Genomic DNA, 72,089 nt, shown 5'->3' with positions numbered 1-72,089 from the left:
GGTCTCCTTGAGCCATCGACGATTTCTCAAAAAGACATACCGTCATCAATCGCTAAATATCTTTGCTACCGCTAACATTAAAGACAGCGTGTGATCCACTTGTCACAAGAGCCACATTTTCACCAGGCGCTAACTTTGCAAAGCAAATAAAACGGCCTTACGGTGTCGGCCTAGAATAGTAATTATGTTCACAAAACATTTCCTATTGAGAGCCAAACTGGTGAACATTCTGTGTATGGCATTGCATCACTGACAAATTACAAATGGTCTTTTCATACTTCTATTGACGGTATATATGTGCTTCGCATCCGTTTGTTTTTGTTTTCTTTTGTGAAAGATGCACTAAAAACACATTTTAAAACAGCAGCGATAATTATTAGCTAATAAAATTGCACGCGTCATAATGGAGACGAGCCAACAAATATAAAATTTTCTACAAGATTCTTTTAGTAACACTAATAAGAGCAGACATTCATTGCCAATGTTCCCTTACTTACCTAGTAAGCAAACGTGCAGCGGTATTTAGACGCTTCTAATGGAGTCGTACGATGAATGAACGAGACACAGCCACCTTCCCATGGTCTTGTCCGTTGGGCTTTCTTAGAGTTCATGTGCGGTTGCAGCCAACCTGACGACGATATTTCTGCCTTTTCCGAAGCTGCTTTCATCTCGCTTGCTGTCGTCTGTTTTGGATTCCAGTTGTCAGAATATAACATGCACTTTGACGTCATTATATCTTTCTCAACGTCAGACGCATAAGAAACCTTTTGCCGCTGAAGCACTTGCCGTTGTCGGCAAAAGCCCTATCCGGGTATGACTCAAAACTTCGACGCTCGACCTCTGTCTGCTAGATTCGAAGCCAAGCAGTTGCCCTTTGTAATAAGATACATTTGCTTCTTTATTTAAATACAAATTTATAGATTATATACATTTATGGCTTGAACTAGCGTTTAGGATAGGATAGGAATAACTTTAAGAAAGTGCCGGCAACCGACGGTTTAACGCGTCGTGACGCTGGCCAAGCGTCGACCCGGGGTTATACCCTACTCTGCACTACCCCAGTTGGGCCCGTTTGTAGTCGGTCATCATGTTTGTGCTTTTCGAGTGCACCCCAGGCCTGCTGAACAGCCCACAGTTGTGTGTCCTTGTCTGCAGACTGCAGTGCACCTTGAAATTCGAGCGGGTAAGTCCTGGAGGTAGCTACCCTTGGGTACCTGGGACAGTCCCACATGATGTGCCATTGGTCCGCCGGACCCCCTGCATAAACACCGCACAGCCCACTCGGATAGAGCTCTGGGTGAACCACGTGCAGCATTGCGGGGGTGAGGAGTGACGCGGTCTTTATTTGCCTTAGGATTACGGCCTCCTCCCGACTGAGATTCGGGTGGTGAAGCAGTATTGTCCGTCGAGCTAAGCGATAACACTTGGTTACTTCGGCATAACTGGTCTATCTGTCCTTGCTTTCAAACCACCGCACGCAACGGTCACTCCCGGGGGCGCGGAAGGTATGGACTCGCACCGCCGAATCGGCCGTCTCGTTGTGGTTCAATGAGGATGCACACTTACCGGCGTGCGCCGGGAACCACATGAAATGGACGGTGCTGCCGCGGTCTTTAAGTGGGAACTTGCCGATGATGGCGGCCGCCGGCGCGCATATTCGCCCCTTGGCAAAATTGCGCACGGCGTTCCTCGAGTCGCTGAGCACGGTGCGACACTCGGCCTCGGTGATCGCCAGAGCGATTGCGACCTCCTCAGCGTCTGCGGCGTTCGCGCACCGCACGCTCGCTGCCATTGTCTTGGTGCCGGTAGCCACCGCAACGACCACTGCCACGAAGTCTTGCCGTTTGTATTCCGCTGCGTCCACATAACGTGCGTGCGGGTCTTGAGCGTATTGTTCGGTGAGCGCCTTAGCCCGCGCCTGCCGCCGTTCTTGGTTGTACACTGGGTGCATGTTCTTCGGGGTGGGGTCGACGTAAATATGGGCCCGCGCCTCCTCTGTGATCTCGCACGTTTGCCGGCTGGGAGCTTGGGGGTTGTAACCCAGGGACGTCAGTATACTGCGGCCTCTCTTGGTTGTAGAGAGGCGCTCCATTTGCGCGGTGAGCTGCGCCTCGGCTACTTCTTCTAGGGTGTTATGAACGCCGAGCTGCAGGAGTCGAGCCATACTCGTGGATAATAAATTTATATATTTATTTATTCATCTTTATTTATTTATTTATTTATTTATTTATTTATTTATTTATTTATTTATTTATTTATTTATTTATTTATTTATCAACATCTGACAAGTCCCTGTTAGTGGTTTTACATGAGGGGTGATTTGGTTAAGTGAAAGTAGGTGTCTGCGTTAATGGCTTTGAACTGTGCTTTTCCGGAGTGGTGCACAGCTTCTTCCAGCACCTGATTCCAGTCTCTATCTATCTGGAAAAAAATGACTTATGATGCGAAGAAGTACACGCGGGTGGAAGATATAAGGATTTCTCATGATGTATGCCCGAAGAGTGGTGACGTACGGGCAAGATTGCAAGTTGACTGGCAGATGAGGGATATAATTTATGAAACAAGCATAGCCTTGTAATTTTGCATCTTAGTTCTCAATCGTGGGCATGTCCTCGAAGCTTTAGTTGTGCTTCACTGCTTTAGTACGAGTAATCATTATATATAAATCTGGCTGCACGGTCTTGAAATCTTTCTGCTGAGGTAGAAAGGTTACATAGATGATGGTCCCAAACTACGCATGTATATTTAGTAGTGGTCGTATGGTTGTTAGGTATGCTAGTATTTTTAGAGAAGGAGAAGCGAATCTCGAAGAGCGAGGTAAGTCAACCAGAATGTGCTTTGCTTCGGTACTTATTTTCGTTATATGATTTGACCAAGAAAGGTCGTGCATTAGAGTGATGCCTAACTATATTAACCAATTAACAAGGGCAATTATTTTGCTGTTATTAACGTGTTTAAAGGAGGATAGAACTGGCGCGGTTGAAAAGAGACTAGGGAAGCTTTGTTAAGATTAAGAGTCATTAAACAGATATTGCACAATTTTTATATTACATCTAAATCGTGCCGAAGAGCATTAATGTAGGGGCTGTTATAAATAAGTTGGTAAAAATGCAATTGTCGGTGAACAGATATGCTAGAGGAAACTCTGGCCAGGAGATCATTTATATATACAGGGTGTCCCACATAACTTGAGCCAAGCATTTAAAAATGAAAGGTGCGTCAGAAGCGAATGGAACCGAACGCATTCTCTTCGGAACAGCCTATAGTAGCTGAGACAATTTTTTTTTTCACCATAACTCACAAATTTATTAAGTTTAATTACCCAACTTTTTATTGATTGGCCGAGGACCCCAAGTATGATGCGCAGATTTGTAGAGCACCTTCAGAAGCCACCGATCGAGTAGTTTCCATTACGATACGTCTAACGTAGTCCTTTTTTCCGGGTTTCAAAGAGAGCCTGCAACATATGAAAAAAGTCTCGTAATGGAGCATTTGCCCTGTTCTATTGTGCTGCTTTCAAGCGTGCGTTCAGTGAACAAGGTAGGCCGCATCGTGGCTGGCGACGAGGAAGGCTCAGGGCGTTCTTTGTCTCATTGACAGCGTTCGGCCAGCGGCGTGCATTGTCGCCGTCATCCGACGGGAGCCGAGCTTGTTCACCGAACGCACGCTTGAGAGCAGCCCGATACCGCAGTTAGCTAAGTTGTTAGCTGAGGGCGCCATCTTGTGTCATAATCAGCGGAAAAGAAAGCCCGTGTTGTTATGGAGGAATAAGCGCCACTTCTTTAAAAAAATACCAGTATGCGGGAAGCTTTCCTTCGACGCCTGCGTAACGTTGTTCACGCATTCAGACGTTGTTCACATTGCTTTCCGAACTGGCGAACGTTCAGTTGAACAATTAGTGGTTATAGTGTTTAGATACTGAGTACTAGGTTGCCAGTTCTATTCTCGGCCATGGCGACCGCATTTCGATGCGGCGAAATGCAAGAACGCTTGTTCATTGTCATTTAGGTTCCCGCTAAACAAACCGATGAGGTGAACATTTTTACGGAGACCTGCACTTTTGAGTCTGTGATAAACCGGAGCGTTATACGAAAAAAGGCTTTTTATGCACACGAGCCTGTAGTCATATGGCCAAAAGTAGTCGAAGTATGTGATATTCTGGAATTAGGAAGTTCGCCATTATTGTTGTCCTGTTGCCTCATAGAGTGATAAAGCTTTCTTCTGCGACCCGAATGTAGCATCGAATGGAGCTTTACGGTTCTAATTTTTTAAAGTATCTGTGCATCATGGAAAAAGAACCGACTGCGTGCATGATAATGAGCCTCACCGAAGCTATAAGTATACCATCACTAGGTTATGGTTGTATTTTTTGTCTCATTTTGTGGCTATTCTGCACCAGGCATTGATGATGTTCTATGTGGCGTAATGCCTTATTATTTTTCCAAGATGCATTCCGCGATGCCTACGTAATTAGTTTGCGTTCTGCGTAACTCGTAGCCAGTTACCTCGCAGTCAAATAACTCGTAGTCAATTATGTGGTCACACACATCATGTCGGCTTCATGCTTTATATTACTGCTCCTATTTAGGGGAAATCACAAAAGCATAAATAACAGCGCACTATTGTATGCACCCCTCTGGGCTCCAACGCCAATTTCCTTGCCGGTTCCACAATTCCCAGTCATTAGAATAACAGAAAGCTGCTAATAGGACGAAAATCATGCTCTCTTACTTTGAAATGGCGTCGATGCAAAGCGAAGGCTATATGCTGATTCTACAATACTACCACAAATTATAATGCTGCATAAGTGGACGCGAGAACTACTTACAAAGAAGAATATGATTGGCAACACAAATTCGTATTGAACAAAGAAGTTTTCGCATTTCCTTACTGAATATATCTGTAAAGAGTCAGGATGAGTACATAATTTTAAGTGATACGGCGTACAAGCAACCTTGTGCGCAATCCACAAAGTTGATGAGAGGTTTCGCAGTGCCAGTAGCTTTTGGTATCTAATCAAGTTCGACGCTTCAACTTATACGTTCACTCACGACGAATGCTTTCTGAGCAGTACTCGTCGAGTTCGGTTGTCTTCAACAAACAAGTTCGTGATTCGGCGACCTGGTTCATGTCTGAGGTCTGTGGCCAAGGTCCCAGAATCTTAATTTCCTAGAATGGTCTGTCATCAAAGCGGCTAAGACTCATACTCAGAACGTATACTTGAGAGTCGTACGTGGCACATTAACATAGAATGCGTTTTGTAGTGTCATCCTGTCCGCAAGGATTGCATACAACTTTGTTCTAATTCTAATGAGGAATGACTAAATCTTTTTGAACGCGATGCCTACCACAGGTGCCGCACAATTTTTTTTAACGACGGGAGAATCTGGCTGGCAGGCGAAGTGAAATCTCCTGAATTCTGATGTCGATCCTGAAGTGTTCTGCTACGTGAGAGTAAGTTGCCGCACTGTATCAGTTCTCGACAAAGTAATGGTACGCACTGATCTTGATAGTAATCCGAGCGTGCTGTTTCACCTGCCCTGTCGTTGCCGGCCATTTTAAAGCGGCTCGGCAGGCACTGAAATTAACCATCATGGCCATTCTCAAAAACTTGTTTGTGCATTTGTGTATTTCTGATACCTTGTGATCATGATTTAAATAAAGCAACGTTAGCTGTAGCCTTTGTAGGGCGGCCTTGAAATAACAAAATTTTGCGCATTGATAAGGCGGTGGTTGAATCACAGAACCGAGGACACATTGGAGAGCCGCATTTTCAGCCTGCTGTAAAGGTCGTAACTTGCAATAAACATATCTAAACAGAGACGGAACCCGATCGGACAATTGCCGCTCCGGTAGAACTGTTGAAAAAGGCGGAACCTTTCGAGTGGTATGCACGCGATCTAAATAGAGCTCCTTTACACGGAACAGACGCAGCTGCTGTGAGACTGTTGCTGACATTTTCATGTCCTTGGCAATTCAATGAACTGAGAGGCGCATGCGAAGCGGCCGAAGGCACCAAGTTGCACTTGTTGCTTGCTTCGTGGGCTTGAAGCAAGCTGGTAATGAGTCTCAGTGACTAACCAGAAAACTGGACAATGTAGTCTGTGGCCTCCGCGCTGTTAGACAAGCTAATTGGTGCAAAGCTAGCCGCTAAATATTTTGAATGTGTGCTCGGAGGTTCTCAGCAGTTATGTGTACGGTGAGTAGCTGCTTGCATGCAACAAGAATTGTTACAGCTGTCACAGCACATCCGCGGGAGGCCAAAACACGTTCGAAGTGTTTACTCTTTCATGCAGTATAGTGTGCGGATCTTCGTCTCACACGCGTTTAATCCGTAAAAAAACGCGCTATATTGCTTAACCACTTAAACAGAGATAGTCCCAATGATTTACCTGCGACGAACATAAACAGATGATCAAGGGAAGTAGAGTAGCTACTACCTAGTGTAAACCATTTGCTACCAAGTATGACTACAGTTGATTATGAAAGACTTACTAGCAGTACTAACTAAACAAAGCTGAGCCAATAATCTCTCTTTGTGCTCTTCAAGTATGATCACTTTTGTTTTCACAACCAACAACCAAGCTCATCTGTGAGCTTTGCTCATCGCCTGACGTCCAGTTTGAATGAGTTTTACTTAGTCATCTTACTGTTGCCATTATTCCGTAGTTAAACGTAACACCTTCCACAACGTCTTATCCCTAGTGATTTTGCTTATTTGTTTGTGCGTTAGTTGTATAATTTCATACTTGAAGATGTGCTTGCATGTGATTTCATCAGTATTTTCATCTTCTCTCTTGACTTTTTTGACCATGAATAGTCTGAACAGCGTGTGTTGCTCTTCTTATCACTTGAAACATACCATATCTCGAGGTAGTATCTTGACGAGATTGTGATTTTCTGTATCGGCGTATGTATGCCCTACGGCATCAATGATTATACTTCAAGTCAGCGTTTGTGCAGCTGCCGTGGTGCGTATGCTCTTATATGAACAAAATATTGAGGCGAGGACCTTGTGGTACGTCAGCATGGTAAGTATCCGTACAATTTTAGTTGAGCCCTGAACTAGGCTCAAATCCTATTTATCAATTGCCAATTGTTTTAATCACATTTGCCAGCGTCCTTGGGGTAAATACATTGGATCTTTTCTATTGATACGGTAGTACTGCGTGCTGAAAGTCTGCTCCGATGACGTGGCTTTATGCATCATGCTTCAATTCCAATGCAACAGCAGCCCCCCCCCCAATAGTGTGTCAGTATCTTCTTGTCACAGAAAGCCGTCGTTGCCTGGAATGTTCGCTGATATGGATTCATCAATTTCATTTCGTTTCATTTTTCAGGAACTCTTGATGTGGATCAAGCATGTCGAAACTAATCCTAATGAATTTCCAGTAACAGTTCACAAGTTGGAGAAATGAGCGAAGTTCCATAATACTTCCAAGTGCTGAGGGATGCAGAATTGTCTCCACTTTCTTGAACTTACGCTGGATGCCTTTGCTGTCTACCACATGTCCGAAGTACTCAAAGAGTCTTCCAAGAACAGACACTTTTCCTTTCCAAGGCACAGGCGGCGTTCTTCAAGCGCTTTCATTCCCATGTGCAGGTTTCGCTCGCATTCTTGCTCATCTCTTCTGGTGGGAGCACTGTCATTCTTAAACGTCACCGTCCTTGGTGTGTTGGCTAGTAGTTCCTCGAACATGCTGATGCTGATGTGACTGATGAAGCTTCCTTAACTAGTGTAGTTTCTTATGGGTCAAAATCATTGTGAGGTACTTCGAATCTTTGTCCGAAGGTATGTGGATGTAGGTATGCTTAAAATCCAGTGTTTGAGAAATTTGTAATCTGCCTTAAGTAATGGGCATATCTCTGCCTTTAATACAGGGGGTGAATGTCACCTTATTATCACTACACAACCTAACTTACACGTTCTCTTTCATTGTTGGCATTATGGGTGCCGCTCACTCGTTGGTTGCAGATGGGATTAGTTCTTCCTCCTCAAGTAGATTGAGTTCGTCTTCAGTCTTTTTTTACGAGGCGTAGAGTACTAATCTAGTGCGTCTTTCGAACATTCCCTCAAAAGTTTTCATTTACCTTGGTATGACGTACGTGATCCCAGTCCACATTAAAATTTTCGAGCCACTTTATTCATACTGTTAGAATTCCAGCATCTTTTATCGCGCAAAAGTCATGGCCCTTTGTCGGCCCATTGTAGGGAATATAGCACTTCGGCTTTTGTTATGTTATATCAGCTTTCCCTTTTGGCTTCATTCTTACTCAAGTTCATGAAAATTCGACGTAATCATCCTCGTGCACCGATACATGATTCGTGGATTTTGATAACTGGTTCTTTTTGGAGCATTTCGGCTAGCCTTACCTTAACTTTTTCTCGTCAATTACACTTTTACACATTACGCTTTTACTTCCGGCACTTATAAAAAGGCCTTCTTTTTTAGCATAGCAATCATTATCGGCACGATCGCCTTCGCCATTTCGATGACAAGACTTTCTTCTACCTTGCAGGAGAGTTTTCTCTTTTAGTCCTCATTCCCAGCTTTTGCTTTTACCGCTTTGTCCGAGGTGATTTCCTTCCTGCGAATTGTCTCGCTGTGACTCCTTGATGTCTTTCCAGGCCAGTTCATGCGCTGTCGTGAAGTGTGCCGCCAACTTAACGTTCAGACGAGATTTTCCCAGAAGTTATTCGAAAGTGCTGGCATCTCTTTTGCCGTCAACAAATTTGTCTCGATGGCTAATATCCGAAAGGGTCGCCAAAGTTACATATTAATGATAGCAGTTTCAGCTCAGCTACATAATCCGCTATAGATTTATTTTCTAGCTGATTCCTGTAAATAAATTTGTATCTCTCCAGGGTACCATCAAACCTTGGCTATCCAAGCTGATGCAACAATTTCAAATGTTGCTCATAAGTCTTATTCGATGGTTTGTCTGGAGCTGCAAGGTTGCATATCAGCCCGTAAATATCGCGTTCGACAGCATAATGAACATCATTGGTTTTATTTTCTCATTTTATGTCGTTAGCAGCCAAGACCAACTCCAGTCGTTCAAGGTATGAGGCCCATGGCTCTGCTTTTAGCTCAATTTCACCAATTGTCCCGATTCGTGTCCCACTGCCTAGTAGGCTCAACTTCGGGTGTGGTACTTGCGGTTGTGGAGCCACGGCTTCGATCGCTGGGATGTAGCAGTCCGCATCATCGCAGTCAAATTTCACACCATGTAGAACCGAACTAATCTCATCCTCGCCCCACGTACACCGAAATAACTATAGAAACCTTGATTGAGCAAGAAATTACCAGGGTTCCTTCGATCTGGGTAAATCGCATTCCACACTTCTCTGGAGTACCGTCGAGGGAGGGCTGTCATTGCCGGGGGCTTGCCTTCAACGCTGCTTCCCGGGGTTTCCCCCTTCTGCTCTCCATTCCTCGGGCTACCTGCCGGGTCAAAGTGCGCAACGGCGCGCGGAGCACGTTTGGTGCTTATGTCCTTTTTTGTGCTCTCCCGTTCCTCCGATTAGGATACCGCAACTAAACTGGGACGATGCTTATAAAGAGGGGGCATTGACACAAGTGCATTGCTTATGTATTTGCGGTGACCGGGTTTCGCCCGCTAACCATTGTTACGAAGTTGTAACTTTGCGCAAGACGCGCCTACATGCATTCAAAATTTCCATGATGTGGCCCATGATTCTATAGCGAAACAATCTTGTTTAATCAAATTGCGTGCTTGAAACGAACAGTGGCGTACATTACGGAACAAGCGGGAACACCAGCCTTTACGCTGGGATGTGCTGCCCGTCATGTATAAATGACCGGCGATATTAAGCCGCCGATAAACATTTCAATGACATCGCTGTGTTCTTGCGTGTTCATTTATTTGCTGCGGCCATGTACGCGCATTAAAGACTTAAAAGTTTAATAAGCATGGTCGACTATTCTATTCGCCGCCATCACCATAACAGGAAAATATCAGTATGCGAACGTATTGAGCGAAGGCATGTGGACTTCGTAGACTCTCTGCAAAGCGACATCTTAATGCGCGACTATTATTAGCGTTTTGTGCGTCACTGAGAAACAAAGCCAGTGTGGCCGAAAGTCTCAACTGGTGTAGCTACCAACGCTTCTTTACTAATTTGAAAACGAACTGCAAAACACATAAACACGTATCATTAACTTCGAAAAATTCTGACTACACATAGCAGGCGCAGGACAGTATTCTTTTCTCAACTCATAATTTATTCTCCTATCTAGTTGAAACCGAAGCCTGTAAAACGTCATATAGCCTATCAAATGTCCAGTTTCCATTAGTGAAGGGCGTGCACTTTTATACGCAGTAACGTGCTAACTTGGGCTGGTTGTTGCATGTATGAAGAAAACGAGTCACAGCGCTGGAGAACGGGACTTGACTGAGACGTCTGTCTCAGTAACATCCCGTTGTGCAGCTCTTTTACTCGTTTTCTTCAGGTTTATACGCAACTTGTTGTGCGACGTGAACTATGTAGAGGTGTAGTGGTCAGATTGACATTTTTTGCGCATGCTATTGCGTCAGATACATCTAATAAAAGCTTGCACTCTTGCGGGCTGTCGCTTTCTATAGAAAATTGTTGCTATGCGACATGACGCACGTGCGAATAGTCTCCAAGCGTTAGTGGGCGTCCGCACGCGAGAAGTATGCAGGCTTATGTGGCCTATAATGTCCTGAGTGTTGGACCTTTGTGCTGGGAGACTGATGTTGATTCAGACCATGCGGCAGGTAATTTTAAATGCGAAGCATTTCTTTTCGTATTCGGAGTCAATTTAAGAGTCAATTCAAGTGCGAGTATGGGCCAGTTTTGTCTGCAACAAATTATTGCTGAAAGCGGAGATATTGCAGATGAAAAAGCCGCCAGGTATAGTCCTAACAAACACCGGCTGTATTCTAAAATAAGGCTGCTCCATTGGGCAATATAGGAAATAGCAGCGCCAAAAATACCGGAAATAGTGCGAATTATTGTCGCCGTCATGCTGTCACAGGTCGTCATTCATAAACCAACAGGTTCGCCCAAGAGGAAAGCGTGCCAGAACGTGAAAATCTCGTAAAGGACTTCGGCATTGCGTGGCGCAAAGCACTTGCATGTCGTTGTAAAATAGACACAGTTATAAGAAGTCAGCACTTAGTCCTGCAGTGACGTCTGTCTCTCGTTCCTTTGTCGCGGCGTTATTCCTCAAGAAGCCGTACAAGCATAGCCAAGTTCAGACCATTTGCGCGCAAAGCTTGGAGTGATAATATCGGTTATCGCGCTTGCGTTGAAGTATCACAGTTTTTCAACCAATGTTTAGGGGTTTTTTTTTGGATTTCATGATCGCGTTCGCCTCAACGCGTTCGGCTTTTCTTCAGGAGCGAGGGATATATGGAAGCTTTGTATGTGGTATGAAAGGATAATCACGAAAGCAGCTTCGTTTGCAACATCCATTCCAGCAAAACCATGCGCATAAGCGCAGAAGGTTTCTTGTAACTATACTGTCATAAGTAAAACGTTCTCATATAACTAGTTCGTAAGCTATTGCAGTCGGTTTATCTTTCTTCACTTGGCCGATTTGTGCAGAGCCAAATGGTTTATGCGCTTCTCTTCTTGTGAACATCAATTGCTCATAAGTAGTAGTCATCGTCATCATGATCGTAGTAGTAGTAACAGTATTCAGGTGTTGGGGGGGGGGGGGTAGGTGTAGTTTTGCCAGGTGTTGTAGTCAGGTGTTGCAAGGCTTTATAGGGGCCTAAAATAATATTGTAATGTACGTAAAATGTGCACGTATTAAAATAATCTCAACGACGAGCGATGTGGGCGATTAACATAAAATATACTATAAAATGAACCAACACGAAAAAAAATGTGTCAATTGCACTAGCACTACCACCTCACTAAGACCCTTGAGCACAAGGGTCTGGAAGCACGTGCTCTACAAAATAATACTCACGCAGCCCTTCCCTCTAAAGAAATCGAGAGCTAGGAGTCTCTCGGGTTAATAATATCCAGAACAACATAATGCAAGAAGTAAAGCACCGACTTCGTTTCAAACAGTACTTCTGGGCCATGGAACAGTGTCAGATAAGGGAATGTGTTTGTATGCCAAAGGAAAGTGCCTTCTTCGCTCTGCTTCTGCTTTCTCACACACCCAGGAAGACGTGGAGAATGGTCTGCCTTTCGCCACACTTGCCACAGTTAAACCGCGCCACTTAGAAGGCCGGAATGTGTACCATATGTGTGCCTTATTCTGAGGCAGCAGAAGAGAACTTCACATCGCCGTGACTATGCTAAGGATAGTCAGTTCCCTAATGTGGCTTAAGTACATTTTACTCATCCCACAAGTGTTGCCACGTGCTCCTGAGTTCTTTGCGTATGAATGGATTCATGCCTGTGGCATGAACGGGGATGGACGGATTTCTAGTTTTTGCTGGTGTGGACGTTGCCAGTATATCTGCAACCTCATTACCCTCCATACAATTGTGCTCAGGCACCCAACAAATTACAACCTGTTGGTTAGTTGCATACGTTTGGCAGATCAGTGATGGCCAGTTCATGATGGCCAGTTCTCTAAAAGTGGCCTAAGTACATGGAGCTTATTTAATGTTTACTCATCCTACAAGTGTTGCCATTAGCTCCTGAGTTCTTTGCGTAGGAAGTTGTATCCCCGTTCCTGCCACAGCACGAATGGAGATACAACTGGTGCCCAGGCACCCAACATATTCAAACCTGTTGGTTACTTGGATATGTTTTGGAGAGCAGTGAATAGAGGTCGTTTATTACCGGATTTTTCTGTTTTCGCAACGATTGTAAAGCTTTGACGACACTCAAGGTATCTGTGAACTTAAAGTCCTTTGGGAGCTTTACTTTGTTAATGTGCTTAGTGTTTAATAGCATTGGCCTTTGCCATGAAGATACTGCTTTGAGGATGTATAGCGTCAGATTCCGAAAACGATGGTCCGACAGCCACTAAAGAGGCGCCGGCTTATGACTTTACGCATCTGTGTAAAACTCTGTGCAAGTTTACTTCTACTGGAGCTCTCGAAAATGCACAGGTATGTGCGCATAGGGAGTGTGTTTTGTAACACCTACAAATAATGAGTCGTATTGAACGATTTGCCGTTGCCACTGCGGTAATACCTTTACTAGCGTCACTAGGCAACGTTCGACGACTAGGACACGCATTTGATCACTAAGTTTTCTGACCCGCATTGAAAAAGTCTCTCTCACTGATGGCCGATTACGGAATAGTGCAGCACATGTCCCATCGTTAACACATTGTGTAGCAATGATGTCGAGTGTGAGACTGTACTTTGAGTGAATATGTGAAGCTTCTGTATGTTCTTCTTAGATGAAGAAACTATTCAATGGATTCAAAATACAGCCACTCAATAGGGCTTGTTCTGAACGCACCTGTGGCGAGGCGGTTGCACCGATGGTGGACGGGATCCAGAGCCTTAAGCACGCTGTGCGCGGCAAAGTGATATACCATGGAACTGTAATGCAAACATGAGTGAACAAGGCTCCTGTAGAGATTCAATAAGCACTTCCTGTCACTTCCCCATGTCATATGAGATAGAATTTTCAATAAGTTAATTGTCCTTGTGCATTCTGCCTTGAGATATTTCATATGTGGAATGAAGGTAAATTTTCCGTCAAGAATGTTGCCTAAAAACATGTGTTTCTTGTTTGCAGGTATTTGTTGCCCAGACGCTTCTATACTGCGATCTGGAACTTGTCCTGTCTTTTTTATGAAAAGGACACAGGCATTTTTGGGGGGTTAAGTTTAAATCCGTCTTCTTGCACCCATTTAGACACTTTGTTTATGTCTTGCCGTACCTGTCATTTGCCGTTGGGGAATGGCTAAGTATGCCCCACTCTTTGTTTAGTTTTTTTCCGCGCATCCTTGCACTCATCTTTCCACCACAGACTTCGTGTTGTGGAAGATATAACACATGATTGTAGAATTGACTTATTTGCTGCCTCGACAGTAAAAGCGGTAAAATATGCTACCGCTTCGTGAATACTAAAATTGGTGATAACATGTCGTGATAGGCAAGTAGATTCCTGAAATGTTCCCAGCAAGTGAAAGCTAGCTTTCACTGAGGCGCATATAGAGAGCATTTATGTTGTAAAAATAAATTTAAAATTACAGCTTATATTATAGCCACTTCTACTAGAGTTTTAATAACGCTCCACTCTAAGTAAGGGCTAAGAGCTGCCGAATCAATCGATAGGTATATAGAAAGCACGTACCGGCGTTTACTAAGAAGTTCTCCATTAATACACCTCTGCCGTCGCGTCGTGAGTCTTTCCACATCCTCTTGTGAGCGTCAAAATCACCCACGAGTATTTCAGGCTCGGGAAGCTGATCAATGAGCTCATAAATCTCCATTTTCTCGAGGTAATGATTAGGGGGAATATAAATGGAGCAAACGCTTACCGATTTGCTGAAATGAATTGGCTGAACTGACACTGCCCCAAGACGCGTATGAAGGGCCACATGCTGACAAGCTACAGACTTGTCGGCAACTATTGCTACACCACCGGACGATCAAGCAGCCTTTCCGGAAAATAGCATATTGCCGAAGAAAGTTTGTTTGCGTAGATTTAAGATGTGTCTCCTGAACACACAGCACCCTTGGATTATGTTTGTATAGAATTTCTCTAGTATCATCATGGTTATAAAGAAATCCTCTAACATTCCATTGTAGTATGTGTGCCCATTATGTTAAATGTGTTTTGTGCTGTGTGTTTAAGCGAGGAAGGTTAGCTCCAAAGCCCTTTCCAGGCGCTGCGACGCGAGGTTTTTCTTTTTGGAGTGATCGCGATAATCTCGCCGCTCCTTAGACCCTGGCCGCTCCACCTGCCTGGTGGTTGTGTTCATCGCCTCTTGCGAGGCGTTGGGCACGTGCTCTTCCGAGCACTGCATTTGACGTTGAGGCCTAGACAAATCGGATGAGACCTTTGAGGGCGCTTGCTTGGAGGTCAATCGCCCCCCTTCTGCTGAGGTGGAAGAGCAGCGCTAGCTGCAACCACCGGGCGGGAGAGGGGGGTGAGGGCAGTTGGTGCCACTACCAGCTTACTCCGTGTGGGCCGGACAGCCGCTGGAAGGCTTTGTGTGGCTGCCTTTTGACGCGTCACATCGGCAAAGGTGTTCTTTGGCAGGTAGGGTGCCTCCTTTAAACTTAGGTTATCCTTAAGGACATGCACACTTTACTTGTTACAATTTCTTTCCTTTTCCAGGATGGACACGACCGCGAGTATTCAGCGTGCTCCCTATTACAGTTTACACAGTGGAGAGGGTTTTCACAAGATTCAGAGGTGTGCTTATGAGCATTCCATTTCGCACAGGTTTGGCGGTCTCGGCAGCTCTGTGAACTGTGGCCGAAACGCTGGCATTTGAAGCATTGGAGGGGATTTGGCGCGTATGGACCTAACACGAATCTTAGTGCATCCGGCCTCCATGGACTCGAGCCCCCAGAACACTAGAGCCGAAAGTAAGTGTCAGGTGCCCAATCTGGATTTCCTTGTTGTCACACTTCATCTTAACTCGTTCAAGGTTGATGACGTTCTGGTCACTGAAGCCTTGCAGTAGTTCAGCTACAGTCAGCTCCAACAGATTATCATCTAAAACTATATCACGGGTAGTACACATAGTACGGTGCGGGGTTACTGTTACTTAGTCATCCCGAAATGATACTAGATTGGGTAGTTTGATATACTTTTTCTGGTTGCGGAGCTCCAAGAAGAGATCACCGCTTGCCATACTGGATGCTTTATAACCTTCACCAAAAACTTCGGTAGGAGACGTAGAAACGAGGAATGGTAAGATTGTTTGAGTGGTTTGTATGGTTTTTCAGAGTGTATGACATGGAAACGGGGGAAACATTGTTTTTGACGACCAAAAAACTCAAAAACTTCATCGGTGTGCCCTGTCTTCAGGGAACGATCAGGTAGTGAGAGGAAGGAACCAACCATAGTTGAGTGTATTTTTCTGAAGTACCGCCAGCCAGCCACCGTGGAACCCTACAAGGAGACATTGCAGGACCTGTGAGAGAAGTCCTGCAAACGCCAGCTGCACGTTACAACAATGACCGAACGTGACATAACCTAGGTTGGCTATTCAAACAAGGTTAACCCGTGCTGCCTGGAAAGTGGGAACTAAGGAGAAGTCAGGAGAAAAGACTGAAAGATAGGAAAGATTGAAAGTGAGAGAAAAACGAAGGCCAGAGGGAGAGAGAGACAAGAAAAGGCAACAACTGATTTCCCCTCAGGGGCAGTCCGGGGGTGTCGTCTACGGGAAGCAAAGGCTAAAGGTAAGTGTTGTAGGGGCATTGAAGGTCCCAAAGCTCAGCATTGGCCTAACCAGCAGGACCCCCTTTTCCACAGGCATGGCTAAGCAACGCAGAATTAAACACGGGAGGGACAAACCTTCGTGTGCTCGGGTACGTGGGGACGAAACACATCAAACGCCTCCTGGCGGAGACGCCCCTGTGCGGTTCTCGTATGGACGTCGTCAGGAATCGAGCTTTTTCAGAAAATTGTGAGAACACGCAAATAAAGTTTTTCAGCTTCCTTTTCTAGTCAGAATAAGAGCTTGACTGCACACCTATATCATTCTGTATATTTTCAAATATTTCATCGCCCATAGCGAGCTCAAATGCTCTACGAAAGTCATTTATTCCCAATAGATGCCTTAGAGCAAAGGTTCTTATGTCGGCAATTTCGCCCAGCTCTGATGTTCCGTCCTACGCGGCAGCTAAATAAATTGTGGTGGTTCATCGCTGGTGCACTAGATCGAAATCAGTAATTTTGGCATGTTTAGCCTACAGGTCTAAACCAAGAAGACATCCGCATCCGTTGAGACATCAGGGAAGAAAGTGCGGATGTTTCACTTTACTGTATCAGAAAATTGAGCGGCTATAGTCGGCAATAGTTTTAGAAGAATCATGCAACATTTGACAGTGCCCCTCTTCTTCCTAGAAGAAAGGGGGTTAACCGAGGGGGCCAATTTTTATTTATTTATTTATTTACCCTCAAGGCCAATGACAGAGATGAGTGGGAAAAAATACAGTCGTAAAGAGAACAATAAGGTACAGTGACTTATTAGTCATATAATAAAATGCCACAAACACTGACACCAAGGACAACATAGGGGAAATTACATGTGTTTAATAAATGAAATAAATTTTTAGTTTCTTTATTTTGTGCAGTAAAGACAAGTAATATCCGCTATGTTGTCCTTGGTGTCAGTGTTTGTTGGCTTCTTATGACACTTCTTCCTAGCCGGTTTCAGACGTCCTCAACGCCCTTTTCTGGTCGTCTTTTGCTATGGTCAAGTTTTGCTCAGATTGCTCGAGCTACACATCATCGTTGCGGCAACATCTAGACTTACCATTGGCCTACATTTTATGCTGTAGCTTTGCTGCACAAGCATTACGGTGCCCAACCATGACTCGGCTATCGCTTCGCTCGACGCGTTTGACTCCACAAACCTTAAAGCATCATGAGTATTTGCCTATGCCTGTATTTAGTGATCAGTTTGTCTGCTTCGGGCAAAATCTTTTAAAACCTGTGTTTTTGCAGGTTTCAGTGAAACAAAAGAGGTCGCTTTCAATTGCCGCTCCGAATCTAAATAAGCAAAGTCACATGACGACAATCAATAAATAGCTTTCTGTTGTGGAAGCGAAAGCACTTTTTATTAGCTATTATGAACGACACTGCATTAAATAAGCAAGCTAATGAAAGACAGCCCGACTAGGTTTAGTTGTAACGAAAAAAAATCGTTTGCTGAAGAGCAAAACTACAGAGCAACACTTATTATCCACTGCGCACAAGCGCCTTTAGTAAAGCTGGTGAGAACAAGGATTTTTTAAATTGCATTTCTATATATTATGGCAAATTCACTGGTTTCATTTTACTTAGAATTTAATATCGCCATTACTCAGATATTTTTCAAGACCTGTGCCTCTTTCGATTGAATGTCGGCGCTCTACGCAATTCCTATAAATCACCATGGCAACAAATGCGTCACTGCAACTTTCCGCAGGAAATAGACGTACCAGGTTGAATGTGCAGCTGTGGTCGTCGCGAGGAAACGCTGTGCAGCATCACAGCTTGCGCGGCATATCTGTAACTGGCACTATGTAGGCTTGAATCATTACTCACACAAAAAAAAATATCCATAGTGCAGCTTACACAGGTCAAGTGTACAAAACTCCCGAGACACAGGAATGGAGTGCGATGCTGTTCGAAATTACAGAACATGCTGTGCAGAAAAATAAAAGAGCCAGAAAAAAAAACCGTGTCCCGCCGCTGTTTTAAACCGGAGGAATAGCACGACTGCACCGAAAAACATGGCTGCGGGCTTGTTCGGCTTTTTGTACCTTTTCCCCGCACTAACTGCGTCGAACGTAATAGAACCACGGCGGCTGGGAATGGAAATTATGACCCGGTAATCAGCAGTATGAAACTATAGGCACGGAAGCACCATGAGTTCCTTTTTTTAGTGAAGAACGACGAAAAGCCAGAAATAAATTTTTGCGGAAAACGCATACCGAATGCATTTAAGTCCAACTATGAAGGAGGAATGACCTTATGTAAGCTGTTATGATTTCGGTATCGATGTAGGCTGTTAGGATTTCGGTATCGATGTATCCCTGTAATACCACAGCTGCTTGAACCATCCCGGTCACTCGTAATAGACCCTACTGTAAAGCTTTCTATAAAGATAAAAATTCACCGTCCGATGAATGCTCCTCCACAGTGCTTGGGAATCAACGGACCCGCTACACACCATATGTTGTGTGCGTGGTGTGAGATGAAAGAAAACCCCCTACTCAGCTCATTGGCAAGGCGATCGAGTGCAGTCGACACCTGGCGGTGTTGTGGTCAGACTGCTGGCGCGAGTAGTCGGGAACTCGGCGCTGACGCCCGTTGTTGCACCTGGGTCGCAAGCCCCAAGGGTAGCGTTGGCCTGGCGGCCTGGGGTACAACTGGAAGCATCCGAAGGTAACAACAAAACAACTTGTTTATTTTAACATCGCAAAGAGTTGGCGGTCAGGTTGACCGAAGAAGAGAGACGGGAGTGCACTTTACTCAACAGAAGAAATCGGAGCCCTCCTTTGGCGTCCGGGGGCAGCTGCTTTTATACTCTCGCAGTTGAGGGCAAGAAGGAACCCCTCTATAGATGAGCACGTGACTGTGCCGCTCGGGCACAATGGGATAAGGTGACGCATACTGTCGTGTCGCCGCCGGTCGGGCACAATGGGGAGGAGAAGGTGACGCATACTGTCGTGTCGCCGCCGGTCGGGCACAATGGGGAGGAGAAGGTGACGCATACTGTCGTGTCGCCGCCGGTCGGGCACAATGGGGAGGAGAAGGTGGCTCACACTGTCGTGTCGCCTGTCAGACCCCCTCGCTTCACAGGGGTTGGGAGCTCCTCTCCCCGGCTGCCGCGCTTCGACAAGCGTGGGCACCAATATGCACATACACTCACACACGCACATGAAGACACGTGGCATCGGAACATGCCTGGACGCGCTTGGCGGGGAGGCGAAGCGGCGACGCCGAACGGGCCAAAATGTCTGCCGCTTTGTTGCAGCCGCGCCGGCTAAACCGCGCGTCGTAGGCGAAACGTAACAGACCGCCCCGCCGGGGGAAGGAGATCCCGATGGACAGGGGACTGCATCCGCTGTCCGGAGGGATGTCGCTCGATGATGCTCATAACCGAAGTCGGGCGTCCCTCGACGTTTCTTGAGCGCAGCGCACAGAGAAGGCCTCGTTCTCTCGTTCAGGTTCGCACAGGACACTGCAAAGTGACTTCGGGAGAGTTCACATTTTTGTTCTCGTTCCCAGCAAGCGTTAGAACTACGCTGAAACTCAACCGCTCAGTCAGCAAGCACGGCACAACCCTCACAAAGCCCTGCCAGGCTCTTTCCCCTTCTATACCACTACCTAGTTCCTTACAGTAGTCTAGCAGCACTTAGAACGCGTCCACAAATTGGAAAATTGCACTAGAAAGCATGTCATCACTTTGAAACACTAAACAAAAGCAATATGTTAAAAATCCTGCCTCAGGAAGAAAAACATCAGTAACAAACAATTTTGAGGCTGATTCCTACGTTAGGGGCTTCGACTTAAGCCATCGGCGTTACCGTTGAGACTCCCCTTTTCGTAACGCACCTCAAAGGAATATTGTTGCAAAGCGAGGCTCCAGCGCAGGAGGCGGCCATTTTTGGGAGAGATGGTCTGCAGCCATTGGAGAGGGCAGTGATCCGTCTCAATGATAAACCTCGAGCCGGCTAGATAGCATGACAATTTCTGAACGGCCCACACGAGACACGCACACTCTTTCTCGGTGGCGCTGTACGCCTGCTCACGACTGGTCAGCTTACGACTAGCATACAGGACGGGGTGTTCTACTTCTCCATTTTCCCGTTGGCACAGTACAACGCCCATGCCTCGCTCACTAGCATCGCACTGAACTACGAACCCTTTTTTATAGTCTGGCGATCGTAGCACAGGCTGGCTTGTTAGGGCACTCTTTAGGGCGCTAAAAGCTCTTTCCTTTGTCTCGTCCCAGACGACTGTTTGAGGCTCTGTTTTTCTTAGAGCATCCGTCAGGGGAGCCGCGATATCAGAGTACCTGGGGATGTACCTCTGATAGTAGCCGGCGACACCTAAGAACGACCGAATATCGGTCTTCGTGCGCGGTTGCGGGAAGTCTCGCACAGCGGCCACCTTTATTTCAGAGGGGCGGCGACGACCCTGACCAATCATGTGACCGAGGTAGACAACCTCGGCCTGTGCTAACTGGCACTTAGGAGCCTTGACTGTCAAGCCCGCTTCGCGCAGGCGGGTTAGCACTGCCCGCAAGTGTGCCATATGCTCAGACCAGGATGCGGAGAATATCGCTACGTCGTCTAGATACGGTAAAGCGAATTCTTGCTGTCCCCGCAACACTTTATCCATGAGGCTTGAAAAACAGTATGGCGCGTTCTCCAAACCAAAACTCAACACTTTAGGACGGAATGTTCCCATTGGTGAAATGAACGCCGCATACCTACTAGCCTCTTCTGTAAGTGGGACCTGCCAATAACCCCTGACAAGATCTAGGGTGGAAATAAACTGAGCGCTACTAACTTTCTCAAGGCGCTCCTCGATGTTAGGGATCGGATAAATTTGATCCTTAGTGATGGAATTAAGCCTGCGGTAGTCGACGCAAGGACGAGGTTCCTTGCCCGGTACCTCAACTAAAATCAAAGGGGAGGTATAATCACTCTCACCTGCCTCAATAACACCGAGCTGTAGCATTTTCTTTACCTCAGCCTCCATAATATCGTTCTAGCGGGGTGACACCCGATACGCCTTGGATCGTACTGGCTCTGGGGAGGTAAGTTCTATATCATGAGTAAGTACAGAAGTCCTACCAGGCCTCTCAGAGGACAGACCTTGAAACTCTTGTAAGAGCTGGTGTAGTTCGGCTTTCTGCTCAGGCGACAGCGGTGCTTTACTGATAAGGTCACTAATGACTTGACCGGTGTCTTCCCTGTTCGTCACTGAGCCTAGTCCCGGAAGTTCGACCGGAAGCTCTTCAGGAACGTTTACCATCATGCTCACTACTGCTTCCCTTTGTCTATAAGGTTTGAGCAGATTACAGTGGTAAACTTGCTGTGCTTTCCGCTTTCCTGGCAGACTCACCACGTAGTTAACGTCCGACAGTTTCTGAACAATTCGTGCTGGGCCCTCCCACTGCACGTCTAGTTTGTTGTTTAGCGATGTGCGCAATATCATGACCTCATCGCCTACCTCAAAACGACGGGCCCTGGCGGTCCGATCATAATAAACCTTGGCCCTCTGCTGGGCCTTTGCCATTGCTTCACCAGACAACTCCTGTGCCCTTGTTAAGCGTTCGAGGAGCTTAAGCACGTACTCCACCACGACTGGGTCGTCGCCCCTGCCTTCCCACGATTCTCGAAGCAGGCGAAGCGGAGACCGAAGCGAGCGACCGTACACCAGCTCAGCTGGCGAAAACCCCGTAGCTGCATGCGGCGCGGTCCTTAATGCAAACATCACCCCAGGCAGACACAGCTCCCAGTCAGTTTGATGTTCAAAACACAAGGCTCTCAACACGCGCTTCATGACGGAGTGGAGCTTCTCAACGGAATTCGACTGTGGGTGGTACACTGAGCTGTGTAGCAGCTTTACCCCACACCTTTCGAGAAAAGTTGTCGTCAAAGCGCTAGTAAACACTGTGCCCTGATCTGATTGGATTTCCGCAGGAAAACCAACTCGCGCAAATATGGACAGTAGTGCATTGACTATCTCAACTGAGCTGAGTTCTTTAAGCGGCACAGCTTCAGGGAACTTTGTCGCTGGGCAGATCACAGTCAAAATGTGTCTGTACCCCGTGGCTGTTACCGGCAGAGGTCCCACTGTATCAATAACGAGCCGTCTGAAAGGCTCCGTAATGATAGGTACCAACTTCAACGGCGCACTCGATTTGTCCCCTGGTTTGCCCACCCGCTGACAGGTGTCACATGTCCTCACGAAATGGTCTGCGTCCCGAAAACACCCTGGCCAATAGTACTCTTGCAAGAGACGGTCCTTAGTTTTCTTAACTCCTAGGTGTCCGGACCACGAACCCCCATGCGACAAGCGCAACAGATCCTGACGATAGCATTGAGGAACGATCAGCTGATCGAACTCCACTCCTCTGCGGTCTAGATACTTCCGGTACAGGACTCCACCTCTTTCCACAAAACGCGCATTTTTCCTGGCGATACCTTCCTTGACATTGCAGCGCACGTTTTCTAGGCTGCCATCCTTCTTTTGCTCGGCTATCAAAGCCGACCGGCTGACTTTTAGCAACCTATCAAGTCCGTCTGACGTAGGCGCGATGAGCAAATCTGCAGATAGCTTTTCTAACTTTCCCGCATCGGGATTTTCCTCTCCGGTATCTGGTGCCTTTAACGTTACAGACTCAAGTTTATTCAGTTCGGGCGTGCTCTGAATATCGGCTTGCTGCGCCTCTGACCCTTTCTCATTGTTTGATAACGTCGGCCCCGCAACTACCGCCTTTGCAGCGAGCTCCCGAACCTTCGATCTGGTTAAGGCCTGAACGCTAGCCTCACCAAACAAAAGCCCCTTCTCGCGCAGGAGGTGATCGGACCTGTTTGAAAATAGGTACGGGTACTGGGGGGGCAGCATAGATGACACTGCCGCCTCCGTCTCAAGCGCTCCGAAAGGTCCTTCAATAAGCACTTTTGCTACCGGCAGACACACGCTATGAGCTTCCACGGCTTGCTTGATCCATGCGCACTCGCCCGTGAACATATGGGGTTCTACGTAAGACGGGTGAACTACATCCATCGTAGCTGCGGAATCGCGAAGCACTCGGCACTCTTTCCCGTTCACGAGGAGGTCTCGCATGTAAGGCTCGAGAAGCTTCATGTTCTCGTCAGTGCTGCATAATGAAAAAAACACAACTTTTGGTGTTGTTTCCGGACACTGCGCCGAAAAGTGACCCGGCTTCTGGCACGTATAACAAACGCGCGCTTGCCTCATCTCGAACCGCTTTCTGCGTTCGGCTTCGGCGGCCGCCGTCTCCTTAGGTTCGATCGCACTGCTTTCACTCGCATCCGCACTACGTGTGTTCCCCTTTGCTCTCATGGGTGTGAACTTCGGCCTCTCAAACTTCGAGCAAAATTCACCCTTTTGACCGTCCTTAGCTCCGCGAGCCCGACGCGTCACAAACTCCTCGGCTAGCTCAGCGGCTTTAGCCACCGTACAAACGTCTGGCCTATCCAAGACCCAGTACCGCAGGTTCTCCGGTAACCGACTATAAAACTGTTCTAGCCCGAAACACTGCAGAACTTTCTCGTGGTCACCAAACGCTTTCTCTTCTTTGAGCCACTCCTGCATGTTTGACATAAGCCTGTACGCAAACTCTGTGTATGACTCACTTCTGCCTTTCTCATTTTCCCGGAACTTCCGACGGAACGCCTCCGCTGACAGCCTGTACTTCTTTAGCAGACTCGATTTCACTTTCTCGAAATCCTCTGCCTCCTCTCTATCCAAGCGAGCGACTACGTCGGCCGCCTCGCCGGGTAACAAAGTGAGCAAGCGCTGTGGCCACGTTTCCCGAGAGAACCCCTGCTTCTCGCACGTTCGCTCAAAGTTAACCAGGAACAAACCAATGTCCTCTCCAAGCTTAAACGGCCGCATCAGGTCAGTCATTTTGAACAATACTCGTTCTCCTGCACCGTGTGCCTGACTTCCATTACGAGCGCGTTCCATCTCTACCTCGAGACGCTTCATTTCCAAAGCGTGTTCGCGCTCTTCTTTTTCTTTCTGCTCTTTAAGTTCGCGCTCCTGTCTCTCTTTTTGCTCTCTAAGTTCGCGCTCCTGTCTCTCTTTTTGCTCTTTAAGTTCGCGCTCATGTCTTTTTGACCTCTCCTCAATAGTCTCAAGGCATTCCGACAGCTCGTCATCCTCAGCCTCTAACTCAAGAATAGCCTTTAGCAGTTCTGGTTTTCTGAGTTTGTCTGAGACATCCAGACCCAACTCTCTTGCAAGCTCCAGCAATTTCGGTTTGCGCAACGACTTCAAATCCATGGCTGCTCTGAATGCTGCTTTCTCTACTGCCTACTATTGTCTTGCCGCAAACTAACCCGGCAGCAACGACAACCACAATTACCAGCTCTGTTTCTGACACTAACAAAAGCCTGGCAAAGAAAGTCCCGCACTCACCAAACCTCGCAGGCAGGAATTCAGCGCAGTCGTTCCGCTGCAGGCAACCAGTCATCACACAGGGCTCGTTGCACTGCTCCCGGATGGTCGTTGAGCTGCTCAGCATGCAGTCAACTGCATCTCTTCGCTGCTGGCCTCCGTTGTCGCGATCTCACCGCTGGCAGACAGTTGTCGTGGTCAGACTGCTGGCGCGAGTTGTTGGGAACTCGGCGCTGACGCCCGTTGTTGCACCTGGGTCGCAAGCCCCAAGGGTAGCGTTGGCCTGGCGGCCTGGGGTACAACTGGAAGCATCCGAAGGTCCCGGCAAAGCATGAGTCGACTGGTAACAACAAAACAACTTGTTTATTTTAACATCGCAAAGAGTTGGCGGTCAGGTTGACCGAAGAAGAGAGACGGGAGTGCACTTTACTCAACAGAAGAAATCGGAGCCCTCCTTTGGCGTCCGGGGGCAGCTGCTTTTATACTCTCGCAGTTGAGGGCAAGAAGGAACCCCTCTATAGATGAGCACGTGACTGTGCCGCTCGGGCACAATGGGATAAGGTGACGCATACTGTCGTGTCGCCGCCGGTCGGGCACAATGGGGAGGAGAAGGTGACGCATACTGTCGTGTCGCCGCCAGTCGGGCACAATGGGGAGGAGAAGGTGACGCATACTGTCCTGTCGCCGCCGGTCGGGCACAATGGGGAGGAGAAGGTGGCTCACACTGTCGTGTCGCCTGTCAGACCCCCTCGCTTCACAGGGGTTGGGAGCTCCTCTCCCCGGCTGCCGCGCTTCGACAAGCGTGGGCACCAATATGCACATACACTCACACACGCACATGAAGACACGTGGCATCGGAACATGCCTGGACGCGCTTGGCGGGGAGGCGAAGCGGCGACGCCGAACGGGCCAAAATGTCTGCCGCTTTGTTGCAGCCGCGCCGGCTAAACCGCGCGTCGTAGGCGAAACGTAACAGCGGGCACTGGGCTGAACAACGTATAGTCTGGATGGGGCGTCACGTCGTTGGCTAGCCACTAAGCGTTTCCATGCGCGCGTCAAGCGTGCATATTATCTAAAGACTGTTTGTTTCATGTTTGTATAACACCATTATAAATTACCGTATGCGTTTCTTTGACGATATAGAGATGTACTTGGCCTTGCACTTTATTCTTTGTCAGAGCGAGATACCAAAGAGAGGAATGGCAGGGAAGTCAACTAGACAAACGTCCGGTTTTCTACTCTACACTGGGGGTGAGGGAAAGGGGGAATAGAAAGAAGAATAGAGGAAGGAAAGGATGACTGTGTGTGCAGTGAAACACCGTGGCACCGAAGTGGAGTTCCGTAGCTGGTGATCTGCGTTGATGACATCTGGGACGACGAGAGAGCCAGGGGTCGTTGCGCGAATAGGGGGCTGCGGGTGAGTTTTTCTTTGAGCTGTGATAGGATCAGTGACCTGCGCAGCGTGAGATATCGATCGTAACGTCCTCTTTATGCGACAATCACTTCAATTTTGGGACCAGTGTGTGTTTCGAGCACATGAAGAAAACCATTTGGCGTCGCTCTATACAAATTATATGTCCTCTGCGTGATGGCACCGCAGCGCATTACGCAATTTTTTCTCCATATGTTAGCCATTCCGTAAAGTTTGTGATACCACTAAATATGAGGCGGGGTAAAAATCAGTCTTAAGTAAAAAACAAAAATAAACACTGGCTGAAACACACATACACAGGAATGGCGCATAATTGCATAACAGTCGCTTAATGTTGACGCGACCCGACCTAAATATGTCCAAAATATCATTTTATAGGGCAGCTCTAATACCACTACGAATAAATAATTTTGGCTTATTGCTGCTCGTTTTCGTGCCTGGAGAAGCACTTTTGTGTAGCACGCATTGGGCAACAGCAACCTGTATCGGAAATTTTTTCATATTGGTGTACAATTTTTTCGTTTGCTCTTTTCATCTAAATGTAATATTCGGTATTTGTATTAATTAATTAAGACTACGTATGTAGTTATGCGGAAAGCCAAAAACAATCTGAGTACTTCCACACGACGGCATACAACATTAACTTCGTTTTGTTCAGCTACGTGGCATTTGCGTAATCTTTATCTTGATACATGATAGACGGCACACCCTGTATGCACAACTTTTCAGAGCAGCTGTTGTACAATTACGTCATTTTGTACTTGGATAAATAAAAAAATAGAATTTACATACGTATGTCGCACAGTATGCGTATTTGCACGCCAGAATGCAGCAGGGTAATTAAATATAATAATTATTCAAACATAATTATCAAAGCTATATCTTATCTAAAAGTTTAATTAGGACCAGCGCTATACACAGCGTACTACGCCACAGGCGACGGTAGTACAAACTAAATTTTCTGTCAAAACTACTATCTCCTGACAACGATTACTTAGTGTACTGAAGGCACTGGGCAGTGGACATAGTGCTGGTGAAAGAGAAGACGACGAGAATTGCTTGCACCCTTGCTCAGAGAAGTGCACCCATGCTCAGAGAAATGCCGCGTGACATGTAAGTAGGCATTACCCGTGAGCGAGCATAGACCCTCGCTATCGGGTAATGCCTACTCACATGTCGCGTGGCAATTGCTCTGAGCATGGGTGCACTCCAATCTATAAAGAACACCACAATACTTTCCACGCATAGAAATCAGTCCACGAGGGAGATTATTGAGGCCTACTATACCAGGAAAAAAGGTTCGGGTTCTGTAAGCATGCCATCGTTAAATTTGCATGACAGTGAATTTGAATTTTTAAGCCGCCTCATAGTGAAGCATTAGATTACAGGATTTTGCGTTTTTGCCTGCGCACTGATAATGACGCCATCGATGGGAAAGCACGTGGCTATGGCTTGTGTACATAAGTTTGTGTATGCCTTCGAATAAAGTTAGCTGTGAGTTCAGCGTTGTGCTGTGTGTTCCTGCCTTCTGTCTTCGTGATATTTCGCTGCCCCTTGAAGACGTTCAACCAGCACCAACTCGCCCAAATCTCGATCCTTCTACGAGTTTTGTTGCTGCATTGGTTGTACTGTATAAGCGTACTGCGCAGGTTATTTCTATGCGTTACTGCGCAGATAACGTAGGCATTATTTGTGACGCAACATCACTAACCTTGTTTCTCAATATTCTTGATTAAAACCACATAACTGCGCGGATGCGACAGATAGACCGATGTTTCTTGTATTAAAGCATTGCAAAACGCAAAAGAATAAAAAAAACAAGGACATGTTTATATCTTTCGCCAGGCTCACATCGTTCCTTCTTCTTTTTCGCCATTCCAAAAGGAGCTAGCCCCAGCGGTCATGTTATGACAATAAAAGACATCAACAAGAGTGAAGCCTCGCTTACTTGTTCTAGACAGTGACTAATGCATGGGAGGCGTGATGAGTGACACTAATTGGGAATGACTTTGGCAGCGGACAAAGAGCAGCAGCAGTACAGTACGATAATTCTTTCACAGCCGCATTGAAAGTGTGCAAATTCATTTATTATATTTGTACGAGAACGAGATGTTTTATTTGTGCGTTGTTGTATTTCGCACACCACAATATTATGAACGTCGCTGTTTCCTTGTGTAGTTTTACGGCATCCTTACACTGTTCATTACGAGGCGATGATCACTCGCTGCAGCTGCCCGCGAACCATCTTCCATGGACGAGTACCATTCCCCCAACGACAAGAATATGCCTACTGTGGTAATACGTTCACATATGTTAAATGTCTTCATTTCTTTTTATCGGTTGCGTACTTTTGATGATTTCCCTATTTTTCTTATCCGAGAGATGCCCTTATGTCTCAGCGCGTGTCGGCCGGCGAAAATATGTGCTTAGGATACCTGAGGGAATAATGAAAGTCGCCAGCGGTGCTCAAGGAGCTCGCATACACGAAACCTCCATCAATGCACCGGATTCACATTCCCGAGCAGATATTGGTAGCCTTGAAGTGAAATCCCATTTTGTTGCCATCGTGTAGAGACCCTGGCGCTCCGTTACTGGTCGTAAAGATGTGGCGTTGGTGTTGGTTACTCCACATAAAAGCGCGAGCACTATAGTCTGCAAATAAACTGGACTCGAAGTACTACACAAGCTGGGAACTATATATATATATATAAATAGTTCCCAGCAATATATATATATATATATATATATATATATATATATATCTGTGTGTGTGTGTGTGTGTGTGTGTGTGTGTGTGTGTGTGTGTGTGTGTGTGTGTGTGTGTGTGTGTCAGTGTGTTTTATTGTTCTTTGCTATCTTACTCCCTCTATGTAATGTGGTCTCGTTTCAAGGGTGTGTCACATTGTCATGCCTGAACCAACCTCAGCTTCAGCGTCCGCGAGCTTTTGGCATTGCCCATGCACGACCATTTCTCGTCTTTATTAACTACCGGCCAGGACCGAACGACTTCATTTATGGCAGCCGGCAAGGCGAAAAAGACGCACCAAAAACAAGAATGTGTTCAAGGACCGAAAGTACCCTTTTTATATGTCTTCGCATTGCCTAAGAGCCGTGCAGTATACAGCACCCCACTTTCATACTTGTCACATTTCTAGCTGTGTCAGGGGGCCAATTTCAGGGAGCCTATGGCTCCTTTATGACTCTGTCTTCTAACAAGAGTTTCCCTTACAGTTCTTTCTATCAACAAACATATTAGTGGCGAGACCTTACGGAGCCTCCATCTGTCGGAAGCGCCTCGCTTGCGTAGTAAGAGGGATAACGCATTGCACTCCTCATAGGTTTGGCAATCAGTGTTCAGTAAAAATATCACGTGGGAGCCCTCCTGGAGATTTCTGTAACTATTCTCGAAACCACAGAAGATTTTACTATCTATATAATAATTCTGGGGAGACAGAAAGCACAGAATACTTTACAGACGCTATCTCTTTACCGAACACGTACAGTGTGCGTCGACTGCGCGCGGTCGCCACGATTGAGTCCGCCGAACCAGTTTCTTGCGTGAACGGTCGGCAGTGGCTGAGAGCAACCTATGTGAATTATATTCTTGTAGTGGGTGGTCTTTGCAGCGAAATGGAGCATAACAGAAGAATGCCTCAATGCAGCGATCAACCGAATTCGTAGTCACCGACTGAGCGTCTGCATGCATGTCCCCGCACAACGTTTAGCTTTCACTGCGAGCACCTTTTCGCACCGTGCCGTGAGCTTTAGGCCACAGCGTATATTTGACCATACACAATCAATCATCGTTATTTGAACGCTATCAGAGCTGCTCGAAAAAAAATTTGTTCTTAACTAGGGACTTCGAAACCTAGGGTGACATTGATATGCCTTTCGGAGCATCACATCTTTATTTCTCTTCAAATTCTTGGGCGTTTCAATATCATTATTTCTACAGTTGCATCGCGCTGCATGTTTATCTCAGCGAGCGATTTTCCACTGCTGTTTATTTCTCTTGTTAGTCGAGTACATTCATTGTTTGGTGCTAACAGAAACATGAGCACTCACCATGCTTTATTTAATGTGCTTCTTACCATTCCCTTTCCATTCTAAGGAGTGTGCCAGTATCTAGCATCAACACGTTCAAAGACCAAAGCTTCATGACATTAGCCGGGCAGTGTCCGGGCGAGTGTCTCAGAGCGGCTTTTTGCTACTTATGCACCGAACATCGCCGCCCCGACGTCGTAGTAGAAATTTCCCTCGCGGAAGTGTTTGCTGCACACGCGAGTTGTAGCCGATAGCTGCTTGCTGGTTCCTAGAACCAGATCCAAGCTTCACGCAGCATGTTGTCCTGTGGGTAAGTGTGATGATTGACACCGCACTACGTCGCGTACGTCCGGCACTGCGGAACCGGCCAGTAGCCTAGCATGTTAGACGCATTCAAGGCCAACCACTACCTTATAGTGCTCTCAAGTGATGTCAAGCGGACATCCTCACATAATTAGAGCCGGAGCGCAGCCGGGACTTTAAACTTTCGTTTTCAGTTTGTTTCGGCCCTTCCGACGCAGCCAACGCGGCCCGTGTGCCACGTGATTCCTCATACCACGCCACGCAGATGGCAGCGGCAGCTTTTCCAGGGGTGAATGCGCCCCAATATTGTCTACCGAAGTCGAAAGAAAAGGTAAGCGTCAACAGTAGCTTTTTCTCCTGTACCAAGCACCCGCTTTACACGACACGATTCTTTTTTCACAGCTTCTATATGTGAAACAAATGTTTAAAATAAGTTACGATTATTAAAACCACGTCAAATCTCTAGGCTAAATCTTTATATTGTTTTGAAACTGCTGGGGTTAAGGAAAATCAATATAGGGTGGTTAGCTTGCTAATTATTTATACGAGGATATATACACTATTTTGCTTTTAAATCAAACACTTTTTTTAAATGCCCACAGAAGTTACTCGCACTACGTCACTGCATATTGACTCTCTGCCCAGGCGGACAATTCCAGATACTGGTTGCCCACAAGAGAAGCCAGCAAAAGTCCACAAATGTCCCTTATGTTTAGCGATAGTCCCTTGGCTAATATCCCGAAAGGCCGTAGCGAAAGTCCCTTATGTTTAACAGGCTTGCAATATGTGTATCATATTGCAATAGTGACAAGAAATACAGTATGCCAATATATAGTACGCCTATATGAAGTACGCCGTATAGTACGCCTATATATAGCACGCCGTAAAAAAGTTTTACCCACCCCAAAGGCGTAAAAGCTGTTACCACATGCATCATCGTGCATGGCTAATTTCGCGAAACAAATAAAAAAGCAAGCTTATGCGCCCTATCACGGTGCTAGTCATTTAAAATACCCGCACAATTTCAGACGTTTCCAAAGTGAAACAAGGAATTACGACAGAACTCTAATCTCACAATGACTGTCGACGGTAATGCTATTAGAAATCGAGCAATATCTGAAATGACGTTCATTTAACATCCATAATGGTCATTCTGAGACATCTATTTCCTAGGGCAAGAAAGCAACCCAAGGTGGTGTTAAAGGGGCCCGTTGACTTGCACATGCCGAGTTTTACATTCCCATGGCCCCAAATTCACATCAAAGAGGTTCATTGAAGTGTAGCACACACATAGTTTCACATACGCAGTTGCCCTAAGTTGGAGTATACTGGGTTCACGGAAGAGTGGATCGCAAGCAGTCGCACATGCCCAGTAATATAATCTGGCTTGAAGCAGCTTAACTCGATCCACCGCGCATGCCAAATGTCACATACCCGGAACCCGCGTCACATGCCTGTGGTCCGACTATTCGTTTCGAACCCAGTTCCCTCAACAGAGCAGCCCTATTAGAACACAAACAACACTGTTGGCGGGAACCGAAAGACAGGCAGACAGTCACGCAGACAGAGAGACATGCACAAAGCTCCCGAAAACCTCTAGAAGAGTCCGTGAAGTAACCCCACCTCCCTCCTCGCTGAGCATTTTCTTCGTTGTGTGCAAGAGATTTTAGAAATTTGAAAGTTCGCAGGTTGGCGGACAGATTTGTGAGTGGCGGATTACCAGCAAACTGCTGCGTATCCTGTGCCCCCCCCCCCCCAAGAAGTTTTCTGCTGCCAAACGCCGACGCAAATACTACTTGTCATTGTGTTTTGTCAGGTTTACCACACCAAAGTATTCTGGCCGTTGTAGTCGTTCTGTTGCTGAAAAAATTCTTTAGGAATGGGCAATTGCGCGAAATAAAACGGAGAAATACAAAAAAACAAGCCTATATATTTCGTAGCTTTAATTCAATATTGTAAGTGAAATTTCACTACAGGCATCGGTGAGTATTTTCTCATCGTTTGTGTTTTGAAATTGAGGCAACGCTCGCTTACTTCTGATCTGATAAGCTTTCATCATTGAAGATGCCGTTATGAGGATTTGAAGAGTAACTGCCTTGAATCCTTGATAATTTTTGTACGCAGGTCAATTCTAGCAGCGTGGTTTTTCTTGCGATACGCATGCGTGTGCATACTTTATTACAACCATTTTAGTGATCTATTATCTTACATTCACACAAAAGGAGGGAGGGAGGGCGTGAATCATGCACGTGCGCTGGAAAAAAATTGCTTATGTTATTCAGGCACACATCGTCGTACACTATTATGACATCCTCCCATTAGTGCGTTAGTGGCAAATGGCAAACGGTCACCGAGATAAATTCAGTTGATATACTCGCATTACCCTAAAAGGCGCTTGACTTTGAAACTGTTCTTTCTTGCGCCCGTACTAGTTGTAGTTGAGTGCGCCGGTGGGTGCCCCGCGTTTTATTTTGGTTTGAATGTGAATGTACGTGGTGACTACCATTTCCAACACTTCTTTAAGCGTCGTGTAAATGTTGTCACCAGTTTACATGAATGCACTGCGAGCATCCCGTTGAGAAAGACAAAAAATAGAAAACGAAGTAATGACATCACGTGTCCGAAGTATCAAATCTTCTGTTTTTGTTTTATGTTTTCACTCGCCTTCTTCTTAGAACACAAAATATCCAACGAAAAGCTCTGATGATTTTCTAAGACGTACGCACATTTTTGTATACTCCTCTATAAGAATCAAGACAGGCCGAAAACACCTCTCGGGTACAGGGATAAAAAAATTCTCGCCTTTATATCAATATAATTTTCGAACGATTGGCATCTGCGAAGAGTATGTTATTAACTGTGTGACTTAAAGCCTAAGCCTGTTGTAACGTGGCACAGCTGTCCGCGGCAGTCGTGAAAACTGACTTTCTTGTGCGTATTGTTTCTACCGTATTAAATAGCTTAAAAATCGTGCGCTGACCCGTTCATGCTTAGGGCAACCACGTTAGCGCTGTGTAACCATAAAAATTAGTTACTACGCTCTTCAAGCACTCTTCGCGAACCGATAACTGCGTCATCCCGTGGCACGTGCGTATACACGTATGCACAGGCGCCGATTGTTACTGGGCATGGTTAGAGAAATTACGGAGGTGGAATTGTTTTTGAAGTATGCGCGATGCCCTTTATATCATTAATCTTCATGTTCTCAACATACTTTCGACAGCGTTGGCGACTGCTAGGCAGTGCATGGTGACTAAAACAACACTCACTTGCATGTATGGTTGCACAGCAGAACGACCGTTGATATCCAACGCAACACGCCGCTGCACGTGCCAGGTGGGATTATGGTAAAAACTCGAACCGCATACACCGTACAGGGTGTGCCGAAGTGTGTGCCGTAGAACGAGATTGGCGTTAAGGCGGGTTAACACTGTCGTCCATTTTAAACCTCACTCACTCACTCACTCACTCACTCACTCAATCAATCAATCAATCAATCAATCAATCAACCAATCAATCAATCAATCAATCAATCAATCAATCAATCAATCAATCAATCTGTACTGAAGGTACTGGCCACGGCACTGGTAAAAATAGAAGACAAGAAGCGTGTGCTTGCTGGCTTTGTCATAGTTCCCAGTCACATGTTTAGGCCTACCGCTGCAAAGCTACATCCAGTGCTGCTAGGAGGCACTGGTATTCTCTTCTACATCCTGGAACTCCGCAGCCGGACGCTATACGAATAGCTCAAGCAATGGTTGATGCGGGACCTTGCAAGGCTGCTGCTTCCGTACCCTCGGCCATTGTCCACTCTTGTGTCATCGTGGAGTGCGATCCGGCTATGCTTAGTGGAACAGACGGCCATGACGTGGAGAATAGGCTCGCCGATTACCACTGTTTGAGCGCCCACAATAAGTGGGACGACCACGCCAAGCTCACTAATATTATATTTTACTTGACAGACGTGGCGACCTTCTGGTTTCGAAATCATGAATCCGATCTTACTACCTGATCAGCTTGCACGAGAACTTTAACAGAACTCTTCGCCCCTCCCGCCACTCACTGGCTTTCTGCTGAGAAGCACTTGTGCAGTCGTGCTCAACGCGAGGCCGAGAACATTGCAAGCTACACTGACGACGTGCTCGTGCTCTACAAGCGTGCCAACGCATCCATGGACGAAGCGGACACGAGGAAGCACGTCATGAAAGGTATCCATGACTATGCATTCCAGATGCTCGTCGCGTAAAGTGCGTAGACGGCAGCCGAGGTGATTCACCTCTACCAGCAGTAGGACGAGCTGCGCCAGCGGCGTGCCTCAATACGTTGCGCTGCTCAGCAGTACACATTTGATCTATGTCCCTTGGATTTCAGCCGCGACGTTGCTGACGTTTCCGCATTATTGCCGCAGATAAAGCAGTCCATCCGCCAGGAATTGGCTTGTCCACTCTCTCTGGCGGCTAGCGCACCCGAGACGGCGACACTCTTGGATCCTTCGCTTCGTCACATAATACAAACGCAACTTGCCGAGGCGCTGTTACCTGCCCCTTTTCTGCACCTAGTTGCTGGACACCTGACTTACACTAACGCTGTCGCCCGGCTCCTGACGCCTACCGGAACACCGGCACTTCCATGTGCCGGCGCCACCTTTACGTGTAGTTACCGTCCTTTACTCGGCAGCTGGAACCCCTGTCGTCAAACCGTGGGGAACGCTTGATAAGCAGCCGATATGCTATTCATGTGGTTTCGTGGGCCACGTAGGACAATTGTGCCGCCACCGCAATATCCGTTTTCCTCATAGTGTGGCGCCTAAAGAGACATGGCGGTTTCAGTTCCGCTTCATGAATCGTCCAATTTTCCTCCGGACTCGTCTTCCTGTCACGCAATTCCTCTATTCATGCCTATCGCCTACCCCACGTCACCGATCCATTTCCTCAATGGTTCACTGACCCAGCGTAGCCCAAGAGGAAAACTAGCAGTCGGAATTCTAGAGGCGAGAACTGCGTTTTAGTCGAACATTCCAACACTTCCTAGACATCACATTTCTACTGCGATCGAAATTGAAATGTCCGTAGACGGAGTCACCGTACTCCCACTCATATACACCGGAACCGCTGTTTCTAATATTGTTAAGAGCTTTGCCGCCATTTGAATAAATGACCACTCCACTTAACTATGTATATCTGCGCACGACAACCTAGCACCGCATTGAGCCTTAAGTATCATGCACAGCCCGGATCTTAATTCAAAGCGTTATGTATGTTGTCGCCTTTGTCGTCCTATCTGGTTCCTCGCACGACGTCATTCGTGGAAAGAATTCCCTATCTGTCAATCAAGCTTTTGCCGACTGCGTTCGCGCCGAACTGACGTTATCAGTGCCATGATTTGAGCCTGTTGACCACCATTCTTGTAAGGTTGTTGCCGCCTCTGACATCGACATTGCGCCTTTCTCACCCGCTCTGGTACCTATGTCGTGTAATTGTGCCACGAATTCATTCGTTTCGTTTACGCCGTCGGCCACTTGTCCGCGACGTCGGAACTTTCGGCTTCCCTTTGCTGTCGTCACGTTTTGCAATGGTCCTGCTGCCCTCTACGTGTGCAATCCCTCCACTTGCTCATCATTACTATTCCGCGGCGCGTGCCTAAAGAGCTCCGCATCTGTCGATTGCGTTTTCCAAGCTACCATGCTCGGTAATATGGCATCACTTAAGATTTCTGATGTGACTCCGCCCTCCGCAACCGATGCACCTGTGAACGTCTTCGCTTATGCCGTCGACACAGAACTCAGACCTCTCCAGCATGCAGAAATTATCAAGATCTTCCAGCGTTTTGGCGCCTCATTCGATATTGACCAACCGTCCTTGGGCTTAGGGTCAGCAGTCGTTCATCTTATCGGCACTGATCAGCAAACCCTATTGCGCCAGCGTATGTATTATGTGTCGCCGGATAATCGATCATCAGGTTCACGGCATGCTGGAACGTGGCATCAACCAGCCCTGTAGTAGTCGCTGAGCATCTCCGGTTGTCCTCGTTAAAAAAAGACGGCTCGATAAAGTTCTACGTTGGCTACCCCTGCCTTAAGCGTAATATACACAACGATGTCTAATATTTGCGTCACATGGACTGTGCCTTGGACAGCCTAAGAGGAGAATTCGTTTCCTCGCTGGATCGGTGCTCTGGGTGCTGGTAAGTGCCAATTGCAGAGACCGATCGCCAAAATACAGCCTGTACAGTACCTGATAGGCTCAATGAATTCATCGTCGTGCCCTTGAGCCTCTGCAACGCTTCAGCCACTTTCGAGAGAAAGATAGACGCTATTCTTCGAGGCCTGCACTGCAACACGCGTATTTTTGCTTTGATGACATTGTGGCATTTTCCAGTGACTGTGTCGCACTTCAGCCGCCTCGAGCGTGCCTGTCCACTGCAGGACTGTAACTAAGAAATCGCACTTCGGCGCTCACAACCATGCTATTCTCGGTCATGCGGTTTCAAAAGACAGTATCCTCTCGAACCCAACAAAATTTATTGCGGTATCCGCATTCCCCTAGCCAACTACCACGAAAGAGTTTCGCAGCTTCATCGGCCTATGTTCATATTTCTGATGCTCCGTCCGTAATTTTGTCTCCATCATCGCCCCCTTTACGTCGATTCTTACCGACAGTTGCAACCTATCGGCCTGGTCCCTGGCGTGCGACGACGCATTATAAGAACTGCGCCGCCTTCGCACCTCGCCTCCAGTACTGCAAGACTTCAATCCCTTTGCTCTAACTGAGATCCATAGGGACGCTAGTGGTGTCTGGCTAGGCGTTGTTCTTGCACAATGCAAAGAATGATTTTGAAGAGTACGCTTCGGGAATGCCAAGAGCACCTTTATCAAAGCCGAGGCGATATTACCGTTCTGAAAATGAACGTCTGGCCATTATTTGAGTTATCGAATCTCTCCCTTACGTGTATGGACGTCCATTTGACATCAGGACTGACCATCACACCCTATGCTGATTATCGTTCACTAAAAAATCCAACTGGTCGGCTCGTTCATTGGGCATTACGCGAACAAGAGCGCGACATCCACATTGTTTATCGCTGAGGTCGAAAGCGTTCAGACGCAGACACTCTATCATGGTGACTCCTGCCTTCTGATCCTGTCCGCTCGTCTATTTCCACCTGCGCTGCCTTCGTCCTCAACATTTCCGACATGCGATCAGAACAGCACAAGGATCCATAGATCTCTTCGCTTCTAGACATCCTGTGTAGCCCTTTGACAGTTAGGATCTCTCGGACGCTCCGTCGCGATCGTTTTCATCCCTTCATCATTTGGTATAACCTGCTGTACCGCTCCAACTACAACTCCAGTGGCCGCATGTGTCTGCTTGTTATTTCCCAACAGCTCCACTGCCACTTCTGTGTCCCTTTCCACGATGTCCCACAATGCGACCACGCTGGTGTATTAAAGAGATACTCTCGCCTCCAGTTTCGGTAGTACTGCCGTCGTGTGTACCCATTGGTTCACCCGTATCACCGGTAAAGTTCCATGTGCTAAGGATGCAAGACGCTACATCAACATGCCGCCGGCCCCTTCCAGTTTTTACCATGCCCCGCTTGTGCATTTTATCGCGTCGGCATTGACCATATGATCCGCTTCCCAGCACTCCAAGGGACAACCGATGGGCTATAGTTATTACAGACCACATCAGGCGGTACGCTTTAGCTTCAGCGCTGTTATCTACCACAGAAAAAGACGCTGACCATTTTATTCTTCAATATTTGATCGTACGGCATGGACCACCTCGACAATTACTTAGTGAGTCGCGGTCGCGTTTTCCTCGCCACGGCATATCACGCCGATTCTAAGGGATGACAGAGAATTTTAATGGCACCCTTGGCGGCATGTTGCCATGTATGTTTCACATGAACACTTGAATTGGGATCGTATTCTGCCTTGCATCACATTTGCTTGCAATATTGCCTCACAAAGCACCACTAGATCCTCACCTTTCTTTTTCCCTTACCGAAACGAACATTCAAGCACTAAGGACACAATGCAACCCTACTAGCCGGTTGCTTCTGAGCTGACGACTGTTTTTCGAGTGGTTGCATATGCCGAAGAATGTCGCCAGCTCGCTCTTTCGTTCACATCGCAGGACCACTGGTGCCAAAAGCATCTATATGATACATCCACTAAGGCTACATGCTTTGCTGCCGGCTTGCTGGTCTGGTTGTAGGTCCCATCTACTCCTCCGGACCTTTCCATCCTTTTCACCTCTCCAAGTACGTCTGTCCCTATCGGATACCGTGATAGGCATCTGCTATTAACAACCTCATCGAGTGGATGGAAGCGTCTTCAGAACAGAGTCGTCACGGCCAAGAAATTGGCGTGTCCCCCGGCTCAAATAGTACCATGTCCCCACTATTCTCCTGCCCCTAGGTCACTAGGATGGCTCTTCTTTCATTGGGGAATGATTCTACTGAAAGCGCTGGCCATGGAGCTTTACTTATTTCCTCAAAGCTCTCTTGTTGAGACATTACATGAAGGAGTGGGGGTTTGGTGACAACGACAGATACTACAAAAACAAAGGGATATTTTTGATGAGTCGATTGAATGGCAATGGATTGATGAGTCGATGATAGTGGCAACTTCGGTGGGCAGGCCATTCCAGTCTCGTGTTGTGCGCAGAAAAAAGATTGCTGAAAAGTCACGGTATGGGCTTGTAGGCGATATACTGTGTTGGAGTGGCTGGTGTTAGAGTGACTGGCTCTTTTTATGTACGGGCTGTCAAAAGGCAAAGAATGAAAAATTATGAATAAGGTTAAGGCGTGAGGTTAGAGAGGTTAGAGAGGGTAAGAGGGCATGAGGCTAGAGAGGGTAAGTTTATTTGGGCTTTTAGGGCTGAGATGCTTGAATTATACGAATAAGTTGACAGAACAAATCGTGCCGCGGGGTTCTGAACTGACTCGAGGGCGACGATAAGGTTATTGCGGTGGGGGTCAAAAATAGCATCGGCATACTCCAGCTTGCGCCGCACAAAGGTTAAAAAAGCAAGTTGTTTATTAGATGGAGGAGCGAGGAAAAAGTCACGGCGTAGACAACCTAGAGTACGATTAGCAAAATTTATTATGTGGTTAACATGACATGTCCAAGTTAAGTCACGCGAGATATAGACACCAAGATATTTAAATGAATCAGTTGTTGCAATCTGCGTGTTATTCATGCTATAATTAGGCACATCGTGATCACGACGATAAATATACATTAACAAGGTTTTAGCTACATTTAACGACATGAACCAAGTGTTACACCAGTTTTGTATACGCGATAGGTCATTTTGTAACGCCAAATGGTCGGTGGGGCTAGTAACTGCTCGGTAAACTACACAATCATCGGCGAAGAGTCCGATATGAGAAGAAATATTACAAGACAGGTCATCGATGTATATTAAGAAAAGGAGGGAACCAAGTACGGTACCTTGGGGTACGCCTGAAAGTACGGGTGTTAAGGACAAAGAGTGTGATTTAGCGCATGCGAACTGCTGACGGTTAGTTAAAAACCCTCGAATCCAGCTTAGAACACAAGGGTGAATGTTAAGACGGGATAACCTTATTAAAAGACGACCATGAGGGACCTTATCGAACGCTTTTTCAAAATCTAAAAATATTGTGTCAGTTGGGATGTTAAGATCTTGGCTTAAATGTAAGTCGTGCAAGAAAAGAGCAGGTTGAGTGTCAAAGGAATAATTTTTCCGGAAACCGTGTTGATTTGGGTCAAAAAGAAATGACGGATGTTGGGAAGTTATCAATGCGTGAGTATAAAATATGTTCCATTCTTTTACAAGACACGCTTGCTATGGAAATAGGCCGGTAGTTACTCGGTTCTTGAAGACTGGGATGACCTTGCCCACCTGCCAGTCATGTGGAATATAAGCGCTGTTAAGTGATTCCTGGAATATGAGTGATAAAAACAGGCTACACACATGTTTAGTATTTTTAGCACTTTGTCATTGATACCGTGTACTGCTGTAGATGACGAGTTCTTCAATGATTCAATTACTTTGACAATGCCGATAGGATCGAATGTGATATTTTGCATGAGCGGATATGCGAAGTATGATGGATCGGGCCAGCCATCAGGAAATTCATTAGCAAAAACCGAACAAAATGTTGTGTTAAGAAGATATGCAACTTCAGTCTTATGGATCCGAAGTCGGGAGCTATTGAAAAATGATAGCTCATTCCGTTGATTAGGATTATAGTTTTCCAAAATCGCTTCGGCTTAGTTTGTAGCATAGCTGGTAAAGTGGCAGAAAGAAACTTGTGTTTAGTTTGAGAGGTTAACTCGTCATATTCTTTCTCGACTTCGCAATACTTCTGCCATGTGAAAGAAGAATTAGGTCGTTTGGCTGATCGAAACAGCCGTTTTTTCTTATTATTTGGTGGTTTAAGGGATACATTAAACCATGGTAATGTTTCAGAAGAACTTCACTTTGGCCTAATTGGTATTTACTGCATATCATATTGACCGCAAAAAAGACAGGGACAGAGGGAGAGAACACATACCGCCCGTGCTGTTTATGTGTTCTCTCCCTCTGTCCCCGTCTTTTTTGCGGTCAATATGATATGCATGGTAATGTTTTTATGTTATTGCAATGGTGGGGATGTTAAGATGTATAAGGCGATGCATCTCTGCTTTGAAAAGCAGCCCGTTCAACTCGAGAGAATTTATTTGAAAGTTCGCGACAAACATATCGAAGTCTTCAGATAATTCTCGGTTCATGCTGACACAGTCCCGTTTATCATACGGTGTAAGTGTTTTTCGATGTTTTTTTTCTTTAGTACGTGGCAACATTGCAATAAAACGAAATATTCACTGTCAGGTGGTCGCTCAAGTCGCGCAATAAGGTGACAGAAGTAAGGTTATCAGGATAAGTTGCTAATACAAGATCTAAAACGTTGGATGAGTGAGGAATAACGCGTGTAGAGTCAGTGACGAGCTGCGTTAAGCCGAATGTTATACACGTGTTTAAGAAATCGCTAGCGGGCCAATTTTAGATAATGTAGAGGCAGTATCGGAACAATCAATAGTTGGAAAATTAAAATCGCCAAACATAAGGACAGGACTGTTAGGGTAGGTTTTTGCTCACGTATTTAAGGCGTGAGCGAAATTTCACGCCTTTCCCTTGAAGGAAAGGCGTGAAAGAGCTGTCGGTATTAGCAGACCGATAGCAAATACCAATAAGAATGTGCGGGTGTGTAGGAATGCATCGAATCGAAATCATTTCCAGCTGTGAAGAGAGGTTTACAAGTGAACAATGTAGGTTCCGCTTAGTGGCGAATAATACACCCCCACCGCGTAAGTTATCTGGTCTATCTTTCTGAAAAATGTCAAAATGCGAGAGGTAAGAGAGAATTTCGGTACCATCGATTGATGTGTTAATCCACGTTTCTGTTAGTTATAAGACATCGCAAGAAGATGAGCCTATTAGACTGCACAGCGCATCACGCTTGGGAACAACACTTCGAATGTTAGCGAGCAGCAATGATAAAGGCTGACAGTTCCGTGGGTGCGGTGTACAATTTGGTCTCCATGATGGCTAAACGCGTTTCTCAATGACCTGGTTAGAAGTGTGGTGGAAGTAGTAGGTTTTTTTTTTTTCACCTACGATAAGATTTTCATGTCGGAACTTGTACCGCAGTTTATGGGCCCTTCCAAACTCGATGAGGCGTTTCTGGGCCAGGCGCGTGCTTGGGCCGAGATCTTGCTGAACGGCATAGCACGTATCTTTGAAGTTCCGAGCCGAAGAAAGGACAAGATTTCTGCTTTTAAAATGACCGAACCTCACAATTATAGGCCTGCACTTCCTAGTTTATAAAGACCCAATTGCCATGTGCACGCTCAATACAACGCGTTTCTATTTGTACATCTAAATATTGTTTACAATGGTGCAACAATGATTTTCTCAAAATAAGACCATGGTTCTTTTGGTTTATCAGCGATGCTGTAATAAACAAGGTTATTTCTTCTAAATCTAATTTCAGCATCGTTTATCAGGGCAGACAGTACCCCTATCTGTGCAGTATTTTCAGCGCTTATCTCATGAAGTTTCCCCAGTTCAATCTGGATGTCGTCGATACCAGCCCAAGCTCTCTCAATTTTGTCTAGCCGTGCTTTAATTGCACTGATAGTTTTATCATGACCAACTAGTTTTTTTTCAATAGACTTTAGTTGTTCAAGCATTACCGTCTGCCCAGATCGCAGTTCTTTCAAAACATTAAGAATCTCTTTGTCGGGACCGGGGTTAGATTCAATATCACCAGCTAGCAAGATAAGCTTTAAAGGAGAACACGACAAAAAGTGTTTGCTCGATCGCTTCACCATAGCTCCGACTTACTTGTTTAAGCCTACCGCTGAAAAGCTAACTTAAGGGCTGCTAGGCAAATGCCCCCATTGTAAACCACTGAGTCAATTATTCAACAACTAAATCAGTACATCTCTATCTATCCTTCCGAACTCAGAATACTTACCTCAATAATGGGTATTTTCAAGGGTTGTATGTGTTAAAACAGGCTTACGCTTAAATAATGTTAAAACAGGCTTACGCTTGAGAAAGTAGAGCGCCGAAAATGCTGCTTTCATGTGTAGTAATTACTTATTGATCGGACTCGTATTACGTGTTTTCCTATGAAGCTCCGAACTTTATTTTCCAACAAATAGATCAGGTTGTCTGGCTGAAACTTTGCATGCATCTCCTCATGTCCATGTAGGCCCTGATGCATACTCAAAACCTGCATTGCCTCTCAGAGTTTGGTGTTTTTATGAGTGTAAATCATTTCAAAAGAGGCGGTAGGGGAGCGTGGGGGACTAGCGTGACGGAAGAGTGTCGGGTTTCTGGGTAATAGAAAGACGCGCGCGAACAGAAGCCACAACACCATGTGGCCCGATCCTCTATGATATCAGCAGTTAGGAAATACTGCAAGAAAAATTACATGGAAGATTGATTGGATTTATGATGTCTGTGGAACCTTGTAGTGCTGAGAACCCTGCAATCCACACTGGGAGGCCAGCGAGGAACAAGAAGAAAACCTGGATAACGGATGCCTTCTCTTGTACTGATATATATATATAAACGAAATGCATGACATTTCGTTCACCAGAAGGAAGATTGAGCTCCCAGCGGGTGGTTTCTGAGGCAACGATGCGTAGCCGAATAAGTTGACAACTACTTAGGAACAATAACTGTGCTTCCTAAATTTTTTTCCGAGCATATGTTTGTTCTTTATCGCCCAAATCTGCAGGTAACGCATGTACAGGAATATGCACAGGATCATCTAAGTTCCAAAAAACCAAGTTTAAGCGTGCACATTCCCAATAACACAGGTAAGAAAAGTCGAAAGACAGTTTTATTGGCAATTAGTCATTATTCAACAAGGAGTTTCTCATACAGGCTATTGGTCTGCTTGGGACGAATCCCTAGTCAGCTACTAGAAACGTTATTTTCTCTTTATAGAATTTCTCAATGCATTCAATGAAATAAGGTTCCAGTTTTGCCGTTAACTTTTCAGTGAACGTTTTCCACAGGCTATCTAAGATATCGTTGTAAATAGCAAAATTGGTAAAATATTTAGGCAGTGGATATTGTCTTAATTTCATCAGGTAACTTCTCATGACGACGCCAATGCTACCTGTAACCATCAAAAGAACACAGAAAAATTTCAATGTAAGATCTCATTAAAACAACCTATCGATGGTGCAAAATCAACCTGTTCAGGCTACTATCATGTGCGCCTACCATGTGGCCAATTGAATTTACTGATGAATACAGACATCATATACATGGTGGTTTACTTGGGCGAAACATTAAATATAGGCAAATGGTATGTAGCTAGACAGAACTAAGGTAATCTTGTCTACCGTCGCTTGGAGATACTGAGATTATTTGTTCATTCTGCCTAATTAGTTAATTAGCCTGGATCAATTAATCGGCCTCTCAATTATCATAATTAGATTAGAAGTGTCAATGCGAAAACTGTAGAATACGAAAAGCTCCCGATACAGCTTTCTGTCGCTCAATACGTGCTACATAAAAGTGTTTTTCCGACCATGAAGGAGTCTGCCAATACACGCGAAATTGCCGCATGACTGGACGCTCGAGGCACTTTCTGCTTATTCGCGGCTTCATTCACACTCGGAAAACACTTTGATATAGCAGGCATTGGGCCACAGAAAGCTGTTTCGGGAGTTTTGCGTGTTCTATAGTTTACCTCCATGATGATTCTTGCAATTACGCCATGACCCTCCCTCCACAGCTGCTACGGAAGACCTCATCACAGCGGTGGTTAGACCGGCGACGCGGCGGGGGGTGGTAAGAATGTCTGGATTCGTAAATGTCGCCAATGTAAACTGAACCTGGCAACGTCTAACAGGTAGACCCTCTTCAGTACGGCTACCTGAGCTGCGTTCTGTAAGGAAGTACCACTCATTTCCGACGATATTATTGGCCTTAGTGAGGTTAGAAGATAAGGCATACACAGCTGCGACTAACGGCCACGTCCTGTGCTATAGAGGTCTTCCAAATAAAAGAAAGTACGGGGTAGTATTTTCAATCCATAAGGACATTGCGGGTATCGTTCATAAATTCTACATCAATAATGGGAGGGTAGCAATCATCGTAAAGAAGATAAATAGGAGATATAGATTGAATTAGCACAAGCCTACACTAGCACATCTAGTGATGATGATGAAATTGAAGAGTTTTGCGAACAGCAGTGAGAAAGGTCTTAGTGTACTGCGGTATACTATAGTTATTGGCGACTTCAATGCAAAAGTGCGGGAAAAACAGACTGAGGAAGAAGCAATTGGCAACTGGGTCTTTGATTCTGGGAATAGTAGAAGAGGAATGTTGATCAGGTTCCCGGAACGGAATAGACTCCAAATAATGAATACCTTCTTTAAGAAGTGCAGTAGGAGGAAGGATACCTGGTAAAGCCCTAACGGAGATACAAATAAACGAAATGGATTTCATACCCTGCCGATCTCAGCATAGTGAAAGATGTAGAAGTGTTAGGTACGATAAAGTGCATTGACCATAGTTTAGTGAGGTCTGAGATCACTCTCGATTTGAAGAGAAGAATAGTAAAGTTAGTCGAGAGGAAATAGGCCAAGGCAGACGCAGTAAGGCTAAAAGCATAAGAATTGAGGCTGGTGTTCACGAACTAATATGCAGATTTAGAGCAAGAAATTAAAAATAACAGAGGTAATGTATGAAACCACAACTAGACTTGTTTGAGAAACAGCAATTGAAGTAAAAGGTAAGGCACAAATGCAACCAGTAGGCAAGCTCTCCCAAGTAACAAAAGACCTAATAAAGAAATAATAGAACAGGATAGTATATAACTCAAGAGATCAGATAGAGTTTTCTGGACGGTCAAAGCTGATAAACAAGAAGAAATTAAGCAATGTTTGGAATTATAGCTTCGGAAATGTTCAGTAACTAGCAAAAATTGCTTGCATCATGAAATCAATAAGAAAACGTCGCGTAAAGCCGGGCAAACTATATAAGGTGAAGCACAAGCAGGGTTTTGTCATCAGAAATTTCGATGATGCAGTAAAAGCAGCAGAATAATTCTGTACTGTCCTGCACAGAACCCAAAGCACCCACACAGTCTTCATTAGAAGTTGTGGTGAGCAATATACAGACACTTCCTTTATAACTAGCAATGGTATTATAAGGAGCTTTCAAGAAAGGTCCCGGGGAATACCGGGTGTAGAGGATAGAATAATAGCCGATTTATTCAAGATTGGGGGGATATAGCGCTTGAAAAGCTTGCAGTCCTTTGTGCGCAATGCTTCACGACTCTAATTGCACCAGTGAAGTGGAAGAAAGCCAAACTTATACTAATATTTTAAAAAATTATCGGGTTTAACGTGCCAAAACCACTTTCTGATTATGAGGCACGCCGTAGTGGAGGACTCCGGTAATTTCGACCACCTGGGGTTCTTTAACGTGCACCTAAATCTAAGTACACGGGTGTTTTCGCATTTCGCCCCCATCGGAATGCGGCCGCCGTGGCCGTGATTCGATCCCGCGGCCTTGTGCCCAGCAACTAATACTTATGGGAGACATTAAAGAAATGAATATTGTAGGTTAATCAGCTTGTTTTGCTTAATGTATAATATATTCACCAATTCTCGATATAATCAGGGTAACAATTTGTTTCAGTCAATTAAGAAAGGACGCGGACTTCAGGGATAAATATTCTACGATGAATGAAGTCCTTGTCATCAATCATGTAATTGAGAAACCTGCCGAGTACAACAACGTCTCTTTATTAGTTTCACACATTCTGACAAGTGATTTGGTTTGGTAGAGATACCAGCAGCCCTGAAGGAATTAAATATTCAAGGAGTACAGAGTGCATACGTGGATTTGTTGGCAAATATCTAGAAAGATTCCACAGCTACCTTGTTTCTCCACAAGAAATGTGGAACGTTACCTCTCAAGAAAGGGCTCATGCAAGGAGATACAATTTCTCCTATGCTATTATCGCTTGCTTAGAAGTATTCAAGCTATAAAGCTGGGAAGGCTTAGGAGAGAGGATAAACGGTGAATATCTCAACAATCTCCAGCTTGCAGATGACCATGTCCGATGATTGAGGACCCACAAATTTAGCAATTTGAAATAATTTAGGAATTTATTTAAAAATTTAAGAATTATGTGACGAATTGTAAAGGTTGAAGAATACTATGCGGAAGACGAAGGTAATGTTCAGTAGCCTGGCAAGAAACAAGAAATCATGATCGCCAGTCAGTCTCTAAGGACTCTGCAGGGGTAGGTTCGTCTAGGTGAATTCCTCACTGGTCATGATCATGATAAGAAAATATGCAGAAAAATAAAAATTGATTGGGCTGCGTACGGCCGGCATTATAAAATCCTAATAAAGAGCTTAATGCTGTCGCTGAGCAGGAAAGTCTACAACATTGCGGGCTACCAAATTTAACATATGGGACAGAAACTTGTGGGTTAACAAAGAACGCCGAATACGAGGACGGCGCAAAGAGCGATGGAATTTAAAATGTTAGACGTAATGTTAAGAGACCGGGAGAGAGCAGTGTGGATCTGCGGGCAAATAGGAATCGCCGATATTCTAATTGAAACTAAGTGGGAAAAAAGTTGAGCTGGGCACGCCACGTAACGCGTAGGGCTGATAATTGATGGACTGATAGAGTTACAGAATGTTGGCCAAGGGAAGGGAAGCGCACTCCAGAACGACCGAAAATTAGTTATGGAATGAAATAAAAAATCCCTGCGCAACTTGGAATCAACCAGCGACACACGGGTAATTTGAGATCGCTGTGAGAAGCCGTCGTCCTGCAGTGAACCTAACATAGGCTGATGATAGACAGATATGTGGATAGATAGATAGATAGATAGATAGATAGATAGATAGATAGATAGATAGATAGATAGATAGATAGATAGATAGATAGATAGATAGATAGATAGATAGATAGATAGATAGATAGATAGATAGATAGATAGATAGATAGATAGATAGATAGATAGATAGATAGATAGATAGATAGAAATTATACCAACGATCAACATCAACGTGCATTCCCGACGTCAGAGCCCGTTGTCGTGTGCCCCTGCCCGATGTAGCACGCACAGCACCTTAGCTACATTTGGGTGGGTGCCTCATTTTCCCTTTTATTAATTACTTCTCTCCACCTTGCGGGAGAGCGCAGATCTATTACGTCAAACTATTGCCTATGCTTTTGTGTTGTTGCTAAAATCAACTTCGCCTGCCATACGCTTGCCGCCTGGTTAGCTCAGGTGGTAGAGCGGCTGCGCCGGGAATGCGGTGATGCCGGGTTCGAGTGCCGGACCAAAATGAATTTTTGTTCAACTGCAAAGCTGTGCTTACTAAGAACCCGCATGGGTTTCCTTTGTAGCACTTAGCTATCTTTGGGTGGATGTCTCATTTTCCCTTTATTAATTACTTCTCTCCACCTTGCAGGATCCCACAGAACTATTACGTCAAGAAAAATAAAGAAAGATCGTCAAGAGAACCGCTGGATAGAGCGCGATATCGTGCACCAGCAAGACAAACATCAGTGTTTAAAACAATGGGATAGCTCTCGCTGCATCATCCGATCAAATCAGACATTTCTGAACGAGTCTCTTAGCCATGCTAAGCGAAACGACTTCCAGCATACGTCCCCACACTTGATCTGAACAGCTCTGGAAAGGTAGTGCTCATACCTTTTTAAAAAAAAACACATTATTAGTGGAATAATACATGACGGAACCGAAGCTAAAGACTACAAATGTAATGCTGGGTATTCCAATTTGTACTTTCAAAGCACGTTTTAAAGACCCAGGATGGCATGCGCCAGGATTACATGTCACGTCACCTTGAAAGTGATCGTTATCATTATCACAGATTGTCTCTATGCTTCTGAACTTAGAAAAAAATTTCGCCTGATCCAGGTAGCATTCCTGATGCCTTCCTACTTGGATACAATGAGTTATGCGCTAATTTTATTGCAATTAACATTCGGGCTTCCGTTTGTTCCTCTCACTTTCTCAGTCATCGAAAAGTAAGAAATTGTGCTAGTATTGAAAACAGGTGACAAGTCATTCGACTAAAATTAGCATCTCGTATCTCTCACTCCCTCTTCAAGTAAACTTGTTTAGCACATCATAGCTAACGATAAGAACGAATCTTTAAATGAAGGAAATATATTCACCCCTTTACAGCAGATAATTGAGCAAAAATTGTTTGATTGCAACCAAACCAGCCTTGGTCGTGCACACCTTTATGTATATTCTTGATAAATGTTGCCGGATGGACGTCATTTTTTGAAAACCTTTGGTCTGGTTCATTACACTAAACTACATTTCAAATATAAAATTACGGGTCTTCTGGATTGTTTTGAAAAATAAATTTTCCCTTATTTGTCAAATCGTTTCATTTTTATCAATATAAGTATTAGCTGCGCATCCGAACTTCCGTTTACTTTTGGCGTTCCTCAGAGAAGTGTTTTGAACTCATTTGTTTTCTTAGTGTACATTATTATTATTGTTAACGTTGTTCTTGAAGTTGTGTAAATAAGATTGTGCACTGACAACTGTTTCATGTTTAAGGAAATGACTAACTGTGGCAATCATCTGCTCTTTAATATATGCCTAAATAAGAATATGTGACGATGCGACCAATTGGATATGAATCTAAGCACTGTTAAAGCGGTACACAGCAATATAACCAGAAAGAAATAATAGAGAGTCGTTGTGTGTGCGGTATACGCAATGTGAATAGTGGTATATGCAATATGAATTGCATATACCGCAGTGTTCTTGTCGACAAAAAAAGTGGTGAATAAAGGAACGTGTTCAATATTACGCCGCTGCCAAAAATTGCATCTCCAAGCGAAGTAGAATACACTTCTTTACTGCAATATTAGTTCCGTGTTTGTGTGCTTCAGTAATGAACCACCGGCTGACGCCGACCCCCAGGCGACTGGTGTTTACCTCTTTGGCAACCCTGTAATCTACAACATAAAAGAAGCCTTGCGGAGAAACTGAAACTCTCCTTAGTGTTTCTATATACGGTATCATCTGAACTGCTGACAGAAGTCACCGAATATAAATGCTATGGCACGAAGATAAGTAACAAACTCGGTCAAATAAACACGTCTCTAGCAAATATGAATCAACACTGCGCAAGCTTTGCTTCCCCTCCGGTGTATACTTCTGCAAGCCGCAGCCCCTGTTATGTTCTTAGCCTATACGTCGATAACTACACCTACTGTCGAGTACGTCGAGTACGTTGTTGAGTACGTTGCTGAAGCCGGTTTGGGAGGAGTAAAGGGTCTAACAGGCCAGAAGTCACCGACATCAGAGTGAAGAAACCAACTAGATGTATTACCATACATTCATGAAATTTCTCGCAGCCTTAAGAAAATGGCGGGAAGGCAAGGTGTAAGCGTTGTGTTTTCTGCACCTTGCAAATTTACTAGCTTTTGTAGGAGGATTGGAAACAAGGGGACGAAGAGAGCGGCCTGTAACGTTAAACACGTGACACCCTTCATCAAGTGCAACACTGGTGTTGTTTACCGCATTCAATTGGCTTGTGGTAAAGTCTACATAGACCAGACAAGTAGGTGTGTTAATAAGCGCTTGCAAGAACATAACCTATTCTTCAGCGGGAATCAGGGAAGCCATTTGGCGGTTCATTACCGCGGCTGCATTAAGTGCAAAAAAAAGTGCGCCATTGTTCGGTCGGGTGACCATTTTAGGGAAGGGCGAAACCAGGTACGAACGCGAAGTTTTAGAAAATATTAGAAGCTTTTCACATTGAAAATGAGAAAATAAATTTGTGTCAGTGATACGCCTTTTTGTTTACCAAACAAGGAATGTGCTTACCTATAAAGTAGGTAAAATATGTTTATAATAAAATTATTGACATTCATGCATACGTCTTGAGAGAAGTCGAAGTTGCGCATACGTCGGCTGTTTTCACACGGTAATGAATTTTCGAGGTGTTATCTATGCACATGTCTTGGGAGGAGTTGAAGATGCGCATGCGTTGGAGGTTATGTGCGGCAATGTAAATTTCAATAAATTTCAGTTGAAAATCCAGCGTCCGTCCGTGTCTAACACGTTTCCCTTGTGTGCGCGCCCTTTCTGTTCCGTCGGTACCCCCTTTTTTCAAGTTCGTGTAGAACATTTGGGACGCACGCACTACGAAAAAGATTGATGCCCTGAATATGACTAAGTGTAACTCTAGGTGCTTAATCTTTCCTAAATACCGTATGACTGACGCCCCAACTACTCGTACGGAGCAAAATGCAGTCATAGCAATGTAAAGATGCAACTTGCTTTTCAACTGAAAATCAACCGCTTTGCATGAGACCCTGCTCCCCACGTCAAGCTTCTGGAGTCGCGATTAAGCGTAAATGGTCGCGCTGAATCTATGACGCCATTTAGAGCACGAACTAATTATTTTACGTTCGCTTTGTTCCCTCAATAAAATATAGACTGGAACACAGTACCATGGCGTGTGCGACCGAGCAATTACTTAATTCATAGAATAACGTCATACTATGCTGTGCTGTTTTTTGATTACTGTTTTCTTTTCTGGAGCTGTAATAATTTGATAGAGCCTTTATTCTCATGGTCCCGCAGGCGATGCTTGTTGTGCCCTACTTCTGTTTTATACTGTCGAGTTATGGCTGTACTATTGCATTTTATTGCAAGAGCTGTAACAATATGTTTGGAGAATTTGTTGCCAGTAATATTAAAGTGCTCATTGTTGCGTAACCATGTATTTCTTTAACTTTGTTCATAGTTTGTGATGTACAACTGTTTGCTGTTTGCAGCAGTGATTATTGCATGAAATAAGGATCCACAGCATGCCAGTATTGTAAAGATAAATAAAAGTTAAGAATACCAAAGAAAGTCATGGCTGGCGGAGGATAGACGTGACGGTGGGAGGATGGACGGTGGGAGGGATAGCGGATGGATGTGGCAGCCGCTATCGTACCTCAGCTGGTAAAGCCTCGGAAAAGTCAGTTCAGTGTCTGGGTCCCACTGCCAGGAATTATTTTTATTCGCTTTCAATAAGCCATTAAGGAAAGGCTCTGTCAAGTCAACAGTGCAAAACTTGAACTACCTAATGAAGAGCAGTATGTGATAGTCAAAGAACTTATTTGAAGAAATTTAGGCAGCGAGGTTGGCCTCGGTCGGTCGCCCCTCAGGGCGACCGACCGCGGGAGTAACACGCGCTGGAGTTGAGTAGAGACCACCCGCTGAGAAGACGTCAGGGCTCGCGTCACGGCGCCATTTAGTCATGGTGTCGTTCTGCAGGCGACTACATGAAGTTGTCTCTCTCTCTATTCGCTTTCATTTATTTGTTCTTTCAATAATGCTACTGCCAAACGTTTCAATGAACAAAACACAGTTTACGCTACGCTTTCGTTGGTTTGATTCTACGTCGACTCACTTTGATGTTATTAGCATCGGTGATAAGTGATAACTCTACTTTGAGAAGATGTGTTCCTTCTAGAGACATTTTCAGCTCTAAATCGAATTTGCTTTGATAAGATATGTAAATAATTTATTCACCAATACTTACCCAAAAGGGCGCGTCTTGGTATATTCACGCTTATTTCAGCAGGATAACTCTTCGCCTTGGAGTCGACAAAAAAGAAATATATCTTGAAATTTTGGGTGGTATTTTGCGAGTCAGAGACTTTTGCTTGGTACCAGGCGTATGAACCTTGCACATACATGGTGCAGGCAGTGTTGTAACCGCTATCAGTGCACTCAAACTTGCAACAAATGGTGCTTGGCGATGTGCCATTGGGGCACTTTATGTTTAGTCGTCCGTGCTCCAAGTCGAATCGAAAATTGATTATGCTGCCATTCACACGACGGCGAATGAAAACGCGTACATCCTTCAGTTTCACTTCTTGTGCAGCCGGTATGTATTGCTTCAAGATCGGATGATAGTGACAGTCCTCCAGCTCTGTAAGTCAACAAGATAAAATGAATAAATTCACATGGAATCACACAGTTACAAGTATGAAGCAGCACTAATGTACACTAAGCAGTAGAAATAAAGTGTAAATACGTAGAAGAATTCTTCTGTTTCAGGCTTTTATTAGGTCGATTTTTTATATTTTTGTGTAAAAAGTACTCAAAGCAGAGTCATACGGATGCGTAAAAATAGATATCTGTCAAATGTATGACACTTGCTGTTGGAGCTAAGTCTCTTACGTCGATGTCGTCAGCTACACTTCTCCACTTAGAGAATGGTTATGGTATTTTTTTCAGAAATGATCTCAATAAGGGCCGAAGAAGTCGCATCCGCTTAATTCGCTGTGCTTCAGAGTTGTGGCATGGTTGTCGCACGTAATGACTTAGACATAATTTGTTATGCGGCGGGCATTCATCAGTATTTCACAGACATTTCTGCAGGACGTTTCATCCTGCATGTTTCATCCTGAATATCGCTATCAAAGTAACCTAAGCTCGTGTAACATGCAGGGTTGGGTAGACTTCCATAAGTCAGTATACGTCGGACATAAAATGCAAACTTACTTTAGCATGTATGAGTCATTCAAGACGCCTTTCGTGCTTGCTTGTATTCTATGAACGTCCCAACTGCATCGTCATGAATGTCCAGTATTTCCTTGTAAACGATAGGTATTTCCGTTGCTTATCCGTTTGTATCTCTCTTTTTTTTTACAACAAACAGGAGCACCATCACAGAAAAATTAAAATGCAGCAAGTTTTATAGGGTTTCTCGCATTTTACACTTTACTGCATCACAATGCTTTATAATGACACGTGTGCTTGTCTTTATTGGGCGGCACGTTCCACCGCCTAACTAATGTTAGCGCACAGATCAGGACGCGCTTGCATGTGTCGGAAGTTTCTGGAATCTTATCGATAGTTCCATCCGCTGTCTGTTGTCGCCGAATTGTGTAATCTGATTGCATGTATGCGCGAAACGAATGGCGTAGAACTTTGCGGAAGGCGTGCGGGTCCCAGCGATTACTCTGGAACATTCGACGACTGGTCTATAAACGCCGACGCGCTTCTTCTGCTTATCAGATTTCGACGACCGCCGATCGTGTTCGCCGCTACCGTTGTTCTTTGAGTGTAGCCTGTTTTTGAGGGCACAAGTTCGCTCAATAAAACGCTCGTTTCGTTAGCCACAGGTTTGCGGCCTTCTTAACCGTCACTACCACGCGACAAAATAAAGAAAAAATGGGCGTGGCATGCGTAAGACGTCTTTCACACATGTCTGCGGAACACATTGTTGCACAAAAGTAGCAAGTGAGAAAATTGTCGTAGCACACAGTGCAGTCCGAAATGCAAGTCACAAGATTAGACTCGCAAATTTTAACTATCACCTAAAACATTCTCCTTCTTGTTAAATTGATGTTTGAAATTATGATTATTATCGCAGGAATGCATGTCCAAGGCCCGGCGAAAATGTCTTCGTCAGGAGGAACGTTTGGACTTATTCATCGATGACTGCTGTTGGCAAAGGTAGTGATCTTTTTTTTGCTTTCAATTTGGAAAACATCTGTAGTCTCCGAAACGCATCACGCTTGTAAAGGTAGGTGGCAGAGGTAGGTGCCCAGCCTGATCTCATACTGTTATGTGACCGTGAGCTTTGTCACAGACTAGAACGGAATACATAAGTGAGCAATAACTGAGTTGCTTCGAACAGACACCCTAGAGTATGTGGAATCAAAGTGGCGGAGTATGACCAAGTTTAAAGAGAATACGTGCGCGCAATAAAGTGCTCACAATGATGCTGTCACTGGGAATAGATAAGATAATAACTAGTATGGTTGAATACCTACGATGGATTTAAAAGAAAACAACGATAATTTTTAGGGGCAGCTATGTTAAAGCATGTTGTTCATCTGTATAATAGATGCATTCGCGCATTTAGATTATTTTTAGGGCATTTATATGTGCATTCCGAATCCCTTCCGAAGTAAGCAAAAGCTGGTGAGGTGTACCTAAAAGCACAGCTCATGAACTTCATAAAGTTTGAAACAATTATTTATGTGTATCTGAAAGTCATTTCTTTGAATGTTTCCCGGACTTTGAAGAACATTCAGTGTGTCATGACTTCTCCGCGCAGTAGCGACAGACTTTATAGCAGTGATGGCGCTGTGAATGAGAGGGCAAAAAAGCCAGCATGTTTTCTTTCATTTTATTTCTTTCAGGGCTAGTAAATAAATTCATGTCTTAACTGTATAAAATAAGCCATTTTTGTTTCGAAATGTCGTGGTAGAGTTACAGACCGTTACATCTTTAAATTCTGAAAGCTTTCTCATAAAACCTGGTAACTTCATTCTATTGGCCGCAACGTCAAGCAATATAGTAGACATGTCATCTCTCTAATACCATCATTTGTTTCGGCCAATATTAAATGCGATCAAATGGAAATATTTACCTTATCCTAGTCATGCTGCGAAACCAATTGTTCAGTGCGCTCTTCCAAAATAATAACTTTGCAGCTTCATTCAGTTCTTATTTCGTGTGCTTTTTTTTAGTACGTGGCTATTGATTTGATGAAGCACTGTGCAGCTGATGAAACTGTAATTTGGCCCTGCGTCTTGCGGCCACTTAACAAAGGGCTCTGGGCTTTGAACCATGATATTGCATGAAAGCGCTCGACCGATATAATTACAGGGGGAATCCCATGTCCAGCATATGATGGTCGTCATCGTTAAGGTTTGGTTTGCAACGGAAGCCATCCCTAGGCGATGACACCACGAATAAAGTACATGGGCATTCCTCTTTTTGAACGTTCCAGCCGCTGTTGTTGCCTAATATAAAGGAAAGGCGAAATGACTATAATTCTTTCTGTGAAAGTCGAGCCCATTCAGCTCAAAAATTTAAGGATGCGTGAAAAATATACACCGTCGCTTCGATGATAAAAATATGGTAATTAGGGCCACATGGTTCACGTATTTATGGCAGCTATGCATTAATTTACAACCCAGGAATATGACGATAGGCTTGAATTTTAACAGACATAGATTCTTAATTCTTTTCAATCTGTTAATAATATCTTTCCCATAACAGTACGAATATATTTGTAACGCTCTTCGAACCGTGAAAATTAACATGACCGATCATTTTACGAGACGTCGTCGTAATGCATTGGCCCTGCCCATCTCTTATTAAGTTACAGCCGATCGAGAAATGTGTGACTGTGAAGTTGCTTATAATTTTTTGCGCAACACCTATTCAATAACGGTCCTAAAAATAAGAGCGCCCGGTTAGTGTAAAAACAACTGAGCTAGGTCTTCATTTTAAGTGGCTTTTTTTCTTATTTCCACTTAGGCATTTAATCTCCAGTATGCGCAGTCCAAAAACAAAATGAAGGAAGAGCTGTCCCATGCCGACGAGCTAAAAGGTATTTGCAAAGCATTCTAAGCTCCTTGCAACAACTGGTAATGCACCTGTGGGACGTATATCTCACGTTCTTGAATTGTGTATCATATTCATGTGTTAAAGGGAAATCTAACAGGGATATCTTCTAACCGCGATATATAACGGACAAATGACGAGGACACAGGCAGCATTCGTCCCTTGGGCAGCATTCGTCTACGTTTAAAGTACAGGACTAGCCCATCGTTCCGGCCTAAACCCAGAAGCTGCAGGTAGCATAGTTTTATTAAAACCGGACTGGTGGCGTGAGATACAAAAGTTGTTAACGTGAGAACATAACTCGTGGTCAATCACGCGGTGGAGATTATCTGGTCGCGTTGGCATGAGACATTGATGGCTGAAAGGCAGCTGTTATTTCATGCCCGTCTCGTTTTATTCAGGAGGCAAACTTAATCTAGCAGTACTCAAAAAGCAGACGTGTGTAGCAAGCGTAGAACATAAAGCTTGATACCTGAGAATTGTTCTTCCCTGGTACGTTTAATAAAAGCAGCTCATGCAGTACCTAAGAGAGCTGCATTTTCAATTCCAGCATTCGGAACGGTGTGCTGGATTGCGCGCTCAAGAAAAGCCGTACTTTAAACTGTATCATAATTCAACTTCCTGAGCCGCCAGATGCGCACCGAACTGTGAACGTTGCACTTCACAATTCTACTGGCCACCACTTTGCTATTTAGCACTATAGGCGCAGGTAGTAAGAAATCTTCAGTGATACGTTCGAGGGGCGCTTTAATGTTGCTCATTCCATTACATTCCATTGCAAAATCAGGACAGAGCCCTTCCAAAAAAGTACGTACCATGGTCCACGTGTGCTGTAACTCCTAGGGGGAGAAAAAATCAGTATTTTAGCCTGACGTCGACTTCCTGCTGACAAACAATCACGTTGTATACTTGTGAAAGTAGTTCTGCGTTTGTACTTTATGGGATGAACCTGCATTAAATCATCAGGGTAGCACGAATAAATAATAGAAGAAACAGGTATATCGGACCCACTAGTTAGTTATCAAACATTACAGTGTTGACAGGTACGGCCAGCATTACGTTACCGCGAGGACGACAGAAAAGAAGACATGCCTCTCGTGCAATATTGCCACTCGTCCCCGTGCAAAGGTTAGGCTGGCTGCCCCTCTCGATGTCCATCAACTAGGTCAACAAAATACCGTGAATAGGCTCTCTGGGCCGAATTTTTAATCATTTTATGTTCCAGGGAGCCCAATGTTTTGACTATATTTCTGTTCTATCAGGAACTAAAATTACTTTCAAAGCGAGACTCAGTGGTTCAATGTGTGTTTAAAGATAGTTTATCCTAATAATGGCATTAAAGAACATATTGAATAGGTATATTGAATAGAGGCAAATGTTGAACGTAATCCTCTCTTTATAAATAATTACAATATCATTACATTTAAGGCATCTGGCAAACATTTATGTCAATATAGATACGAGTTTCAAGGATTACTTCACCGAGAGATCTTTTTTTTTTCCATTCGAGGCTCGCGTAAATGCCACATGTTTATATACCGTGTATTTTATTGTATGTTTTAGGGACACTATGAAAGCTTCCGCCAGGTTACCTCTTCTAGCACGTGAACAAATCTTAAGCACTGAGAGCGTTCAATTTGGTTTCCTAACATGTGACCGAACGTAATTTATACAATATATTACCGAAACGTTGCAATCAACCAGTTTCTTGTAGCCGTTTACATGAAAGTAAAGGTAGCCTCTTTACATGATAATGTTACAATGGCCCAATAGCTTCACCAGATGCAAGTTTTTTTTTTTTTACCATCTAACGCTTTTTTAACGGCGGCGATAGCGTTTGGTAATATACCATGCTCTATGCAGCCTCCGACACTTAGAAGCTGAAATCTTTTTACTAGTGTGCCAAACGGCCGTTTGGTGATGTACATATTTGTCAGTGTTGCTAGTTCAGACTTTCTCATTCACAAAGCCATGCGTGCCAACTTTCCATCAAGACGGTAGTATGCAAGCCACTTGTATATGCAATTCCATTATCTTGTGGTAGAAAGTACGTGGGGCAAACGAAGTGGCTGTGTGAATATTCGACTTAGGGAGCATGAGCTATCTCTTCAAGGGGTTGCGCCACCTCATCTCCCTGAGCATTACAAGTCGTGCGGTTGTTGCCCCTGTTAAAAAAAACTAATGTCATTTATAAACACGCGAGCCATTTGACAAGCGAAATAGCTAAGGCTTACAATATAATGATTAGGGACAAGGCATGTATCAGCGAATTGTCTATCGCTCTTCATGACAAGGAGCTGCGTTACGTATGTCAATTTTGATTATTCGTCAGTTGGTCACAGTTGCCTCGATGTATCTCTGTGTCTCGTGCTTGTCATGGTTGTGAACTGGCACCTATATATAATTATGTTAGACATAATTATGATATATTAGACATATATATGTTAGACATATCTTCAATAAAATATCAGTTCAGAATCAGCGCCGTGTCATCGTTTTATAGTTTCCTTTTGTCCGTATCTTGTGTTGCGCTGTAACGAACCTTACAATGAATCCAAACCAATTGGTCCAACTTGCCGTCTTGGTGCACCTTAGAGACTTGGCAGAACCGCCAGTGATTGAGAATTATGTTTGGGAACAGTACAACTGAACTAAATCGGAACGAAAGAGAAGGGAAGTCGGAATGCTCATCCAATAAGGGAGCCAATTGCAAAAGAGTAAATTCAAAATGTCAAGAGCGTGTTCGGTTATCAGGCACAATGAGGGGAAAGAAAACTTGGCTGGGCGTAACGTATCTCGTGACCGGAAATAATTGCGCAGAGAAGAATCAAGAGTTAAAGGAATGCCTAAGTGCTGATATTCAAGGTTTCGGGCATGATGCCGAAATTATCATATTAGGTGACATGAATGCCCACATACAGTATCTAGATGGCCATACCGACCATAACGCGAAGTCAATGCTAGATCTCTGTGAGCAGCATAACCTCGTTATCGTGAATACAGGGCCTAAGTGTGGCGAGCAGACCACGTGGGAAGTGGGAAACCGGCAATCGACCATTGATTACTATCTTATAACAGAAGGAATTCATGATAAGTTGACAGAAATGGTCATTCACGAGGAAGGGTATAGCAGCAGAGGGAGTGAACATAAAGCATCATTTTGAAAATGTGATATGTAGTTGGGAAACAGAACAAGGAGCGAAATATGGCCAGTCCAAATTTGAACACTGAACAAATAACGAATATAGTTACAAGACTCATGGAAGAACTTGGCAAACGGCGAACCAAATCGTAGGAATATAGTGAGCTTCTAAGTGTAATAATGATAGATATAGGGAAAGACAAGCAACTTGTACGTTGGAAAGGAAAGAAGAAACTGAAAACCTGGTGGGACAGAGAGATGCGAGAAACGATCGCTGAACGATAGAAAACAACGCGACAGCACAGGCAGGCAAAAGAAGGCGCAGTTGTCACAGGATTAAGTAGCCACAAAATGGGAAATATACTCGGTGAAAAATATATGGTTCAAATAATCATGCAAGCAAAGATAATAGGTGAAAGTGAACGTTGGCTGTCAAAAATACGTGAGAAAAAGAAGGGCGCACCAAAAATATTTTGCAACCACATGGAATTCCTTGGCGGGAAGGCTGAAACGATGCAACAACATATCCTAGGCGAAGATAGAAACAAACTGGAAGGATACGCGTCATTAAATTACGTCCGAAAATACCAGCTGAATCTTTCCAACGCAATGACAAGGTTGTAGTTAACGAAAGAAGGAGCAAGAAATAGATCCAGATGGAAAAGGAGCTGGTGCCGACAAATTTTAAGTGGAAGAAAGCCGAAAAGAAAATCCCGAAGCGCACAGCCACAGGGATAGACGTGGGTCCCGTTACGTCGATTAATGAACTAGGACGAAAACCAAAGAAGCTCTGTTGAAAGCAGTACAAAAAAGTCTAAGAACTAGACGAATACCAGACAGTAGGCGACAAAGTAAAATGAATTTAATTTATAAAGATAAAGGGGAGAACGATAGAATGCACCCGTATACACCCTTGACCACAGCATTGGTAATACACAGGTTAGCAATGCAGGCAAATAAGTTAAAGCTGCAAACATGGCCAGGGAATATTGGCATTTTAGAAGAACTTTAGAATGGCTTCAGGATAGGCAGGCATTCTCGCTGCTTATTTCGTGCTGAAGTGAGCGGCAGCACGAAAACCTGTTCGCTCGCTTCTGCTGCAGCGCTTCCTCATTCAAGCATGTTTACAACGAGTTCTGGCGGTAATCGAGTGAGATGTGTTAATGTGTGCATGTGCGCGCGTGATGCCATGTGTACTAATGTGCCTACTAATTTGCTAATTCCATCTACGAATTCGTTAACGCAATCAATGCTTCCCATCTTGGGCGAAACTGCCACTTTTTAGAAGGAAGGGAACTTTTGCGAAATATTAGTGTTTCTCTCCCTGAATACCATGAAAAAAATTCCAATCAACGTGGTTCGGTAAATCAATTCAGTGGGCGACAAGACATCGCAATCCACTTTAATTTAGCAAATACGAGCAGCAGCGTCCGCAGCAGACGTTGCGGGTCGTTTAACGCGCTCTGATGACAAAAGCGATCAGGACTCCCTCTAGGGTATCGACGGCGCGCCTGATTCGAATAGAGTGCTCACGTGGCCCCTGCGTTGAGTTTTATCTTGGCACCCGGCTTTTCGCCTCTACGCTCGACGGGTGTCAGGGGTGCAGCCTAGAAAAAAACTTCGATTAACTGCGATAAACAACCTAGAAAATAACTTCAGAAGTCGTTTCTTACTGTGGCGCGAGTGGCCCTTCCAAACCATTCTAAATATTTCAATTCTGAAACCGGTTCACCTTCGCTTTAAGTTCTTGTTTCTGGCTCAGCGCCGCGTACACAGGGGGTGCCTATGTGGCACGGGCGCCTTCCACCACTGACCACCATGCCACTGGCAGAGCCCCGAAGACTCCACGTGCGCCACTGTGACACGGACCGACCACTGAAAACAAACAGGTGCTGCTTTGCCATTGGGAAGCATGTATGAGCCGTTGTGATTTCGTTTGGACGGAAGTCGAGGCGGTGCTTACGTTGGAGCGAAGCCGCCATCCTCCGTGGTAGAGAGCAAAACGCACAATAGAAGCAAGAGCCCCCACCATAACCTGCCCAATCTTGGAAAAAGTTTCAGCGAAGCTCCCTAGATGTCTCTCACAACTCGTGCATGAGCCCCCGTGCTGCAGCAATTACTAGAAAGACGTTCTCGCACAGCCAGGCCATCGCACGCTTCGTTCGCTCGAAACACTACCGAGGCCGCTGCAATGAGATAGCGCATGAGCGTGGGGACGCGTTTATTATTTTTTTTTTGGTTGCTCGCTGGCTTTGTTTAAATAACGAAGAAAGTTACTTTCCGAAAAATTCTGATCAAACGCCGACTTTTTATGTATGTGTTCCACAATTATCCACTAAAGGGCAACACTGTAATTGTGAAAATTTACCCGAGTGGTTTAAAAACGTTTCTGCCCAAGAAACCGATTGAATTTTGTTTCCCTGCCTCTAGCAGATGCTGCCCACTATATGCAGGGATCTAGCTCTAAGAGAATTGCGCTACCTGCGTTAAGCGACCTATAAATATCCCCTCAAGGTTAAAAGAGGTAAGAGGACCTAGTCCAATGGACGCGCCTAAAGAAAAATAGATATCCGATCAGCTAAATTGCACGCAAGAACTGTCGCCACTGTCCATCCACTTTCTATTCATGCCAACCACACCAGTGGGCAACAACCGTAAAATATATGCACTATTCGTAGTGCATAGTTTTCTTCTTCCACTTTGTCGTCCGCTACTTGATTTGTTTGACAGGAATTTCACGTTAGAATAATCACATCCTACGCAATCCCCGCCTAAACGCCCTCGCTAGGTGACTAGTAACATTTCTGATGATATGTATGTGTCGAAGAAAGAGAAAATGTCGGCGCAAAGTACGTATTCAATGCGGAACAAGATAACCAGATTTTATTCTGTCTGCAACATAGGCAATTTCATTCAAGTGAAGCTGGTTCCACGGAGGTATATTCTACTTGATACCACTACGGCCTTCTTTGAGAAACTTCGTTATTTCCATCCACAAGACTAGTCGAGTAATCACGTTCAATAAAGAGAATTTGCAGTATATGCGATGTCACGTGCATTCATAAGCCCGTTCAATCGTAACGTTTATTGTTCGCGTCTCGTTAGTATAACATGCACAATGAGTCATATATGCTAAGAAAAGTTAAAAGCTTCTTACGCTTACCTGAAATATACATAAGTGCAATGCCAACAGGCAGCTGTATCCCTGAAAATATTGACACATTCCGTAAGGTTCCATTGCTTTTTCTTATTTTCGTTACTGAAAACAAAATTATAGCTCTATTTGTTAAAAAACAGGTAACAGAACTTATTGCTTTAGCAGCACAGGTTACCACGGTTCCTTTCATGTTCAAAAACTGTTCAATAAATACTGTGCCTTGTAGAGCTCCACAATATACAGTGGTTCAGTAACCATTTTGTGGCTAAGAACACATGATGCGTTTGCCTTGCGAGCCTGAAAGAAATGCCCACGTAAATCATAAGATTACAAAGGATGTTTTATCCTAGCTCACCTGACTTATCCGAGAAAAAAAGATCGTCCCCATAGATTGCTGCAGTGGTATTTCTGTATATGTTAGCCAATGTTTCATACATCTAAACGTGTGTGTGAAAAGTGAGATGGTGAATCGTTTTATTTTCTCGCCTGCTATTTTCATACATATTACTTCCTGTCATATACCCTTTAACAAATGTGCGCCTCTTCAAGTAGAGTACCGGTTTCTCATACCACAAAGAATTTCAATATATTTTACTTCGTGCTTAAACAATCGTCCTGAGTGCATAAAATTAGAGTCATCGTTCCTCCCCAGTTAAAAAAACGTGACTCCAAGCGCAGCCACATTACACGTCATTGCGAAGCAGTTGTATCACATTTATTCCAAAGGCGTCGCACTGACATGTTGAAGATACAGTGGGCACTTTGCTGAACATCTCGTGAAATTTATCGGTCACTGCGGATGTTGCAATATTTTTTTAGCAAAGCAATTAAATATTCTGGTTAACGCTTCCTCCAAACTTATAGTTTCCTCCAAACGTATAGGGTGGCCCGGTTTCATGGTCCGTACAGGTTCTCGTCTATGAAATCGCAGAATACCATCTTTTGCAGCTAAAAAAAATCGTCGTCCGTTCTACCAGTACTTCGGAAGGGATTTCCATGCCTTTACTGAGCTTTTTCTGCTCTGGAGTCAGCTCCAGCAAAAATAAAATGAAATACTTGTGACTTCACTTCAGCATTATGTTTACCCGGTAAAATTCATCAGTTCTTTCTATATATATATATATATATATATATATATATATATATATATATATATATATATATATATATATATATATATATATTCATAGCATCACTATGATCAACTGGCAGTCGAATGCTTAGCTAACAGGGTAAGCTTACTTCTTTTATTGCGATATCAATAACATGAGCGCTCGAGGTTCTTTTTTCGCCGTCGCCGTGCTGTCCCGCTATTGACGCGCACGCACATCCCACACGTGCAGTGTTAGAAGGTCTTGAGAGACGCGAGAAACGAGCACTGCATTGGGTTGCGACAACGACGACGCCAAGTGGACGCACCCTAAGCCTTCTCTCATTCGACTCCGCAGTGGATCAACAGCAGTGTCTCGACTTCTGCTGTTGGCACACGCGCTGAGCGCATAAACACGAACGTTGCTGCTATGTAGCTGTATGCCTACCACGCCGTCGTGCGTATCAGCGCCTCGAGCACAACAGGCAGCACACTTGAAACTACAAACGCAAATGGTATTCCTTCTGTCTATTATCCTATACCCATTAAGTCTACGCCTGCAAAAGCCTTAGAGGTGCTCGTCAGCACTCATATCTTCTCAGCCACCAAATAAATGCCCGGGCGCCCTTTTTTCCAGCGCAGTAGAAGTCGCCTCTCGTGCTCTTTCACGCGATATGTTGCCCCCTCACATTCTCAGAACATCGTCCGATGTGCTTCAGCGCAACGCTAAGTCTTGTTATAGCCTTTAGTGGTTTTCGTTTCTTTTTTGTGCGTGCTGTTATTAAATGAGCAAATGCTTTTAAAGAGCTTAGTGTACTGACTTGGCTTTCAGCAAACGCTGACACGCCTCGAGTATTCCGTAAGTTTCTCTAGAGGATGGCTAAAAAGATGGACGGATCAGGTGGTGGCCACTCCCACGTCAATTGAAACGTTTTCAGGAGCGTCGATGAAAAAATTTTCTAATCCGCGATGTTTCGAGCAATGAGACAAACGACACTACTGCCACTTTTTCGAACGATAAACTGTGACGACTTAAATATTCAGTAACCACTAAACCGTAACCGGCACCATTGGCACTTTGAGAAAGTAGACACGCCACAGTGGCATTAAAAAGGCAAGTACATTATCTACTTAAGGGCTGCTGTTCTAAATGTTTGTAGGTATTTCTGTGTCCTTGTATAGCAGCGTTAGCGTTTGCGTAGATCTGGAGCGACTTCATTCATGTCACATGAAGTCTATGCTTATTAACTCTCCGCATGTCTTGTGCAGGTTGCTACAGTGACCTTCTAAACCCATAAAATACATCCGTAAGAGAGCATTCTAGTGACATCTTTTTTCCGTTAATAGGGTTTAATAACTTTAAGCTCACTACATCTCTCCCTGGCTAACGGGCCTTGCTGCCACTAATAGTACAGTGGCTCTTTCTGAGGACATAGTCCTTGTGTAGGAACACAAATCCAGGACACAATAGAATTTCACAGGTAGTCAGGACGGAGCTTCTCTTCGTCGTGCGCTGCTTTGTCCTATGTCCAGGATTTACGTTGTTATCCCGAACCACCACGAAAAGTTTTACAACTAGCCCAATATGTCACGCAACTGGGTAGAACGTGGTTGAAAGAAAAGCAGTTGTATTACACCTCTAGTTGTTTTGCTGTTGTGAGAAAACCGCTTGTGGTTCCTGATCGCAGTGCGAGAGAAAACAAAAGTAATTGTGCTTGTGTTGTTGTGACCGCAAGAGGGAAGGGTGAAACAAACGCTTCAGCTAGCCTATCCACAAAGTTTTGGCGGAATTTATTGTGTAGTCGTGGTGGTTACGTTATGGTACTGTGCAGTCGCGTAGCCTGAGAGACCTAACTCGTAGCAGAATATCTCTTTTCGTGTCCAATATGTCACCAAGAGACGATCAGCCCAGCCTCTCACGGAAATGTGAGACGCATGCATGACACTGCTTTGCGCGCAATCCGCAGTCTTTCCAGTTCAATAAACCGTTTTGCAGGTTCACCAGAAAAACCTCTCCTTAACATGCTGTTCCGTAGAACTGTGTCGTGTTCGTGAAATGAAAATGCTAAATAAAACGCTCTTTAAGAGAAGGAGTCGTTATCGGTCTCAATGTTGCACGTTGGTCATCATTATGTGACACTCTTTTTCAGTCCCAATAAGTTAGGAAGCCAAAAAAAGCAGCAGTGAAAACTCATGTTATGGTTAAGGAAACCATCACTTTAAACAAATTTCGATCTTCTACTGTGTGTTTACTTCTCTGTGTTCTATGTGCACTTTGGTGTAACCTTAGTTTAACGTACTGTTCGCGCGCTCTATTGATCACTTGTTGAAAAATATTCGGGGCACTCGGGCACGCTAGATAGAGGAAGTGTCAACTTAGTGAAAAACGCCCAAAATAGCATTGATTCGGCGCAGAAGTGGAAAGTAATACATAGCAGGCATAAGGCGATGCCTTCCCTGCCTCTGGTGAAAATTGTCACTAACACAGACAGCCAAAGCTAGCAGCTATATAAAAAATTTAGTGGCCTTGCACTCTGTGAAGAAGGATAACCAGCTTTGTTGTACTGGGACGACCATATTGACAACGATAATTAGTTATATGGTTATTGCTAGATTGATTGAATAACTACACACACATGTAACTTCGTGGTTGTTATCATCTTTATTCTGTCTCACTCGTTACCGCAGTAACAATAGCTTTGTGGTCAGTGTGGTACACCGCGATCGGTTTTACTCCTATACTAGACGCGCTCTTGCGAAAGGTTAAATCTGTACACAACCGGTGACGCGTCGTCGGCACGTTAACGTCCGCGTAGCGCTCAAGTCCGAACCGTTCCAATAGGAATAATACTATTCGCTTGCCGTCGGGGCGCGTTAGGTCGACGTGAAATTCGAAGATTGGTAGGTGCACTATTGCACTATTACACTTTTCAACCCTCCAATGGTAGCGAAGGAGCGCTGCCTTTCTCCATTTGATATATGGCCATGAAGATCATGCGCCAGAGCATGGTCGATAAGACGATGACATCCAGAGCGACGTACCACCACGACTGATAACATCACGGTGAAACAGTCGGATGACTATATATATATATATATATATATATATATATATATATATATATATATATATATATATATATATATATATGTGTGTGTGTGTGTGTGTGTGTGTGTGTGTGTGTGTGTGTGTGTGTGTGTGTGTGTGTGTGTGTGTGTGTGTGTGTGTGTGTGTGAGTGTGTGTGTGTCTGCGTGCGTGTGCGTGCCTGTGTGTGTGTGGGGGAATTATACACAGCTCTTGCACACGGGCACATTTTTCATCAGAACCTTCACTGTAAAAACTATCTAGCCAAAGCACGACAAGTGCCAGTTCGCAGACTGGCGACGACGTTCTAAAAACCACAGATATAATTGTTGTCGGTGTTTCGGTAACATTTAATGATAGCGAGAACGCGGCGATATAACTCTTGTGAAAGAGGTAACAGTCCGTATGAGACCACATGATTCTCTTTCCTGCTTTGCGTTTCCTAATAATCTTTTGCGTTGCCTCTTCTTATTTAAAGTCGCATAAAAAGGCACGATTATACTGAATAAGTACTCCTAAAATATGTTCACATAATTCAAAATATGACACCTGTCACAACATCGACAAGGCTTTAGCGCTTACTTACCAATAAAACGGGTGAATGTCACACCAGAGAGCATACACATCCCTGCAAAAAGCCCATGAATGAAAAATGGAACTTCAGTATCTTACAGAAGAGGTATCATCGCATTATTGGCCAGCGAGAGCGAGCGTCATGTTATATTCTAAGCAAGCATTCTAAAAGCTGATGAACAGCCATCACTGTCCACCTGTGCACAGCGTTTTTGTACCACTTTATATATATATCTGCTCGTACTAAGCATTTCATAACAGCCAAACAAAGCAAATAGTGTAAACTAAGATTGGCTTAAAATGCGCTGTACTATAGCATTTCTACGCAGATTAATTTACATAGCTCTGGCGAACAAAAAGTGTAACGGAAGAGTTGGTGAAATATCAGTTGCATTGCTGAGTTTCAATGTTGACAGAATCCAAGAATTACATTTATTATTCTACGTAGGAAGTTCATGTTGTAGGCATGCCCTTATCCAAAGTAAATCATGGTCAAAGAAGTACCCGACGCGCATAACTATTTTGTACAGCCACCTTAATGTAAAAGTGTTAATTTTTTCTCTGCATCAAGGATTATTACCGATATGTGACGTAATATCAGCCATTCTATTTTGTGAATATATAGGCATTTTACGTATCTATTTATTAAGTCCTTTTTTACTTAAAAGAGCTTACCCTCGTGAAACCAAGGTGATAAACAGGTAAATTTTCCCAGATAACAACGCCGCCAATGAAGAAAAAAAAACGAAGTCTCAGCATGAAAGCATTTAACACAAGATCTTAGACATAGTTCGCTTAAATGTCAAAGTCGATAGACTGACATTTAAGCTTTTTGCTTCTATAGAAGCAAAAAGAAAGTAAGCAATATGTCAAATCTGAACTTCCGAAAGGTTATGAAGCGGTAAAAATTGTGGACTGCATTAAAGCGTTCATATGGTAAATTGGCCTAGAAGAGAGCCAAATTTGCGCCGTGAAATGCATGCAGGATAATGTCATCAGCCATTTGGAAAATATAGTAAACGCTGCAGAAGACTTCTATATGGACATGTACAATGTGTAGAGCGGCCACGCAGTCTTTATTGCAAGTAGCGACAAACAGAATACAATATGTACATGTATAACTGTAGCGATAGGTGTCGAAGGGCTTTGCAAGATATGTTCCGGTATAAGCTACAGGAGAAGATGAAGTAACTGTGTTTAAAAACGAAAGGTTTAGAGAAATCAAGAACAGACGGAATACTATATTTGAAAAGCTAGTAAATTCGCAATGTCTCACAACATCAAGTGTACAGGAGAGCATTGCCAGAATGAGGATTGGCGATATGTACCATCAATCTTGCCGCAAAGCGGCATACTGTTCCTCTTAATTTTATAACAAAAGGTTTTTATTATGCACTGAAGCACAAAATAGGTGTATTGGATTTCGCTCTATACTTTCGGGAAATGATATCTCCAAACTAATGTCATCCTGGAAATTCATTTCAAGTGTACATGTTTGCAAGTTACACCGGCTACAATTCCTAAATTGCAATATGTGCGATCAGGTAATTATTTAGTAAATAATTAGTTGAATATGTGTTTCGATTACTCATGCCAGTAATGTGAACCTCTTCGAATAATCCAGTTCAAGGACAAGAATTATGCTCTCTCAAGCAGTGATCTTTAAAAAAGGTCTAGAAAACATTACAATGGACATCCTCTATATGCTGATGTCAATCTATTTGATGTCCTCGATTTAAAACTTACTGTCAATGTTTTTATTGATTGTAACAAACGGACAGAAAATAAGAACACGTCAGAGGCTATTTATTTTCCTTTATACATATATCTGTTCTCAAAGACCTAGCAGACCTGGACCTCTCTTTTTTTAGTATTTAGAATAAGGTTCTCGCAAATTAATCTCAACCGCATATGAGCGGCAATGCAAAAATAAATGGACTCACCTAATCAAGTTCTTTGCAAATGTATTGTTCTTGCTCTCTTGCTAAGTGGACGTAGATGGACACTTCGAAAGTCCTATCCCAAGCCGGTGCCACCGTTGAAAGTATTAGAGGCTTCCGGTGACAGTTTTCCTTACGGTCGTCACGCTAGCTCGTAAAGTTGGCATGCCTGTTTCGAACGAACAACGGATCACCTCGAGATTGTTATTGCTACTCATTAAACCACCTCAGAAACACTGGAAATGCTTCAAACAAATGGCATGGATGAGGCATAGATCCCTACATGTGTTTTAAATGGTTTCAAGAGATTGAAAAGGCGAAATGAGCATTAAAGATCATGCATATATTGGCATACACATTTCGGCAACCTATTAAAAGGTTACAGAAACACATGAGAGTTTTTTCTACACCATTAATATAACTTCAGAAGCTGCTGACGTGAGTTGGAGCTTTCTTGATTGAATTTTGAGTAGCACACATACATCAGACGCGCTGTCGCAGTGTTAGGGCCGTATAACGTAAAATTATTCCAGTATGGTTTTATTCCAATCTCCTGACGTCAAATTTGCGCAACCGCCGACGCAAGCATCGGACGGTCACCCGCAGGGTTGTCTGAACAAACCAATCAAATGCTCTCCTCGGTCATAGAAGGTCACTTTTGTTGGCTTGAAAAACGAATAACATTTCCTGCACTGAGCGGCTTGTCTTATCTAATTGGCTCACAACAGGCGAGGAGCATGCTCAAGTGGAGAGAGATTCGATGGGGCTGAGCCACTGCCCTGAATAAAGATAAGCGGATGAAGGGGGTGCAATTGCTCCGCTTTCGCTTACTTAGCTTGCGGCGGTTAGTCTACAATCGCGGTAGCATGCAACGGAAGCTTAAGAATGGCGCTAAAACGGATATTCAGCAAAAAAGAGTTGGGAGAACGAGGTCGTAAACATGCCGAAAGACCTCGAAAACGTTGCACGGCCATGCAAAAAGTTTTATTACACGCAAATAAACCCATGCTCTCCGGCAGGGGCGAGTAGCCAGTGCGGGAGCGAGCGGCAGCAGCCATCTTTTATTCCTTTCGGAACGGGGCAGCCTGCAGCTATTCAGAAGAAAATTCAGTTTTGTTCGACGTATTGTTCGACAACGCGTACGCGTCACGTTGACGCGGTAAGTTTTGGCGGTTTTCGTGACGTCGCTTGACAGACAGGTGAAGTAGGGTGGTCCCAAAAAGTTTTTGACCAATCGCGGTTGGCTGATTGCAGAATTGGAATAGAAAATTTTGGAATAGTTTTACTTATAGCGCCCTTTGTTTTCACGTGTTTTCAAACGACAAAAAATATATTAATATTTGTTTGAGTGATTGCCAGAAATAAAGAAAAATATTGTATGGGACCCAGACCTTTTTTGGTAAATGATCACGCGTTACGAAAGCAGCTGCTATTCGTATAACCTCAAAACAAAGTAACTGTTTGATAATTTGACTCTTGTTTCACCAAAAGCAAGAAATTACGACATCGATCTCGGCCAAAGTTTATAATAATCTTTTGTTTTTGTTTTCGCCATTCTTGTGCAGTTGTGCGGGGAAGATTTGTTAATGCTGGACAGAATGTCTGTCATGAAAATTTAGTAAGAGACATTAAGGTTATTAAGAAAAGGCGCTAGAGGGGAACATGCAAAATCGTTAAATGCGGGTGATTGGTTCTATCATCACGACAGTGCCGTAGTTCACATAGTTTTAGCAATCACGTGGTTTTTAACCTCTTGGGGATGGGCCGCCGTTTCCCACGTACCCTATTTTATCAAACCGGGTTCCGTGTAATATATTTTCTTTAAGAAAATGTAATAACGGAAGGATATTTAACACGATGTGCGATGGGAAGACAACTTCCCAGAGGCCACTTGATAGCATTAAGCTTGAGAAGCACCTGAGTTCTTTGGAACGCCTGTATTCAGTTAGAGATTACTTCAAAAGCATCTCAGTGCATTTTTTTCCTAAATAGTATTTTTCTTTCTTTCGGACGCAATTCGGTTTATTTTTTTTGGGGGGGGGGCGGGGGGGGGTTTCTATTAGCGCCTAATGGCATACTCTGTTCTCATTTTCTGCAATTCTGACTATTTTTACATAATTTCTTATGAGGTTAGCGGGATCGGTATGAGTTTCGTTGACTGTAATACGGAGTAATTGGTAGGGTGAGCAAAATGTTTCACAGGCACAAGCGTAATCGCAGATCTCAGCATTCCTGCCTACAATATAGATTTTGGATATGTGCGTATATTCACCTCGTTTTATATTTCTGAGTATGCTTCATTTCTCTGCTTTATTTTCCGTATTTCTATCTCTTCCTGCTCCTTCGCTTCACTTCACTTTACTTTATTACCTTAAGAACCCCATTAGAGGGGTATTACATAAGGGGTGGTTAATAAAATAAACATTAGAAACAGGCGTTCATATTGAGATATGGGTGACAACAGCTTCAGTAAAGGCAGATGGGCTTGTGATGGCTGCGATGGCGTGTGGAAGGCCCAGTCCGTTGATGTTCGAATAAAATATTATGCTTGCGAAGTGGTGGTCCGGGCACGTGCGCGTGCAACTTGAAGTGGATGACCGGTGCGATGAGATATGTAT

General features: G+C 44.4%; 1 protein-coding gene across 1 annotated transcript; it reads right to left on the bottom strand.

Annotated features, from left to right (window-relative positions):
- Positions 1–43,926: 43,926 nt before the first annotated feature.
- LOC142584274 (uncharacterized) lies at positions 43,927–69,698 on the bottom strand. The gene is made up of 6 exons (XM_075694415.1): positions 69,475–69,698; positions 67,545–67,586; positions 62,789–62,830; positions 57,299–57,322; positions 52,654–53,046; positions 43,927–44,198 (listed from the first exon to the last, which is right to left on the bottom strand). Exons 2-6 carry the CDS (start codon positions 67,582–67,584, stop codon positions 43,987–43,989), a joined length of 711 nt encoding a protein of 236 aa, XP_075550530.1. The 5' UTR covers positions 67,585–67,586; positions 69,475–69,698; the 3' UTR covers positions 43,927–43,986.
- Positions 69,699–72,089: the final 2,391 nt, after the last annotated feature.

Source organism: Dermacentor variabilis, chromosome 6 (genome assembly GCF_050947875.1).
Source record: "Dermacentor variabilis isolate Ectoservices chromosome 6, ASM5094787v1, whole genome shotgun sequence".
NCBI lineage: Eukaryota > Metazoa > Arthropoda > Arachnida > Ixodida > Ixodidae > Dermacentor > Dermacentor variabilis.
This window is presented reverse-complemented; position numbering and strand designations above follow the sequence as displayed.

Bases quoted from the DNA above. Each gene is read 5' to 3' on its own strand.
- LOC142584274 (XM_075694415.1), bottom strand. From the start codon at position 67,584: ATGTGTATGCTCTCTGGTGTGACATTCACCCGTTTTATTG. The intron at 62,831-67,544 runs GTAAGTAAGCGC...CAATATTTTCAG, and splicing joins GACATTCACCCGTTTTATTG to GGATACAGCTGCCTGTTGGC. The intron at 53,047-57,298 runs GTACGTACTTTT...GTTGACTTACAG, and splicing joins TACAGCACACGTGGACCATG to AGCTGGAGGACTGTCACTAT.